Source organism: Salmo salar, chromosome 11 (assembly GCF_965601325.2).
Source record: "Salmo salar chromosome 11, fSalSal1, whole genome shotgun sequence".
Classification (NCBI taxonomy): domain Eukaryota; kingdom Metazoa; phylum Chordata; class Actinopteri; order Salmoniformes; family Salmonidae; genus Salmo; species Salmo salar.
Genome location: NC_138301.1, coordinates 105,790,433 through 105,849,481, shown reverse-complemented (window position 1 = coordinate 105,849,481; position 59,049 = coordinate 105,790,433). Strand labels below are relative to the sequence as shown.

The window sequence follows — 59,049 nt, the reverse complement described above, 5'->3', positions numbered from 1 at the left end:
ACTGATGGTAAGGCTTTCCATATGAACATTTTCATTCCAAAACACTATATATACATTTTCTGAAATGTTGGTAAATTAGCTTTTATTATTTAAAGAACTTTTGAAAGAGATTGGTGTGTTTTTTCACTATCTAATCATGGCATGTTCAATGACAGACAAGTATTTGTTTAAATCTATCACTTGATGGAGACACAAAATGCTAGGTTTTACACAGTCAGATGTAACAAATAACTACTTCTTTATAAATAAATGTACAAATGATACATTTGTGACATCAATATTTAAGACATATTTTTTTTTTAAATACAGTAATATGAGATCTGTAGAACATTTACAGTGTAGTCATTTAGCAGAGGCTCTATCCAGAGACACTACAGAAGGGAGTCATTTAGCAGAGTCTCTTATCCAGAGACACTACAGTAGGGAGTCATTTAGCAGAGTCTCTTATCCAGAGACACTACAGAAGGGAGTCATTTAGCAGAGTCTCTTATCCAGAGACACTACAGTAGGGAGTCATTTAGCAGAGTCTCTTATCCAGAGACACTACAGAAGGGAGTCATTTAGCAGAGTCTCTTATCCAGAGACACTACAGTAGGGAGTCATTTAGCAGAGTCTCTTATCCAGAGACACTACAGAAGGGAGTCATTTAGCAGAGTCTCTTATCCAGAGACACTACAGTAGGGAGTCATTTAGCAGAGTCTCTTATCCAGAGACACTACAGTAGGGAGTCATTTAGCAGAGTCTCTTATCCAGAGACACTACAGAAGGGAGTCATTTAGCAGAGTCTCTTATCCAGAGACACTACAGTAGGGAGTCATTTAGCAGAGTCTCTTATCCAGAGACACTACAGTAGGGAGTCATTTAGCAGAGTCTCTTATCCAGAGACACTACAGAAGGGAGTCATTTAGCAGAGTCTCTTATCCAGAGACACTACAGTAGGGAGTCATTTAGCAGAGTCTCTTATCCAGAGACACTACAGAAGGGAGTCATTTAGCAGAGTCTCTTATCCAGAGACACTACAGTAGGGAGTCATTTAGCAGAGTCTCTTATCCAGAGACACTACAGAAGGGAGTCATTTAGCAGAGTCTCTTATCCAGAGACACTACAGAAGGGAGTCATTTAGCAGAGTCTCTTATCCAGAGTGACTTACTTACTGTACATTCATCTTAAGATAGCTAGATGAGACAATCACATATCACAGTCAAATACAAGATACGAACATTCCATTCCAGCTAAACACTGGATATATAGTGTTTTGCAAAAAAAACACATTTTCATACCCATCTCAAATCTATGAATAAAAAAATCAGAGAACAGTAATATTTTACACACACATGAAGGTCCCGATAAGCAATAATTTCTGATGAAAAAACACAAATGTGAAAAATTGGTTGATTTAGCATTTTGGAAAGAAACTTCATATCTAGTCTGTACATATCCTACTGTAGTGTCTCTGGATAAAAAAAACAACGACGTTTTCGTCTTTTGAGGTTCTAGTCATGAAATCTATGCAGCCTACTCAATCACTTTTTATAGCTACTGTTTATAGGCCTCCTGGGCCATATGCAGTGTTCCTCACTGAGTTCCCTGAATTCCTATCGGACCTTGTAGTCATCGCAGATAATGTTCACATTTTTGGTGACTTTAATATTCACATGGAAAAGTCCACAAATCCACTCCAAAAGGCTTTTGGAGCCATTATCGACTCAGTGGGTTTTGTCCAACATGTCTCTGGACCTACTCACTGCCACAGTCATACTCTGGACCTAGTTTTGTCCCATGGAATAAATGTTGTGGATCTTAATGTTTTTCCTCATAATCCTGGACTATCGGACCACCATTTTATTACGTTCGCAATCGCAACAAACAATCTGCTCAGACCCCAACCAAGAAGCATTAAAAGTCGTGCTATAAATTCTCAGACAACCCAAAGATTCCTTGATGCCCTTGCAGACTCCCTCTGCCTACCCAAGGACGTCAGAGGACAAAAATCAGTTAACCACCTAACCGAGGAACTCAATTTAACCTTGCGCAATACCCTAGATGCAGTTGCACCCCTAAAAACTAAAAACATTTGTCATAAGAAACTAGCTCCCTGGTATACAGAAAATACACGAGCTCTGAAGCAAGCTTCCAGAAAATTGGAACGGAAATGGCGCCACACCAAACTGGAAGTCTTCCGACTAGCTTGGAAAGACAGTACCGTGCAGTATCGAAGAGCCCTCACTGCTGCTCGATTATCCTATTTTTCCAACTTAATTGAGGAAAATAAGAACAATCCGAAATGTATTTTTTATACTGTCGCAAAGTTAACTAAAAAGCAGCATTCCCCAAGAGAGGATGGCTCTCACTTCAGCAGTGATGAATTCATGAACTTCTTTGAGGAAAAGATCATGATCATTAGAAAGCAAATTACGGACTCCTCTTTAAATCTGCGTATTCCTCCAAAGCTCCGTTGTCCTGAGTCTGCACAACCCTGCCAGGACCTAGGATCAAGGGAGACACTAAAGTGTTTTAGTATTATATCTCTTGACACAATGATGAAAATAATCATGGCCTCTAAACCTTCAAGCTGCATACTGGACCCTATTCTAACTAAACTACTGAAAGAGCTGCTTTCTGTGCTTGGCCCTCCTATGATGAACATAATAAACGGCTCTCTATCCACCGGATGTGTACCAAACTCACTAAAAGTGGCAGTAATAAAGCCTCTCTTGAAAAAGCCAAATCTTGACCCAGAAATTATAAAAAACTATCGGCCTATATCAAATCTTCCATTCCTCTCAAAAATGTTAGAAAAAGCTGTTGCACAGCAACTCACTGCCTTCCTGAAGACAAACAATGTATACGAAACACTTCAGTCTGGTTTTAGACCCCATCATAGCACTGAGACTGCACTTGTGAAGGTGGTAAATTACCTTTTAATGACGTCAGACCGAGGTTCTGCGTCTGTCCTCGTGCTCCTAGATCTTAGTGCTGCTTTTGATACCATCGATCACCACATTCTTTTGGAGAGATTGGAAACCCAAATTGGTCTACATGGACAAGTTCTGGCCTGGTTTAGGTCTTATCTGTCGGAAAGATATCAGTTTGTCTCTGTGAATGGTTTGTCCTCTGACAAATCAACTATAAATTTCGGTGTTCCTCAAGGTTCCGTTTTAGGACCACTATTGTTTTCACTATATATTTTACCTCTTGGGGATGTCATTCGAAAACATAATGTTAAATTTCACTGCTATGCGGATGACACACAGCTGTACATTTCAATGAAACATGGTGAAGCCCCAAAATTGCCCTCGCTAGAAGCCTGTGTCTCAGACATAAGGAAGTGAATGGCTGCAAACTTTCTACTCTTAAACTCGGACAAAACAGAGATGCTTGTTCTAGGTCCCAAGAAACAAAGAGATCTTCTGTTGAATCTGACAATTCATCTGGATGGTTATACAGTCGTCTCAAATAAAACTGTGAAGGACCTCGGCGTTACTCTGGACCCTGATCTCTCTTTTGAAGAACATATCAAGACTGTTTCAAGGACAGCTTTTTTCCATCTACGTAACATTGCAAAAATCAGAAACTTTCTGTCCAAAAATGACGCAGAAAAATGTATCCATGCCTTTGTTACTTCTAGGTTGGACTACTGCAATGCTCTACTTTCCGGCTACCCGGATAAAGCACTAAATAAACTTCAGTTAGTGCTAAATACGGCTGCTAGAATCCTGACTAGAACCAAAAAATTTGATCATATTACTCCAGTGCTAGCCTCCCTACACTGGCTTCCTGTTAAGGCAAGGGCTGATTTCAAGGTTTTACTGCTAACCTACAAAGCATTACATGGGCTTGCTCCTACCTATCTTTCGCGATTTGGTCTTGCCGTATATACCTACACGTACGCTACGGTCACAAGACGCGGGCCTCGTAATTGTTCCTAGAATTTCTAAGCAAACAGCTGGAGGCAGGGCTTTCTCCTATAGAGCTCCATTTTTATGGAATAGTCTGCCTACCCATGTGAGAGACGCAGACTCAGTCTCAACCTTTAAGTCTTCACTGAAGACACATCTCTTCAGTAGGTCCTATGATTAAGTGTAGTCTGGCCCAGGGGTGTGAAGGTGAACGGAAAGGCTGGAGCAACGAACCGCCCTTGCTGTCTCTGCCTGGCCGGTTTCCCCTCTTTCCACTGGGATTCTCTGCCTCTACCCCTATTGCGGGGGCTGAGTCACTGGCTTACTGGTGTTCTTCCATGCCGTCCCTGGGAGGGGTGCGTCACTTGAGTGGGTTGAGTCACTGACGTGGTCTTCCTGTCTGGGTTGGCGCCCCCCCTTGGGCTGTGCCGTGGCGGAGATCTTTGTGTGCTATACTCGGCCTTGTCCCGGGATGGTATGTTGGTGGTTGGAGATATCTCTCCAGTGGTGTGGAGGCTGTGCTTTGGCAAAGTGGGTGGGGTTATATCCTACCTTTTTGGCCCTGTCCGGGGGTTTCATCGGATGGGGCCACAGTGTCTCCTGACCCCTCCTGTCTCAGCCTCCAGTATTTATGCTGCAGTAGTTTATGTGTCGGGGGGCTAGGGTCAGTCTGTCACATCTGGAGTATTTCTCTTGTCTTTTCCGGTGTCCTGTGTGAATTTAAATATGCTCTCTCTAATTCTCTCTTTCTCTTTCTTTCTTTCTCTCTCTCTCTCGGAGGACCTGAGCCCTAGGACCATGCCTCAGGACTACCTGGCTTGATGACTCCTTGCTGTCCCCAGTTCACCTGGCCGTGCTGCTGCTCCAGTTCCAACTGTTCTGCCTGCAGCTATGGAACCCTGACCTGTTCACCGGACGTGCTACCTGTCCCAGATCTGCTGTCCCAGACCTGCTGGAACCCTGACCTATTCACCGGACGTGCTACCTGTCCCAGACCTGCTGTTTTCAACTCTCTAGAGACAGCAGGAGCGGTAGAGATACTCTCAAAGATCGGCTATGAAAAAGCCAACTGACACTTACTCTTGTGTTACTAACTTGTTGCACCCTCGACAACTACTATGATTATTATTATTTGACCATGCTGGTCATTTATGAACATTTGAACATCTAGGCCATGTGCTGTTATAATCTCCACCCGGCACAGCCAGAAGAGGACTGGCCACCCCTCATAGCCTGGTTCCTCTCTAGGTTTCTTCCTAGGTTTTGGCCTTTCTAGGGAGTTTTTCCTAGCCACCGTGCTTCTACACCTGCATTGCTTGCTGTTTGGGGTTTTAGGCTGGGTTTCTGTACAGCACTTTGAGATATCAGCTGATGTAAGAAGGGCTATATAAATAAATTTGATTTGATTTGATTTGTACAGTCACCCATAGAAAGGGCCTCAGAGTACGATATTTACTTGTGATTGTATCAGTTACATGAATGATGCTGATTACAGCAAATGTAATGTAGGTTCTGAAGGGTCTAGTTATTGGATCACTGCAGTAGGAGTTGTGTAATATTTCATTAACCAGACAGAGTAAAACGAATGATGTAGATGTCCTTCAAACTAATAATGCCCTCAAATCAGGACTTGTAATCTGATGTAATCTTGTTGTTACATTGTTGTCAACATGTAGCTTTATATTACACTGAATAGTCAAAATAACAATCCTCAATGGGATATTGAACAAAGTGATATCAGCTTCCCAACACTGCCCTTTGTCAGGTCTCAGAAAGAAAGAAACATTGAGAATCATAACATGGACACCAATCACTTCTAAAGGATTCTTTATTGCCATGTCCTCCAGTTCACAGTACATGAACAACATTTAGTCAATTGACTTCCTGTGAGGGAAAGAACAGGTTTAGAGGTGGCATCATACTGAAAACATGTTTTTGTGTTTTACAATACATTCCCTCAGTGTGCCACTGCCTGGTTATGGTAACGTCAGCTCTTTAACTGGCTGAGCTGAGTGCATAATGTGTGCTACTGTTCTGACCTGATGTGTGGCCCAGGCCTGCCGTAAACCTACACCAGGGATATGACTTCATGTGTGCTTCTACTGGTAATCATGTACTCTATTCTATCTTGACATTCCAGCTCTGTGTGGTAAGTAGGACATATACTGACACCATGGTTTCCTGTAAGGATGGTGTCATGACATAAAAGGCAAACCAATGAGGATAACAGGAAAACACTTCATTTATCCGTGCTCTTACAGCATGGAGGGGTGGAGGCAACATCCACATGTCTCTACCAGGGATCTTTCTCATAGGTTTACTATTGGCTGGGTGGAGATCATTTTCCAGCTGAAGTAGCCTACAGCAGGTGAGTGAATGGCCTATTGAATTGTTCTGTGTCAGGTGTCAGACATACATTCTGTGTTAGGTGTCAGACATACGTTCTGTGTTAGGTGTCAGACATACGTTCTGTGTTAGGTGTCAGACATACGTTCTGTGTCAGGTGTCAGACATATGTTCTGTGTTAGGTGTCAGACATACGTTCTGTGTCAGACATACGTTCTGTGTTAGGTGTCAGACATACGTTCTGTGTTAGGTGTCAGACATACGTTCAGTGTCAGGTGTCAGACATATGTACTGTGTTAGGTGTCAGACATACGTTCTGTGTCAGACATACGTTCTGTGTTAGGTGTCAGACATACGTTCAGTGTCAGGTGTCAGACATACGTTCTGTGTCAGACATACGTTCTGTGTTAGGTGTCAGACATACGTTCTGTGTCAGACATACGTTCTGTGTCAGGTGTCAGACATACGTTCTGTGTCAGGTGTCAGATATACGTTCTGTGTCAGGTGTCAGACATACGTTCTGTGTCAGGTGTCAGACATACGTTCTGTGTTAGGTGTCAGACATACGTTCTGTGTCAGGTGTCAGACATACGTTCTGTGTTAGGTGTCAGACATACGTTCTGTGTCAGACATACGTTCTGTGTTAGGTGTCAGACATACATTCTGTGTCAGGTGTCAGACATACGTTCTGTGTCAGACATACGTTCTGTGTTAGGTGTCAGACATACGTTCTGTGTCAGGTGTCAGACATACGTTCAGTGTCAGGTGTCAGACATACGTTCTGTGTCAGGTGTCAGACATACGTTCTGTGTTAGGTGTCAGACATACGTTCTGTGTCAGACATACGTTCTGTGTCAGGTGTCAGACATACGTTCTGTGTCAGACATACGTTCTGTGTCAGGTGTCAGACATACGTTCTGTGTTAGGTGTCAGACATACGTTCTGTGTCAGGTGTCAGACATACGTTCTGTGTTAGGTGTCAGACATACGTTCTGTGTTAGGTGTCAGACATACATTCTGTGTCAGGTGTCAGACATACGTTCTGTGTCAGACATACGTTCTGTGTTAGGTGTCAGACATACGTTCTGTGTCAGGTGTCAGACATACGTTCTGTGTTAGGTGTCAGACGTACATTCTGTGTCAGACATACGTTCTGTGTTAGGTGTCAGACATACGTTCTGTGTCAGGTGTCAGACATACGTTCTGTGTTAGGTGTCAGACATACGTTCTGTGTCAGGTGTCAGACATACGTTCTGTGTTAGGTGTCAGACATACGTTCTGTGTCAAACATACGTTCTGTGTTAGGTGTCAGACATACATTCTGTGTCAGGTGTCAGACATACGTTCTGTGTCAGACATACGTTCTGTGTTAGGTGTCAGACATACGTTCTGTGTCAGGTGTCAGACATACGTTCTGTGTTAGGTGTCAGACGTACGTTCTGTGTCAGGTGTCAGACATACGTTCTGTGTTAGGTGTCAGATGTACGTTCTGTGTTAGGTGTCAGACATACGTTCTGTGTTAGGTGTCAGACATACGTTCTGTGTCAGACATACGTTCTGTGTCAGGTGTCAGACATATACGTTCTGTGTTAGGTGTCAGACATACGTTCTGTGTCAGACATACGTTCTGTGTTAGGTGTCAGACATACGTTCTGTGTTAGGTGTCAGACATACGTTCTGTGTCAGGTGTCAGACATACGTTCTGTGTCAGGTGTCAGACATACGTTCTGTGTCAGGTGTCAGACATACGTTCTGTGTCAGACATACGTTCTGTGTCAGGTGTCAGACATACGTTCTGTGTCAGGTGTCAGACATACGTTCTGTGTCAGGTGTCAGACACGTTCTGTGTCAGGTGTCAGACATACGTTCTGTGTCAGGTGTCAGACATACGTTCTGTGTCAGGTGTCAGACATACGTTCTGTGTCAGGTGTCAGACATACGTTCTGTGTCAGGTGTCAGACATACGTTCTGTGTCAGGTGTCAGACATACGTTCTGTGTTAGGTGTCAGACATACGTTCTGTGTCAGACATGCGTTCTGTGTCAGGTGTCAGACATACGTTCTGTGTCAGGTGTCAGACATACGTTCTGTGTTAGGTGTCAGACATACGTTCTGTGTCAGACATACGTTTTGTGTCAGGTGTCAGACATACGTTCTGTGTCAGACATACGTTCTGTGTTAGGTGTCAGACATACATTCTGTGTCAGACATACGTTCTGTGTCAGACATACGTTCTGTGTTAGGTGTCAGACATACATTCTGTGTCAGACATACGTTCTGTGTCAGGTGTCAGACATACGTTCTGTGTTAGGTGTCAGACATACGTTCTGTGTCAGACATACATTCTGTGTTAGGTGTCAGACATACGTTCTGTGTCAGGTGTCAGACATACATTCTGTGTCAGGTGTCAGACATACGTTCTGTGTCAGGTGTCAGAGATACGTTCTGTGTTAGGTGTCAGACATATGTTCTGTGTCAGACATACGTTCTGTGTTAGGTGTCAGACATACGTTCTGTGTTAGGTGTCAGACATACGTTCTGTGTCAGGTGTCAGACATACGTTCTGTGTCAGACGTACGTTCTGTGTCAGACATACGTTCTGTGTTAGGTGTCAGACATACATTCTGTGTTAGGTGTCAGACATACGTTCTGTGTTAGGTGTCAGACATACGTTCTGTGTGAGGTGTCAGACATACTTTCTGTGTCAGACATACGTTCTGTGTCAGACATACGTTCTGTGTTAGACATACGTTCTGTGTTAGGTGTCAGACATACGTTCTGTGTCAGACATACGTTCTGTGTTAGGTGTCAGACATACGTTCTGTGTCAGACATACGTTCTGTGTTAGGTGTCAGACATACGTTCTGTGTCAGGTGTCAGACATACGTTCTGTGTCAGACATACATTCTGTGTCAGGTGTCAGACATACGTTCTGTGTCAGGTGTCAGACATACGTTCTGTGTCAGACATACGTTCTGTGTCAGGTGTCAGACATACGTTCTGTGTTAGGTGTCAGACATACGTTCTGTGTCAGACATACGTTCTGTGTCAGGTGTCAGACATACGTTCTGTGTCAGACATACGTTCTGTGTCAGGTGTCAGACATACGTTCTGTGTTAGGTGTCAGACATACGTTCTGTGTCAGGTGTCAGACATACGTTCTGTGTTAGGTGTCAGACATACGTTCTGTGTTAGGTGTCAGACATACATTCTGTGTCAGGTGTCAGACATACGTTCTGTGTCAGACATACGTTCTGTGTTAGGTGTCAGACATACGTTCTGTGTCAGGTGTCAGACATACGTTCTGTGTTAGGTGTCAGACTACGTTCTGTGTTAGGTGTCAGACATACGTTCTGTGTCAGGTGTCAGACATACGTTCTGTGTCAGGTGTCAGACATACGTTCTGTGTCAGGTGTCAGACATACGTTCTGTGTCAGGTGTCAGACATACGTTCTGTGTCAGGTGTCAGACATACGTTCTGTGTCAGGTGTCAGACACGTTCTGTGTCAGGTGTCAGACATACGTTCTGTGTCAGGTGTCAGACATACGTTCTGTGTCAGGTGTCAGACATACGTTCTGTGTCAGGTGTCAGACATACGTTCTGTGTCAGGTGTCAGACATACGTTCTGTGTCAGGTGTCAGACATACGTTCTGTGTTAGGTGTCAGACATACGTTCTGTGTCAGACATGCGTTCTGTGTCAGGTGTCAGACGTACGTTCTGTGTTAGGTGTCAGACATACGTTCTGTGTTAGGTGTCAGACATACGTTCTGTGTCAGACATACGTTCTGTGTCAGGTGTCAGACATATACGTTCTGTGTTAGGTGTCAGACATACGTTCTGTGTCAGACATACGTTCTGTGTTAGGTGTCAGACATACGTTCTGTGTTAGGTGTCAGACATACGTTCTGTGTCAGGTGTCAGACATACGTTCTGTGTCAGGTGTCAGACATACGTTCTGTGTCAGGTGTCAGACATACGTTCTGTGTCAGACATACGTTCTGTGTCAGGTGTCAGACATACGTTCTGTGTCAGGTGTCAGACATACGTTCTGTGTCAGGTGTCAGACATACGTTCTGTGTCAGGTGTCAGACATACGTTCTGTGTCAGGTGTCAGACATACGTTCTGTGTCAGACATACGTTCTGTGTTAGGTGTCAGACATACGTTCTGTGTCAGGTGTCAGACATACGTTCTGTGTCAGGTGTCAGACATACGTTCTGTGTCAGCGTCGTCGGAGACATACGTTCTGTGTTAGGTGTCAGACATACGTTCTGTGTCAGACATGCGTTCTGTGTCAGGTGTCAGACATACGTTCTGTGTCAGGTGTCAGACATACGTTCTGTGTTAGGTGTCAGACATACGTTCTGTGTGAGGTGTCAGACATACGTTTCTGTGTCAGCCGTCGTGCAGACATACGTTCTGTGTCAGACATACGTTCTGTGTTAGGTGTCAGACATACGTTCTGTGTCAGACATACGTTCTGTGTCAGACATACGTTCTGTGTTAGGTGTCAGACATACGTTCTGTGTCAGACATACGTTCTGTGTCAGGTGTCAGACATACGTTCTGTGTCAGGTGTCAGACATACGTTCTGTGTCAGACATACGTTCTGTGTTAGGTGTCAGACATACGTTCTGTGTCAGGTGTCAGACATACGTTCTGTGTCAGGTGTCAGACATACGTTCTGTGTCAGGTGTCAGAGATACGTTCTGTGTTAGGTGTCAGACATACGTTCTGTGTCAGACATACGTTCTGTGTTAGGTGTCAGACATACGTTCTGTGTCAGGTGTCAGACATACGTTCTGTGTCAGGTGTCAGACATACGTTCTGTGTCAGACGTACGTTCTGTGTCAGGTGTCAGACATACGTTCTGTGTTAGGTGTCAGACATACATTCTGTGTCGCTACGCGTGTCAGGCAGCATACGTTCTGTGTTAGGTGTCAGACATACGTTCTGTGTGAGGTGTCAGACATACTTTCTGTGTCAGACATACGTTCTGTGTCAGACATACGTTCTGTGTCAGACATACGTTCTGTGTTAGGTGTCAGACATACGTTCTGTGTTAGGTGTCAGACACGTTCTGTGTTAGGTGTCAGACATACGTTCTGTGTCAGGTGTCAGACATACGTTCTGTGTTAGGTGCAGACATACGTTCTGTGTCAGACATACGTTCTGTGTCAGGTGTCAGACACGTTCTGTGTTAGGTGTCAGACATACGTTCTGTGTCAGGTGTCAGACATACGTTCTGTGTCAGGTGTCAGACATACGTTCTGTGTCAGACATACATTCTGTGTCAGGTGTCAGACATACGTTCTGTGTCAGGTGTCAGACATACGTTCTGTGTCAGACATACGTTCTGTGTCAGGTGTCAGACATACGTTCTGTGTTAGGTGTCAGACATACGTTCTGTGTCAGGTGTCAGACATACGTTCTGTGTTAGGTGTCAGACATACGTTCTGTGTCAAACATACGTTCTGTGTTAGGTGTCAGACATACATTCTGTGTCAGGTGTCAGACATACGTTCTGTGTCAGACATACGTTCTGTGTTAGGTGTCAGACATACGTTCTGTGTCAGGTGTCAGACATACGTTCTGTGTTAGGTGTCAGACGTACGTTCTGTGTCAGGTGTCAGACATACGTTCTGTGTTAGGTGTCAGACGTACGTTCTGTGTTAGGTGTCAGACATACGTTCTGTGTTAGGTGTCAGACATACGTTCTGTGTCAGACATACGTTCTGTGTCAGGTGTCAGACATATACGTTCTGTGTTAGGTGTCAGACATACGTTCTGTGTCAGACATACGTTCTGTGTTAGGTGTCAGACATACGTTCTGTGTTAGGTGTCAGACATACGTTCTGTGTCAGGTGTCAGACATACGTTCTGTGTCAGGTGTCAGACATACGTTCTGTGTCAGGTGTCAGACATACGTTCTGTGTCAGACATACGTTCTGTGTCAGGTGTCAGACATACGTTCTGTGTCAGGTGTCAGACATACGTTCTGTGTCAGGTGTCAGACACGTTCTGTGTCAGGTGTCAGACATACGTTCTGTGTCAGGTGTCAGACATACGTTCTGTGTCAGGTGTCAGACATACGTTCTGTGTCAGGTGTCAGACATACGTTCTGTGTCAGGTGTCAGACATACGTTCTGTGTCAGGTGTCAGACATACGTTCTGTGTTAGGTGTCAGACATACGTTCTGTGTCAGACATGCGTTCTGTGTCAGGTGTCAGACATACGTTCTGTGTCAGGTGTCAGACATACGTTCTGTGTTAGGTGTCAGACATACGTTCTGTGTCAGACATACGTTTTGTGTCAGGTGTCAGACATACGTTCTGTGTCAGACATACGTTCTGTGTTAGGTGTCAGACATACATTCTGTGTCAGACATACGTTCTGTGTCAGACATACGTTCTGTGTTAGGTGTCAGACATACATTCTGTGTCAGACATACGTTCTGTGTCAGGTGTCAGACATACGTTCTGTGTTAGGTGTCAGACATACGTTCTGTGTCAGACATACATTCTGTGTTAGGTGTCAGACATACGTTCTGTGTCAGGTGTCAGACATACATTCTGTGTCAGGTGTCAGACATACGTTCTGTGTCAGGTGTCAGAGATACGTTCTGTGTTAGGTGTCAGACATATGTTCTGTGTCAGACATACGTTCTGTGTTAGGTGTCAGACATACGTTCTGTGTTAGGTGTCAGACATACGTTCTGTGTCAGGTGTCAGACATACGTTCTGTGTCAGACGTACGTTCTGTGTCAGACATACGTTCTGTGTTAGGTGTCAGACATACGTTCTGTGTCAGACATACGTTCTGTGTTAGGTGTCAGACATACATTCTGTGTTAGGTGTCAGACATACGTTCTGTGTTAGGTGTCAGACATACGTTCTGTGTGAGGTGTCAGACATACTTTCTGTGTCAGACATACGTTCTGTGTCAGACATACGTTCTGTGTTAGACATACGTTCTGTGTTAGGTGTCAGACATACGTTCTGTGTCAGACATACGTTCTGTGTTAGGTGTCAGACATACGTTCTGTGTTAGGTGTCAGACATACGTTCTGTGTCAGGTGTCAGACATACGTTCTGTGTCAGACATACATTCTGTGTCAGGTGTCAGACATACGTTCTGTGTCAGGTGTCAGACATACATTCTGTGTCAGACATACGTTCTGTGTTAGGTGTCAGACATACGTTCTGTGTCAGGTGTCAGACATACGTTCTGTGTTAGGTGTCAGACATACGTTCTGTGTCAGGTGTCAGACATACGTTCTGTGTCAGACATACGTTCTGTGTTAGGTGTCAGACATACGTTCTGTGTCAGACATGCGTTCTGTGTCAGACATACGTTCTGTGTCAGGTGTCAGACATACGTTCTGTGTTAGGTGTCAGACATACGTTCTGTGTCAGACATACGTTCTGTGTTAGGTGTCAGACATACGTTCTGTGTCAGGTGTCAGACATACGTTCTGTGTTAGGTGTCAGACATACGTTCTGTGTCAGACATACGTTCTGTGTCAGGTGTCAGACATACGTTCTGTGTTAGGTGTCAGACATACATTCTGTGTCAGACATACGTTCTGTGTCAGGTGTCAGACATACGTTCTGTGTTAGGTGTCAGACATACGTTCTGTGTTAGGTGTCAGACATACATTCTGTGTCAGATATACATTCTGTGTCAGACATACATTCTGTGTCAGACATACGTTCTGTGTTAGGTGTCAGACATACGTTCTGTGTTAGGTGTCAGACACGTTCTGTGTTAGGTGTCAGACATACGTTCTGTGTCAGGTGTCAGACATACGTTCTGTGTTAGGTGCAGACATACGTTCTGTGTCAGACATACGTTCTGTGTCAGGTGTCAGACACGTTCTGTGTTAGGTGTCAGACATACGTTCTGTGTCAGGTGTCAGACATACGTTCTGTGTCAGGTGTCAGACATACGTTCTGTGTTAGGTGCAGACATACGTTCTGTGTCAGACATACGTTCTGTGATGCATAAATGGGTCTTCAAAGTGCACTCAAGAGTGTGATTTGGAGGATGGTTCATACTTGTCCAAATTATTGTGGAAAGTTGTGTTTTTCTGCATCGAATTATTAGATTTTGATAGGGTTGGAGATACTGGTCTTTAACCAGTGCTATACAGAATAATTCCCAATAACCTAACAAAACCAAACACAAACTTCATATCGTCTTCATATATAACCCATTTGACACTTTCCTGGGGTCCCTAACCCCATCTTATTGTAGGTCTTCTTTTAAATGTAATTAGGGCTGCAGAGCGGACCCTGGAGAGACCCCATACCAACCAACCTTACATCTGCGTCTGTCATGTGGCAGACACACCTGTCATTCTGGAGTGTACAGGACAACCTGTCACTGTCTGCTACCATGAAGAACTGAAATGAAGACACCAAGCTGAGTTACCGTTCATTACACTTTCAGGTAGGCAGAATGTCTGAGAGAGAAGCCTTCACATGAACCAGTCTGACCATGTTGTCTGTCCAGTCCTCTGTGGACAGTCTGAGAGTCACTCTTTAACATGTACCTAGTGGCATTAGAGACCTTATTGAATGTGAACGTAGGAGCTCTGAATTAATAGCTCAATAGTAATATGATAATGATAACCAATATTATTTCCCCAAGAAATACTAGAACATTGCAGAAATATATTTCCTGCTGTCTTTTTGTGTTTGAATTTCTACCAAAAAAAGAGGATTCCTTAAAACCAACCCACACCATTCCAGTTGAACTTTATAGCACATGTATTTGCTTCCTCCCTCCCCCCCTTGTATTAAAACATCCAACAAGGAATTCCACATTTGCAAGATTAATAAGTTATTACATTTTTATATACACACACACACACACACACACACACACACACACACACACACACACACACACACACACACACACACACACACACACACACACACACACACACACACACACACACACACACACACACACACACACACAGAGGGGAGCTAGGAAGTTGCCTGGTGCAGTATCATGCTTCAACAACCTCCTAGAATCTAAAGAACTATACAGAAGAACACAGTAAAACATCAGATATTCTTCCACTTCTCAACACCATTTCAAACAGCATGGATCAAACAGCCTGTTTGGCCACATTTACACTGGTCTGCATATTAAACCATCCTGCAATGGACGGCATACACAACCGAATGCGCTAAGTAACATTGAACACTTCAGCTGTACATGTCATCTTCACATATAGATAAAGTTCAGATGTTTTATTTAATTCGAATATATGGTAATCTGCTGGTACCGGGCAATCACAGTAACTCTAAAATAAAATCACAAGAGGAAGTAAAAGGGTAGGTCTTTAAAAAGTAGCATTGAGACAGTGTGATTGACGATTGTTTGGCATCCCTTCCAAATTTGAAGTCTAGTTACTTTGGGTGTGTCACAGCTGGGTCCAGTGGTCTGAGTGGGGTGTAGGAGATCTGCCCTGGCATCTTTTGGCAGAACAGTCTTGGAGGAGGAATATTCCCGTCCTCCTCTGATCTCATATTGTTATTGGCATCATCAGCAGTGGACCTGAAGATGAGGTGGGGTGAGATCAAATCCACTTTCATTTTTCAAGCAAGGCATAAACCTGGGCAGGAAGTTAAATAGTGCCCTGTCCCATGCCCATATAGGTTATGCTAAAAGTGCAAAAACAACGCAGAAACACATACAGTAGGTACACACACAGAAAGATGAAATGAGGGAATCCCTCACCCACAGTCAACCACTCTAGAACCTTTCGGAATGAATTTCAAATACACTGAATTATCATTGTAGCCAGCAAACAAACAAACACAAAATATAATTGAACACAGATGGCTGTGTTCACTAGAGGAATCCTGTTCAGTTTACATTAAATCTCTACAATGTTTGTTTCTTTGAAAGGAGAGCTGCCGTGCGGCAGCGCATGGCTCAGTCCAGCAGGAGGCGTACTTTCTACAGTGTAGCTTCTACAGCCAGTCTTTAAGGGATAAAGTTCCATTGTTTCATCCTCATCCAAGGTATTATCCACTTCCATATCCGTCTCAACTACTTGCACGGAACACCACCAGCTCTCTGAGTCCATTCGGTGAGTCAATTCCCTTATAACTAAATTGCATCTCATTCCCTGAAAGCAGATGTGAAATACTCTGTTACTGGCCGACTCGTGTCCACAACCCTTCAAATGAAGCTGAGGCGGTATGGAGGGGAGAGAATAGTGTCTCTACACAATGAACTAACCATTCTGTGAGCAGGTTGGCAGAGAGAGGCAGGGTCAGTATGCATCAGTCCGTCTTTTCAAGCAGGCTGCCTGCATGCATGTCATTTTCCCTATGTAGCTCCAAGGCCCTCTACTCTAATGGTGCACGGCTGCGCTGTTTGTTCTCAGTCCGAGACGTTGCATATCATGGAGAGGGTTGAGCAGAGAGGAGAGAGACTACTGTTTACATACTGTACACACACTTGGGGTCAATAGAAATCAACAGCCATCAAACATGCTGCATGTGTCTCTTCATCTAAATCAACTGGGTAGCTTTAAGCAATTGCTATTCTGCCCAACTTGTCAAGTATGTGAAGCAAGATAAAATAACCATGGTGATGCACGCACGCACACACTCACGGTACAAAGAAACACACTATTGGGTAAAGAGCAACCCTGGATATGCGGCACAACTGGTCAAGCTATTGAGAAGACCATCAGATGGTGAGAAATGACTCAGGGTTGTTTTTCAGTTGGTTCGACACTCATGGGCTGGTCCAGAGTTGAAATGTCATTCTACAGAATGCAGAGTATTGTGCATGTGTGTGTGTGTGTCTGTATTAATATACAGTGAGCAACAGTAAGAGTATGTTGATGTATTGTGCATGGGTGTTTGTATACAATATTGAATGTGGTGTGTCCAGCATGTGTTTATGATCTTGTTTGTCTGCATTTGTTTGTGTGTGTGTTTGTTTGTGTGTGATCTTGTGTGTGTGTGTGATATTGTGTGTGTGTTTGTGTGTCTGTACACATAGTGTGTACTGTGACAGAGCTAGCAGGGCTTGTTGACATTGCACAGCAGCTCGGTGACTTTGATGAGGCGGGCCACGGTACTCTGGGATTCCTCCTGCAGCCGCTGGTTATTCTGCCTGAGGCTCTGCACCTCGGCCTGCAGCACCGCCTTGTCCTCCTTCTCCTGCCAGGGAGCGGCACACAACAACACCCGTCTGTCAGACCACCATGGCTGGGATGGATGGAGGGGTGAGAGGGATCTGGGTGTGGGTGGAGGTGGGTGAGGGCTGGCTTGGACTGGGCTGGACAGCAGGCACGCGCAGACAGACGGGTTCACAAACATACACCTACATGCCTTGTGGTAGCAGTGCAAGCAAGACAGGGTACTAGAGAAGTACACACACACACACAGCAGATACACGCACGCACTCACACACGCAAATACAAACCAATTTCCTTCTATAAAAGCACTCCATAGGGAGAAGTGGAGTATGGAGGAAATGTTTAGACAGATTTACTATGGCAACCACTTGTTCCAGACCAAACAACCAATTCATAAATCAATCTCTCATTAAACGAGAGCAGAGGAATTGCCATAACATTTTATTTCCAATGTAGCTGATTGTTATACAAGTGAGATTTCCATAAAAACCCAAGCTCCAAAATGTCTTGCATTCCTCATCAACCAAACAGCAGGGGTCACCCTAATCTCTCACTACTTGGAATTCTGTTTAAAATCAGCTATTGCCATTTTTAGAGTGGTGCTTTGCCATAGTAAATGCTTCCTGTTTGCTATGCCATAAACTGTATCAAGAGTTGTGACAGAGACAGGAAATCGGAGGCTTAGGGTACACAGAAAGACAGGGGCCACTACCAGCACAACCAGTGTTACCAACAGCATTATTGCTTTAACACTAAACCTTAAACTGACACGGGTATGACGAAACATGTATTTTTACTCCTCTAATTACGTTGGTAAACGTATATATAATATAATATAATTAAGCAATAATTAAGCAATAAGGCACCTCAGGAATTTGTGGTTTATGGCCAATATACCACTGCCAAGGGGTGTATCCAGGCACTGCGTCATGCATAAGAACAGCCCTATGCCGTGGTATATTGACCATTTACCACACCCCCTCGTGCCTTATTGCTTAATTATATTGCCTCTCCCGCACCTTTGCCTTATGTAATGGTGTTGATTTGTATTACTATCTACATAGAGAAAGGGTTCTATCCAGACGGACTCCTGTCTATCTGTCTGTCTGTCTGTCTGTCTGTCTGTCTGTCTGTCTGTCTGTCTGTCTGTCTGTCTGTCTGTCTGTCTGTCTGTCTGTCTGTCTGTCTGTCTGTCTGTCTGTCTGTCTGTCTGTCTGTCTGTCTGTCTGTCTGTCTGTCTGTCTGTCTGTCTGTCTGTCTGTCTGTCTGTCTGTCTGTCTGTCTGTCTGGTGTGATGTGATGTGATGTGATGTCAGTGAGTCGTGGGATGAGGAAGGGACGGGTTACGGATAGTTGACAATAACAATTCATGATAGATGAGACCAGTTATCACCAATCTGGGTCAATAGAAATTCTCTTTGGTAGCAGCAGTACTGTATGGCTTTGCTGGTTCAACTCCCTAGTGGACCATAGTGCAACTGTGCCCTGGAGCAAGTCAATACACCTGAAATAACAAGTACTTAGCTTCAGAATTGGAAAATGAATAAATGTAAAGATGAGAGTCCAACAGAAAGCAAAGTAACAAATGATCATCACCACATCAGGTGATTGTTCATTGGGCCATACTATACTAGCTCAGGTACGGTAAACCCTGCCGTGTTGGCAGTCAGACAGAAACCAAAGACTAACCAAAAGTAGTCCATGTTTCACATCACACTTCTGAATGGAACCTAACCAGCTACTCTGAGGTAACACAATTCCAACGGTCTTAGCTAATTCCTACTTGTTTCTGCTGGACATACTATGGGACTGGGACAGCCCATTACCAACCATGCTCACTCATTCTACCAGGGCAGAAGGTAAACAACAGAGAAAATGGATCATCTGATGTGGCATGTCCCTGTTAGGTCGTCTTCCTTCTTGGTTCATTGTCCCTGACTGTTAATGTCTGTGTGTTGTCTAGACTGATGATAACACTGTGTTAATGGTGAGTGTTCAGAGGAAGAGTAGGGAGTTACGAAAACAGAGGGTAAGACTTTGGTTATGTTGGTGTTATAGCCACAGGATTGTGACCATAATATCTGCAGAGTTTGATTCTTATGTGTGCTTTATGTCTCACATGTTTCAAGAAGTTGAGCGAATAGCATTTGCACTAAAATCCTTAGAATGTAATTCACTTAGTTGGATGGAAGTTTTAAACACTGGCAGTGTGGCGTCTCTTTGATATTTGAGTGGTGAAAAGGACTACGTTGGAGGGGATATAGCACACTGCATACCATAGGGTTTCATTTGACCTCAGAGATGAAACACCCTCGTTACTGTAACAAAGGAATCATGTCTCACCCAAATGTGTTTAAGGATGCTTGGGAGGCTTCCAAACCCTCTTCATTTCTCTCTCCTTCTTTCACTCTTTCTCACCCTTTTTCCAATTTGCTTCAGTCTTCCTTTCCTCTCCAGATGCTCTACATTGTGTAACCAACACTACAAGAACAGCTAGTCATTCAGTAGTTCTGAAGGCTTCAAAAGTCATCCATGCCCAAGTCCCCATGTTTCCCAGAGAAGAGCCTGTGAATGGAGAAATGGTGCTGAGGTCCTGAGGCTGCACACAGGGATGACTGACAGCCTGTCAGACCTTCAGGGTTGCGAGGAGGAACTCTGCTTACATCTTTCACATCCATAAAGGACCCCACAGGTGGTTTTTGGTTATTGGGTTAATGTACTCTGTTTTTTAGTAGTTCCATTTCCAATTGTTATTTTGTTTTCAACGCAACAACAGAGGAAAAATCTCATGCTGTACTTGCCTCTACTACCATTGGTCACTTAGTGTTGAGAGAGTGAGCATGGTTGCCCAAAGTCCCTCCAGCCAATCTTCTCATCTCCTCTGTTCACCCTGCCCAATGACAAGACAGGTTTCTTTTGCTTGGCCCACCCTACTTCTACATTCTGTCTGTCTGTCTGTCTGTCTGTCTGTCTGTCTGTCTGTCTGTCTGTCTGTCTGTCTGTCTGTCTGTCTGTCTGTCTGTCTGCCTGCCTGCCTGCCTGCCTGCCTGCCTGCCTGCCTGCCTGCCTGCCTGCCTGCCTGCCTGCCTGCCTGCCTGCCTGCAGTAGGAATCAGGGGGTTGGGTGAGGAGAAGGGAGGGTGGGTGGGGTACAAGGTAGGGTGGGGGGTAAGTGGACGGGATGGGGGGGTCGTGGGGTCACTGTGTGGGCAGGATGCTGTGAGGGGGGTCTAGGGAGGGGCTGTGGTTGGCCATCTGAATGGGGAGTACCTTTTGCAGGTCATCCTGCAGCCTCTTCAGCATGTCCTCCAGCTGGGACACCTTCTCCTCCAGGTGGCCCGGTGAGTCACTGGCGAAACGGGACAGAGACACACACTCAGTATAATGCACATAGTTTGGTGCTGTCTGTATGTTTCCTGTGTCCAGGGTCGGCCCTAGCCTTTTGGGGGCCTTGAGCAAACTTTTGTTGTGGGGCCACACCACCTCGCAGGCAAAACATTTTAGTGGCTCTGTTGATAATTCAACCACGATTCCTACAAGTTTACATAGCCGGCTAGATAATTTTTTATTTAGTAAAAAAATGTTTACCCCTTTTTATCCCCAATTTCATGGTATCCAATTGGTAGTTACAGTCTTGTCCCATCGCTGCAACTCCCGTACGGACTTGAGAGAGGCAAAGGTCAAGAGCCATGCGTCCTCCGAAACACGACCCTGCTTCTTAACACACTGCTCGCTTAACCCGGAAGCCAGCCACACCAATGTGTCGGAGGAAACACCGTACACCTGGCGACCAAAGTCAGTGTGTATGCGTCCGGCCCGGACATCCCCGGACAAGGACATCCCGGCTGGCCAAACCCTCCCCTAACCCGGACAATGCTGGTCCAATTGTGCGCCGCCTCACGGGTCTCCCGGTCGCGGACGGCTGCGACACAACCTGGGATCGAACCCAGGTCTGTAGTGATGCCTCTAGCACTGCGATGCAATGCCTTAGACCACTGCACCACTCGGGAGGCCCCGGCTAGACTAATTGACCAATCAAAAAAATTGTTAGCTGACATGGGCTAATTGAGTAAATGTTAGTAACTGACATGACAAGATAAAAACTTCTGAGGGTCAACTAAATTTCGAAAAAGCACTTGATGTATTCAACTGTTCTAACTCTCAACAGATTGAGTTCCAAAAAAATATACACTACCGTTCAAAAGTTTGGGGTCACTTAGAAATGTCCTTGTTTCTGAAAGAAAAGCACATTTGTTGTCCATTAAAATAACATCGAATTGATCAGAAATACAGTGTAGACACTGTTAATGTTGTAAATGACTATTGTAGCTGGAAACAGCTGATTATTAATGGAATATCTACACTCCTGTGTTCCAATGGCACGTTGTGTTAGCTAATCCAAGTTTATCATTTTAAAAGGCTGATCATTAAAAAAAACTTTTGCAATAGTTTTTTTCTTTAACCCTTTTTTGTGGTATCCAATTGGGAGTAGTTACAGTCTTGTCTCATTGCTGCAACTCCTGTACGGACTCGCGAAAGGCAAAGGTTGAGAGCCATGCATCCTTCAAAACACAACCCAACCCAACCCAGCCCAGCCCAGCCCAGCCCAGCCCAGCCCAGCCCAGCCAAGCCAAGCTGCTTCTTGACACAATGCCCATCCAACCCAGAAGCCAGCCACACCAATGTGACAGAGGAAACACCATACACCTGGCAACCTGGTCAGCATGCACTGCACCCAGCCCACCTCAGGAGTTGCTAGTGCACAATGAGACAAGGATATCCCTGCCGGCCAAACCCTCCCTAACCCGGATGACGCTTGGCCAATTGTGCATGGGCCTCCCAGTCACGGCCACCTGAGCCTGGACTCAAACCCAGAATCTCTGGTGGCACAGCTAGCACTGCAGTGCCTTAGACCACTGCGCCACCCGGGAGGCCCTCTTTTGCAATTATGTTAGCACAGCTGAAAACTGTTCTTCTGATTAAAGAAGCAATAAAACTGTCCTTCTTTAGACTAGTTGAGTATCTGGAGCATCAGCGTTTGTGGGTTTGATTACAGGCCCAAAATGGCCAGGAACAAAGAATTTTCTCTCACTCCTCTTTCGATTCTGGTTAGACAGTGTGCGCTGTTCTGTGAAGGGAGTAGTACACAGCGTTGTACGAGATCTTCAGTTTCTTGGCAATTTCTCGCATGGAATAGCCTTCATTTCTCAGAACAAGAACAGACTGACGAGTTTCAGAAGAAAGTTACTTTTGAACGGTAGTGTATATATGTAGATTTTCTGAGAGGTGGTCGGGCACCGTAGGAGACAGCTTATGCCTGGGGCCCGGCCCTGCCTGTATCCTCTCTGTTAGGTGTTTGTGTGAAAAGACAGTGAGTAAAATAGATGTACGTGTGTGAGCAAGAGAGACTTTGAGTCAGAATGGGAGACACAATAAAGGGGGGAATGGGGTGGAAGAGGAACATGCCATCACACTGAGTCAAACAGAGAGGAGGCTGAGGTACTGGCCGTAACCCCACTCTCCGAGGGGGTCTCAGGGGGAGTTGGGATATGCACAAAAATACATGTCCAATGAAACAGGACAAATATAAGCAACCACCAAATTATTATTAATCCGAGAGAAAGAATGAGAATACATAACAGCAGGAGAGAGAGAGAGTTGGAGAGTTAAAGAAAGAGAGTGTGAGAGATGATGAGGGGAGATCTAAGGACAGGCAATATGCCAAAGAGCCAGTATCATGATGAGCAACAGAGAGGCTGAAATATGCACACTGTTCAAAAGTCCATCTCTGATTTACAACCTCCCACAGGAAGATCCACACAAAGGACAGAGGACAATGAGTCAGACACCATTTGGAGTTCACATGCATAGAGGTCTACAGTGATCCAATCTCAGTGTGTGCATGTATTTCTTTTTCATTTGATATTTAACCTTTATTTTACTAAGCAATTCAGTTAAGAACAAATTCTTATTCACATTGACAGCCCACCGGGGAACAGTGGGTTAACTGCCTTGTTCAGGGGTAAAAGACAGATTTATACCTTGTCAGCTCGGGGAGTCAATCCAGCAACCTTTCGGTTACTGGCCCAACGCTTTAACCACTAGGCTACCTGCCATGTATAGCTAGAGACCCAAACCCACCTGTCCTTCATGTCCTTTAGCTTGCCATCTGTCAGGGAGTCTGCTCCTTGGGTCCCATCTCCTGCTTTACGTTGTGAAATATGACACATCACTTACCCATGTTAGTCACTGAGCCCAACCACACAGAGCCAGTCATACACAGCCAGCCATATACACTCCATAGAAAATAAAGTATTTGGTTTTCAACATTCCCTCTGGTAATGTATCAAATATGACAGCTGTAGATGCATTTAGTAAAATAACATAATGTGTTGTCATCCCATGCAGATAGATGTCTTCTTACCTTCACGTGACAAGGCTTCTAGGATGCTGCGGCATGCTGTGGCTAGGTCAGCTATAGACTGCCACTCCTCCTCTGAGGAATCTGTGGTCTCCGACAGGACTGGAAGAGAGAAACAGAACTTCAATGGGCTTTCATAACAAAGGCATATCAACAAGGTGAGCAGCAGACCATGACAATACAGCATGACAACACAACAGAATTGTGGGATTTATGAGCAGGCAAATTCCTTCTGTGGTTCAACAAGGACAAAGAGCCACCACCAGGGGGTGCTACCACAATGCTTTGCTGCCTCGGTGGCGCTGCCCGACTAGCTGCAGTGTGAGAGCGAGAAGTGGGTTCTTTCAATCTCTGTGTGTGACGGCCTTCTGGAGTGTGGGGAGGGAAACAGAGACAATCTCCTCCAAGAAAGCTGAAGTATCTGCTGAGAGGATGAGTGTGTGAGCTCTTACAGAAACACTGTGATGAGTCTCATAGCCTCACGGCAGAGAAAGAGAGAGAGCAGATGGTCCAAAAGGGATCCTTGATTTGAGGCAGCCTAAAGCCCACCCCCCATCTGGCCCTCCTTTGGTGTGTAGCTGGTAGGGGGTGGTAGAGGGGCGGGGGCATATTGGGTTATGGGGATAGGGGGCAGCCTAGATGAAAGAAGAGGGACAAAGGGGATGGAAGGCAGAGCTAAAGGAGGATAATGAGGAGAGGGGTTTAGGGGAGAAAGGGTCTGGGGGCTAAAAAGGGATTTGAGCATTTTTAAACAGTTGTAATTGTTCCGTTTCAGCACCGTTTGGCCTGGCCTCATCAGCTGGTACAGGGTCTGCACAGAGGCATTTTGTTTCAGACGGCCTGCATAGTCCTTCTCTTATCATAGCTACTCCTCTCTCTCTTTACAGTCAGCTTTCTTTTGTTTTACTGCTCTCACTCTCAAGCTGTTGTGGCAGTGGAACAACTGTCTGTTTGCCATCATCAGGAGGGTGATCAACATCGCTGAGCAGTTGCTAATAGACGCTATTGTTTATGCATGCCAGTGATAAAGTGCTGTTTAATAAACAGGAGAAATACATGGGAAATAGGATTCATAACACACATCATCACCATCCTCACCTAAAACTAGGACGTCTACCTAGGGGTAGCTGATATTTGAGGATGTGGTGATGGTAATGAGGTGTGTAAGGACATTGGAGAGGAATTGGGATGTTATGCAGGAGTGAGTGGTGTGGTGGAACACCCACTCTTGGTGATGGAGTTGTGTAGGCTCAGAGCTCGGGAGTTTCTCTCCGCTCTGTTCAGACATGACAACCGGGTGGAGGACAGGGAGGGGTCACTCGCTGATGGCCTCTCCTCACCCAACTCAGCCCCCACAAACTAGAGGGAAAGAGAGAGATAGAAGCAGTCAGACTAGGGGGTGAGGACCTTCATCAGATTATTATCCAGATTGTCATTTGTCTCCATCCCTGTGTGACTCTGTACCTGTTCCTCATCCAGGGGCATCTTGGGTTTGACAGCCAGGATGAGGTCCGGCGTGGCATCTCTCAGCTCCCCTGGGTTCTCATAGATGTGATGTTTCAACTTCACACCCACGTTGTCATACAAATGCCTGTCACAGAGAGACACAAAGATTGAGACATACACAGATTATAAATCCATTGTTTACACTAATGATTTACCAATCCAATCTGGAGGGCAAACTAGTTAATCTAGTCATCTTCCGGATAGCTGAGATCTGGTCAGAGAATCCTCTGAGGAATAAATATCCTGAGGTTTATGATGGGGCTGAGGGTGGAGGTCACATACCTGTCACATATGTCTCGGCAGGACGGGTGCCTCTCTAGGGAGTAGCTGCGTGTTAGCTGGGAGGGGGTGATCTCCACGGTCTGGTTGAGTGGGTGGTCCTGCAGGGAGGTGGCCCGTAACAGAGGCAGGCTGGGTGGGGAGAGGAGGGAGCCCTGGTCCCCCTGGTCCCCCTGGTCCTCCTCACCCAGTCCAGTCTCTGACAGCCTGTCCTCAGCCTCTCCTCCCTCTGCTGGTCCCTCCATCGTTTCCGCCTCCTTCCCCTCTCCCTGTTCCCGCTCCTCTTCCTCCATCTCCTCCTCTTCCTCCTCCTCCCTCTCGTCCAGCACCCAGGCCTCTCCAGACTGGCCCTCCCCAGGCTTACGCTCTGCATCCTGGATGGCTTTCTGGTATAACTCTGAGAAACTCCTGGAGCCATTAGAGACAGCAGAAGAGCAAGAAAGGTTTCTCTAACAAGATGGTATTACTGAATAAATATTACATACAAATATGCATCCCTTTTAATACACTCTGTTTATTCATGAATGATACAGTATTCTAGAGCAGTACATCTGAGGATTTTGCACAACAACAAAAACATATATTTACCTATGAAAAAACATGGCATCTCTTTGAAATCTAAGAGGTGTTATTCCCTATTATAAGATGTAACAACATTCTGCCAGCGGCCACACTTTTGGGGTTGTTCTTAAACACGACTGTCAGAACCATATCTACTAATGAAGGGTTCTCTCTCTCTGTAGATATCTCCACCAGCCAGTTAAACACGACTGTCAGAACCATATCTACTAATGAGGGGTTCTCTCTCTCTGTAGATATCTCCACCAGCCAGTTAAACACGACTGTCAGAACCATATCTACTAATGAGGGGTTCTCTCTCTCTGTAGATATCTCCACCAGCCAGTTAAACACGACTGTCAGAACCATATCTACTAATGAGGGGTTCTCTCTCTCTGTAGATATCTCCACCAGCCAGTTAAACACGACTGTCAAAACCATATCTACTAATGAGGGGTTCTCTCTCTCTGTAGATATCTCCACCAGCCAGTTAAACACGACTGTCAAAACCATATCTACTAATGAGGGGTTCTCTCTCTCTGTAGATATCTCCACCAGCCAGTTAAACACGACTGTCAGAACCATATCTACTAATGAGGGGTTCTCTCTCTCTGTAGATATCTCCACCAGCCAGTTAAACACGACTGTCAAAACCATATCTACTAATGAGGGGTTCTCTCTCTCTGTAGATATCTCCACCAGCCAGTTAAACACGACTGTCAAAACCATATCTACTAATGAGGGGTTCTCTCTCTCTGTAGATATCTCCACCAGCCAGTTAAACACGACTGTCAGAACCATATCTACTAATGAGGGGTTCTCTCTCTCTGTAGATATCTCCACCAGCCAGTTAAACACGACTGTCAAAACCATATCTACTAATGAGGGGTTCTCTCTCTCTGTAGATATCTCCACCAGCCAGTTAAACACGACTGTCAAAACCATATCTACTAATGAGGGGTTCTCTCTCTCTGTAGATATCTCCACCAGCCAGTTAAACACGACTGTCAAAACCATATCTACTAATGAGGGGTTCTCTCTCTCTGTAGATATCTCCACCAGCCAGTTAAACACGACTGTCAGAACCATATCTACTAATGAGGGGTTCTCTCTCTCTGTAGATATCTCCACCAGCCAGTTAAACACGACTGTCAGAACCATATCTACTAATGAGGGGTTCTCTCTCTCTGTAGATATCTCCACCAGCCAGTTAAACACGACTGTCAGAACCATATCTACTAATGAGGGGTTCTCTCTCTCTGTAGATATCTCCACCAGCCAGTTAAACACGACTGTCAGAACCATATCTACTAATGAGGGGTTCTCTCTCTCTGTAGATATCTCCACCAGCCAGTTAAACACGACTGTCAAAACCATATCTACTAATGAGGGGTTCTCTCTCTCTGTAGATATCTCCACCAGCCAGTTAAACACGACTGTCAGAACCATATCTACTAATGAGGGGTTCTCTCTCTCTGTAGATATCTCCACCAGCCAGTTAAACACGACTGTCAGAACCATACCTACTAATGAGGGGTTCTCTCTCTCTGTAGATATCTCCACCAGCCAGTTAAACACGACTGTCAGAACCATATCTACTAATGAGGGGTTCTCTCTCTCTGTAGATATCTCCACCAGCCAGTTAAACACGACTGTCAGAACCATATCTACTAATGAGGGGTTCTCTCTCTCTGTAGATATCTCCACCAGCCAGTTAAACACGACTGTCAGAACCATATCTACTAATGAGGGGTTCTCTCTCTCTGTAGATATCTCCACCAGCCAGTTTGACGTGTACATGGCGAGCCCTGTTAATATCCTGTTTAGTGTTGCCTTTCCTCTGTCTGAGTAGTTCCTCCTTTACCAGGCTGCAGTAACACTGTACCACTGTCCATGTGGCTGACATTAGAAGAATGTAGAGGTCTTTGCTAACACTACCTGGGTCACTATCATTAGAGGCCATTAGAGACATTGATTGGTTGTTAACCAGCTGGTGGTTAACCAACAGAGTGAGCTATGACCCTGGAATGGTGTGTCCCTGACCTCCTGAATTCATCTGCTCCCTCCCTCCCTCCCTCCCTCCCTCCCTCCCTCCCTCCCTCCCTCCCTCCCTCCCTCCCTCCCTCCCTCCCCCCCTTTAACTCCTTATCAACATTAGTCTTCACCTACCAAACTTCCTTGAACCCTGACCCCATCCTTCTCTCCATATCTGCCTCTCCCCCAGCCTTCTCTCCCCTTGATTCTCGCCATGTTACCCTCCCCTCCCCACTGTCATGTATCCCCATCCATCTCTCACTACCCATGACCCCCCTTCTCCCCCCTCTCTGACCTGCGGGGCTTGCCGTTCTCATCTGGAGGGATGACGGTGATGTGGATCTTGTGGGCGGTGCGAAGCAGTCTGGTTCTCTCCTCTGGTCCTAGGTGCACCAGAACGTGGCCACACAGACGCACCACCCGCGCCCCCAGCTGCAGACCCCCGCTCTCCGCATAGCCGAACCGCTGCAGATCCGTCACAAAGCCCTCCTCGCTCATCAGGAAGCCTGGCTGGCCCACCCCATCACGCAGGGGGGTCACCTCCCGTGCCTCGCACCCCCGCGTCACCAACTGGACACAGAAACAGGACACAGTGAGTATCCAGTAATGTATCATCAGAACAGAAACAGGACACAGTGAGTATCCAGTAATGTATCATCAGAACAGAAACAGGACACAGTGAGTATCCAGTAATGTATCATCAGAACAGAAACAGGACACAGTGAGTATCCAGTAATGTATCATCAGAACAGAAACAGGACACAGTGAGTATCCAGTAATGTATCATCAGAACAGAAACAGGACACAGTGAGTATCCAGTAATGTATCATCAGAACAGAAACAATGATTCACTAACTTAATAGTATATGAGCAGCGGTGTTTGAAAGACTTCCCACCTCCAGTCTCTGCACCATCTCCCGTATCTCCTCCGCCTGGCTGTCCATCACACTGATTGACACAGCCTCCCCCCTCTCATAGAAGATATCCAGGCAAGGCCCGCCTATGGCCCTGCTGTCTATCACCGCCTTCCAGCCAATCACATCGCGGCAGCAGCAGTTGAACACCACCCTCCGTGTGTATCTCTCGATCAGCACCACTGATTCAGCTGAGACCCCCAGTAGACAGGGCAGCTTGTGTCCTCCTGTCTCCCCCTCATTCCCACTGGTGGCCATCACAGCCCAGACCAACGCCCCAGCACTGTGCAGCTCTGCCCCCTTGGCCCCCTTCAGTTTGTCTTTGCGTTTGCTCCCCAGGGACAGTAGGGGGAACTTGGTGGAGGAGTCGATTGGCGTGGTGGTCACGTAGTTCTCTGCCAGGTCCTTCAGGTACTCCTGTCGTGTCCGCGTGGCCATGGAGCGGAACTTCTCCGCCTTCTCTGCAGCGTTCTCAGCGTTCACCGCCTTGGCCAGCAGGAAGTCTCTGAAGGCAGGGGAACGAGGGAATCGAGCACCCTTAGGGAACAGAGGCCCAAATAACGGGATGTCTTTGGAGCGTGTCACCGCCACCCTGAGATGGAGGGAGGGAGGGAGAGAGAGAGGGAGAGAGAGAGAAGAGGTGGAAAAGGATAGTCAACAACAACAGCAGAGGGGGAAGGAGAGAGAGAGAGTGTCAGGGTATAAACCTCATAGAAAAATGCATCCAGCCTCATAATCATTGTCTTGCTAAACAGTCATAGTTTTGATTCCCTGGTAGGTACAATATGATAACGGTGAACATGTTGTTACACAGCTGTTACACCTGTAATCTCTGATTGATAATGCTGAAGAAAATAAACTGAGGCAGTTGTGGAGCAGCCAGGTACAGTGGTAGAGGAGGAAACAAGGTTCTTTTCTCACCTGTAGTAGGTGTGGTCAGAGCAGGACTGTTCCACCTGGACGATGATGAAGACGTGTTGGAAATGGGAGCGGATGGCCTTAGGAGTGAAGGGCAGTGCCCCTGGCTCCTGGAACACTATGGTCACTATGTCATTCCCAATGTGCCTCTTTCTCAGCAACTACCAAACAGAGGGGGGGGGTGTAGCAGGGAGAGGGAAAAGGTAGAGGGAAAGGGAGAGAGGGGGAGAGAGAGATAGAGAGGGACCGAGAGAGAGGAAGAGAGAGATAGAGGGACAGAGAGAAAGAGAGGGAGAGAGAGATAGGGTTAGCGAGGTAGTCAAGAGAGTGGGGAAGCTGTTTTGTTTTGGTTATTTGATCCACTAATGATCATGTGCAGTTAGTTATTTGCATGGTGTCATGTTTCCAGATCCCTCCACCAGAAGAGCTGACATGCGAGAGGCTCCCCAGCCTGACTGCCAGCCAAACAGACAGAGAGGCAGTATATCAGTAGCTATAGGCAGACACAGCATGCTTTTAGAGTGGGTGTTGGAAACGCAGAAGAACAAAGAATTTGTCTGTCATGCTTGTTGTGCGACATTACTCAAGCGTGAAAGCCTTCATTTGAACATAGTACTATGGGGAAATGTGTAGCTTTTACCACCAAAGAATAACCATAACATAAACACAGAATCAAGAAGATAATTTTGTTAATTGTGATTTACTACAGGAATGCTGCTTGTGAAAGTTGATTCTTCTCTTCAACATAAAAAGACCTAACCGTGCTTGAATAACAGATCAGGACCTCTGCTTCTGATAGCATTAAGGCTCAAACACACCCATTGTGTTTGCTGGCTAAGAGTACTTAGTATCTCTGAAAGTCATTTGTGACCCCACATGTAGAATCTCGAGAAAAACATCGGTAGTCAGATGTCTACAGCGGTGGTCCCTAAAACACAGCGCGCTGAACGATTAGCAAACAAACGCTAGATTCACATCCGGTCGGTGTGATGTGCGCGAGCCTTCAGATTTCAAAAGTACCTTCTAAATACTATGTTATCACACCATCATTGCTATAGCTGATCGTTTATTTATTTAACTAGGCAAGTCAGTTAAGAACAAATTCTTATTTACAATGACAGTCTACCCCGGCCAAACCGTAACTAGGATGACGCTGGGCCAACTGTGCACCGCCCTATGGGACTCCCAATCACGGCCGGTTGTGATACAGCCTGGAATCAAACCAGGGTCTGTAGTGACACCTCTAGCACTGCGATGCAGTGCCTTAGACCACTGTGCCACTTGCGAGCCCCTTAGTTGACTGGGTTTCCTTGGTGTCCTGTAAAGCAGTGTGTATTGTTACCTGTTGTGTGTTGTTGGCCGTGTAGGGCAGCATGGTGGACACATGGAACATCACCTCATAGTCCTGGTAGTGTGTGTAGAGGGACTGGGTCCCCGTGGAGTCCGCTGTACACACACACACAGAGAAAGGTTTACACACGTTGCTCTCAGCCTAGTAGTTAACAGAGTGAGAGACAGTCTCCAGATAGTGTAAACACAGACTAAACTGTCAGTACACTGTGGTTCTGACTCTAGGGTGCTGAGATTACACAGTGATGGACAGTATTAAGATAGAGGACAAACACAGAGACTATACTACCTCCCCCAATACGGCTACGATTAAACAGTGTTAGATAGTGTTAATCTTATGCGTTCCCTGGCAAATAATGCCCTCTAGATAGTGTGTGTCTCCAGACAGGGTGAGCTAGATCCAGCCTATAGACAATGTCTTGATAGTGTAATAATGACTGTGCAAGTGTACTATCTTAATTTGACCAGTTTCTCACAGCAGGAAAATTAATCCTGCAGAAACATGAAATGTGAATTATTATGTGGATTATAATTAATGAAAAAATATTTGCTAGGGCAAATCAAGTCCAACATTTTTAAGTGGAAATGACAAAATTACAAACTTTAGAAGCCTTTTTAAACCTTGAATACACTACAAGTGTGCATTCCTGCTGCGCAGGAAAATTCCCTGCAACACCAGTGATCAAATTAAGATAGCAGATCTGTATGTGCAGTGCTCACTCTTGGTGTCCAACTGAGCTCGGTACTTCTCCCAGCCTTTCAGATTCACCCGCTCCCCCAGCAGATCCAGGAACTCCTCGAAGGCCGGCCCCGAGCTCTCGTTGTTATACATGTCCTCCTCAGAGCTCTGGCCTGCACGGCAGTACATCACCCCCACCTTCCTCTGGAAGTTCAGCTGGAGAGAGAGAGAGAGAGAGAGAGAGAGAGAGAGAGAGAGAGAGAGAGAGAGAGAGAGAAGAAAGGAGAAAGTATGTGTCATTAAATCTTACCTGTTCATCAAACCATAGGAGGTTTACATCTAACAGAGTATCCTGAGCAGTGGAGGCTGCTGACGGGAGGAGTAAATGGAGTGGTATCAAACACCTGGTTTCCATGTGGTTCACTCCATTCCAGCCATTATGAGCTGTCCTCCCCTCAGCAGCCTCCACTGATCCTGATGGATCTGACCTTTTATTGGCCAGGCCATGCAGAGAGACAGAACACTGAGTGGTCAACCCAGCACAGTTAGCGTTACTAACCATGAACATTTCCTCCAGTATGTTTAGGATGAATCTCTGAATGACAAATAATAGACCATGAATTGAAATTGCAATGTCCTTATCTATTTCTATTAAATATATATATCCAATTTATAATTTTTTTTACCCACTTTTTCTCCCCAATAGCCTAGTGGTTAGAGCGTTGGGCCAGTAACCGAAAGGTTGCTGGATCGAATCCCTGAGCTGACAAGGTAAGGATCTGTCGTTCTGCCACTGAGCAAGACAGTTAACCCAGTGTTCCCCGGGCGCCAAAGACGTGGATGTCGATTATGGAAATAAAAAAAGGGAATACCTAGTCAGTTGTACATCTGAATGCATTCAACTGGAATTTGTCCTCTGCATTTAACCCAACCCCTCTGAATCAGAGCCTTAATCCACATCCACCTCTTCAGCGCCCCGGGAACAGCAGGTTAACTGCCTTGCTCAGGGGCAGAACAACAGATGTTTGACCTTGTCAGCTCGGAGACTGGCCCAACACGCTAACCACTATGCTACCTGCAGTCAGCCCCCTGCACCTCTCTGATTCAGAGGGGTTGGGTTAAATGCAGAGGACAAATTCCAGTTGAATGCATTCAGATGTACAACTGACTAGGTATCCACCTTTCCCAATTTTTTCAATCTTATCTCATTGCTGCAACTCCCCATCTGGCTCGGGAGAGGCGAAGGTGGAGTCATGCGTCCTCCGTAAACATGCCCGCCTAACCACGCTCCTTAACACCCTCCAGCTTAACCCGGAAGCCAGCCGCACCAATGTGTCGGAGGAAACACCGTTCAACTGGGGACCGGAGTCAGCCCGCAGGCACCCATCCCACCATAAGGAGTCGCTAGAGCGCGATGAGCCAAGTGAAGCCCCACCCTCCCCTAACCCAGATGACACTGGGACAATTGTGCGCCATCCTATGGGACTCCTGGCCACGGACGGTTGTGGCACAGCCCGGGAAATTAACCCGGGTCTGTTGTAACGCCTCTAGCGATGCAGTGCCTTAGACCGCTGCGCCATTTGGGTGGCCCATTTCTATTGATTCTAATAATCTATCTATATATTCCATTTCTATGCCCCTGGCAGTATGGTTGTGGCAGTGTAAGAGGCAGCACCGTGGGTGGGACCTACTCACCCCTTGTTCGTCCAGCTTGAGCAGGGTGTCTCGGACCTTGGGTGAGGTGGAGGCCAGGCGCAGGCAGTGGAGGTTGAGCTCCGGGATGATGAACTCCAGGAGCCTCTTAGGAGACAGGCCTCGGGGGGTGGTGTGGCGGGCCGCTGAGGGCACGGACTCCTCCAGGATGGAGCCTCGCAGAGTCTTCAGCTGGGAGGAAGAGAAAGGCAAGAGGGGTGTGAGTGACTGAAATGGATGAGTGTTTTCGTAATGCCATAATGTGTCAGTCTGGGTTTGTGAATGAGTGAATGCCAGTATGTTTTCATAAAAGGACCTGTAAGTCTGTCAATACTGTCTACTATTTTTGACCACGAGTCTGCGGTGTAGACTGACCTCAGTGGTTCTGAAGATGATCCTGTAGTTATACTGAGCTCCACTGGACCCCTCCTTCTCCTCTCTACGGAAGCTGATGGCCACTGGACCAAGGCGGTCATCCATGCCAAAGAAGTTCTGATGATCTGAGGAGTGGAAAGAGTATTTTTACACATCTATAACAGGTTTCCTTATAACACTGTTGTTGACTAACACTATTAATTCAAGAAAAGCAAACAACCTCTCTCACACACACCTACGCAGCACTCACCTTTCATGTAGAAGTATTTGCGGTAGTAGTGGGCTCCCAGGTCTGCGTGTTCTATGAAGTAGTTGCTCTTGCCCTGCTGTTGGACGTGGCTCTCTCTGGGTTCCTCCAGTACTGAGACAGCATCGTTGGGGTTCCTCAGGCTCAGCCACAGACCCCCTCTGCCCTGCGTATGCCCCAGGCCCGCCCGCTCCTCACCCCCCATCTCGTTACGGAAGTGGGGGCAGCTGAGCAGCAGCTCGTTGTCGTTGCCATCTCCCTCGTCCAGGGAGGGGTCCTCCACAGTCCCCCCAACACCGCCCCCGCCCTGCGAGGGCGAGGAGGGCGTGGCCTGGGTGAGGGGACGCATCGTCGAGGCAGCCGATGCCCCTGAGGTGATGTTCTTTTTGCGGCCGATGCTGTCTCGGTTGCTGGCCGCCTCTGTGAGGTCAAACAAAATGCTCTGGACATCATAGTGGGCAAAATTCCTGACCCAGGCTCCTCCCCCCAGGTTGTCATAAGGACCTGGTTGGGGGATCTGTGGAGGAGAGGGCTTGGCCTTCTTGCTCAGCCCCTCAGGCTTTGGGGGCTTGGCTGGTTTTGGAGTGTCTCCTGCGGGGGTGGACAGAGCCCTGAAGAAGCCGTCTGGCTCTGGGGGGGTTCCCTGCAGGCCCAGCAGCAGAAAGGGGTCTTTGAAGCGGAGGGCGTTAGGGCTCAGAATGCCTTGGTCCTCTGCACTCGGCTCCTGGGTTCCTGACAGACCTATCTGTCTCTCCAGTGAGGAGAGGCTGCCATACTCCCTGTGCAGCACCACCCCTGAGTCCTCCTGGGCCCCGGCACCTGCCTTCTCCCCCACCGCCCGTGTGGCCTTCCCTCCCGCCTTACCAGAAGAGTCCAGGTCTCCCAGCGTCACATCACTGTTGCTTCTCTGCATGATGTGTCCTCGGCCCACTGACCTCAGGTTCAGACCCACACAGCTCGGAGTAGTAAGACTCTCCCCATCTGTTCCATCCCTCCTCGGGGGCCACTCCCCTGCCACCACCCGCGCCCTTACCCCACCCTCCCGCTTAGAGTCAAAGTTGACCGTTGTCAGAGGGGGTCGTGGCCTCTGCCGGCAAAACTTGCGTAGGAAGAGGTCGTCAGACTGCATGGTGCCTCAGACTCTGACTCCAAGTATCTCTCCTCACTGTGTCTGATGAGTAAAGGTACTACACGTGGTCTTCCTCCACATTCAATAACAAAATGCAAAGGACTATTAGATGACTATTGTATCAGATACAATGATATGTTTTAGGTCTGGAAAACATACACCCATTCCAAGTTCCTTTAGGACATCCTCCAGCTGTGGCTTTGCAGATGACTACTATACTGCTGTGCCTCAGTTGTGGTGTGGTCCAGTCGTGGTTTGGTCCAGTCGTGGTTTGGTCCAGTCGTGGTTTGGTCCAGTCGTGGTTTGGTCCAGTTGTGGTTTGGTCCAGTTGTGGTTTGGTCCAGCTGGTTTGGTCCAGCTCTCTGTCCTCTGGGTTGGGGAGGATTCGCGTGTGTGTTGGCCTCTCTGATCTGTCATCCATCAGCTCCCACCCCTCAGCACCTGCTTGCTTCTCTTTGGTCTCTTCCACTGGACACCTGTACACAGAGACAAAGCAACGGTCATTTTTAAGTATGGTTTGACCGCAGACACCCATCTTGGCTTGACACTGCTATTATCCTTCCTGACACCTCAGATGTCATTCAACAGTTGCAAAGCAAACCGTAGACCAGTGTTTTAGCCCCTTTGGCCAAAATATTACCATGAAATTCAAATGCATTTATTTTCAACAATGAAGTGTAGAAACGTAAATAGGAAAACCAGAAGCTCTGACGTGTGTTGTATTGTTCAGTAGCATTTCACCTCTGAATACTTGCATTATAATTTTTTCCCTTTCCAAAAATAGCTGCCAAGCAAGTCATATGGCCCACCACATCCACCCTACAGACAATCAATAGAACACTGTGGGCTGGAGGAGGGGGCCTTCCTGTCCTAAGACAATTTAAGAATACAATCAGAACATGTAGAGAAGCATGTTTAGTTAAAAAAATTTAAAAATAAACACCAGTCAGGAGGATATTAGAAGTCTCAAGAGGTATGCTTCAATATGCAGAAAAATAAACATGTTTATTTTATTTTTTTTACATAGAATTAAGCATAATAATTATGGCTCTAGGTTACAGGAAAAAGCTGTTTCAGAATTTACTCTGGACCACCCCCCAGCCATCCTCGTACTTTGTGCCCCCTCAAATTTTTGCGGTGCATGACGCCCTGAATACAATAGTCATAAACCTAACAATGCAGGCCGGCCTGCCAACAGAATAAGATCTCTCTCTCTCTCTCTCTCTGTCTGTCGCCCTTTCTCTTTCTCTTTCTCGCTCTCAGTCTGTCCTCTATGCCTCTCTGTCTGTCTCTCACCTTATCTCTCTGTCTGTCAAATGTACCGGCTCGTAAATAAAGCATCCTCCATTCAGGCTGCAAAGGCATCATTTCCCTCCTTAACTATCTTCAAATGGCGAGCCGCCGCAAAAGAAACGGAGAAAATATGTGCACTATGTGTCTCTCAATATGTGTCTCTTTATAAAACCATTTTTCACCACCATTTTCGGATTTTCGGACAATTTAGGATGTTGCACACCGCGTTCAGCCAAGGGAGAGGATAGCCTAGCCGTTGGGCCAGTAACTGAAAGCTTGCTCCCAGAACCAATTCTAACCGGTGAAACATCTGTCGATGTGCCCTTGAGCAAGGAACATAAGAGCGTCTGCTAAATGACTAAAATGTAATATAAATGTAATTATAGCTAGTTAAGGCGGGAAATGATGCCTTTTCAGCCTGAATGGAGGATGGGGGACACCAGTGTATTACCGGGAATGCACAACGTTCCTAGACGAGTGTGCAAATCTAGCCAATACTATCGGCTGCCTAGGCTACATTGATACCAGATCTTGGCAACTCATTCATTATTTCTGTCATCATTTGGGTTGGGCCAGACTTTTCCAGACCCCGCGACAAACACATTGATTGATACTGTACAGTACAAGTGAGAGTTCCCTAGGTGACAAGGCCAGCCTATTGCTAAAATAGGCGTCATTTCATCATCTAGTTAGGCCTATTCTAAACATCCTTATTCGTTTTCATTACAGACCACTGATTTTATTTTATGTTTAGATTTACTCACCGGCGAAAATAGGTTGTTTGCAAATGAATTGCGTCGGTTCCTGACATCCCCTTTCTCTTTTCCCTTGTCTATGACCAAATTGACGTCAATCACACGATATCGGAAACCCGTTTGGCGTTAATACAAAGGTGAGATAGAGCATTCTTCTACGGTCTTTGCTATCTGGAGTCCTTGGGACATCCCTACCCATTGAAGTTAACATTTAAAATGGTTACGTTTAGGGTTCTCAAAGTTGCTTCCTGTCTCGCTATTTATCATGCAACTCCTGTCTCCAGATGATATGCAGTCTTGAGAGCAGGTGCAGTGATGCAGCTCAGCTTCCCGGAGCGCGCCACCACACAGCACAGAATGATGCAGAGACGTGTAGCTGATTGGTGAGTGAGGAAGTATATCTGTCATATCTGTCTCCGTCTCTCTCGTTCTTTATTTTCCTCTCGATTCTTTCTCTCTCTGTGCCTCTGTAAAAGTGAATGTAAATAGCCACTCCGTTTATTGACTGAATATTGGACATGGCAATTCCCCGTATGTCCACAAAAAGGAATAATACACCTGTACCTGGTGGCATAAATACAATATTGTAGGCCTAGACCATGATGACATGTGAACATGATAACATGTTTGGACATGCATTCTGAAATTAAGCCTCCATCTATGAATTGCACTATCTACTAGATGCCTTTAACCACAGTAATTCACTCTGATACCTTTTCTGGATAATATCAATTTCTTCTGCAGCAAATCAGGTTTGACTTGTTCAAGGACAGAGCAGCAGCATCCATCTCCCTGCTGGTACCAAGCCCAGCCATTTAGTTTCCATCCAAGGATTATGAATCCCCAAGCCTATTGTCTCCTGACATGCTGTGTCAGTCAAATGTTTGGGTACAGTCTGAGAACAGGATAGAATTTTCTGAAATGTGAGCATTACTGTAGTTCCAAACAGGACTAAGGGATTTGTATGTGTTCATTGAGAACACTCAGAGTATTTTTTTGTGGTCTATAGTTCAAGCTGGTACATCCACTGTATAGCCCCCCCCCCCCCCCCCCCCCCCCCCCCCCCTGCACCCCTCATAGAGATAGTTCCCTGGTGTTTTTAGTGAACCAATGGCAGATTGTAAGCAAGCAATCAACAATCTCAAAATCTGCACGCACCCACACCAATTACCCATAAATGTAGGTCATCTCTTTTAACAACACCATAACACATGCTAAATATTTGATCAATCCTGTCTAATTTTTTCAGTCTCATGCATTATAAATTGATTGCCAGCTTAAAACTGGAAATCGAGTGGTTTTGTTGCCTTGTTCATTACAACCACATAAAGGGCTGCAGAGGAGGCTGCCCTGCAGGCAAATCATTATACTCCCATGTTCTGTGGATTGACTTAGAGACATACTGTACATATTTAAGTTATGAGTCAGATTGATGAAGGGAAACTCTAACCAGTCTTGTGCTGTACAGATGTAGGATCTTACTTTGAGCCAGTGCGCTACAGCAAGAAAATAATCCTGCAGCAACAGGAAATTTGAATTATTATGTGGATTATAATTAATGGACATTTTTGTAGGGGTTGATCCATTTTTCTTAAGGGAAAATCACATCTGAATTTTCAAAGTGGAAATCACGAACTTCAAAATACTTTTTAAAGCTCAAATATATCACAAGTTTAACATTTCCTGCATTGTAGGGAAGTTCTCCTGCAACAGGATGATCCGATTAAGATCTTATATCAGTATGTGATGTTCTGTTTCTAACTGCCCAACCCAGGAGAGGGGCTTGAGATCGCTAGTTTAAACTATGCAACAGGGGACCATGGTGACCACAGGTTCCTGCTCATCTCACTTCTGTGCAGAGCTGCAATGTTCATTTCTCCATCCCTCACAGACTACTAACCAACACGTCTGGAGGTTTCTGTGTCTAACACGGAAGTGACTTTGTTGAATGTATCAACGTTATAGCGTGAAAGGTTTCCTCACCCTAAAGGTCATGTGAACCTATTTCTGTCGCATCTGTCCCTTCCTTTAACCAAATTCAATATCTATTTATATCTGCATGTTGGCCTTTCATTCAAACAAAAGGTAGAGGGCAGGATGTTAGTTTTGAAACTTTGTAGAAAATGGGTTAATGTTTTCATGTGAAATCATTATATGACAGAGAGTTTAATAGATCAATATGCATTCTCCACTTCATTGTATGCAGTTCATATTACAGTAAATCACAATAACCTACAAATTGCTGCGTATTTCCTCCTCTAGCAACGGATTAAGCAAAGAGGGATTACCCAAGACATGCAGCCAAGGGATTAGAGTGTTCTCCAGGACTTTCTGAAGATTGGGTGCGTTCATCGTGACCGTTCAGCGGTCCCAATCCACAGTCAACAGATCCTCTCATGAAACCAGAAAGCAGAGCAGTCTCACTGCCTCAGAAGCCCAACCAGGAACACACTGCCTCGCTACATCATGAAGCCTCAACATTGGTGTTTGATGCACTGTCTAACTACGCTGATAAAACATTGCTAGCAGTGAGTGGCTGCTAATGATCTCAGATCTCAGTCACTATACTGAATATCTTTGCTCTCTGTGTGACCTGTGTTGATCCAGTCTTTATAGCCGGACATTGCCTTGGTACTCCAGCAGACTTCCCCTCTACAGGTACTACAGTATGTCTGTGTTGGGTTCATGTTTTCTAGTGTTGTCTATCTTTCACCAGCTCTGCTGGGACCTTAGTGGTTTGGAGGCCATGAGTGCTCAGCGCAGTGGAGTCTCCATCCTGTTTGGTGTACATGTAAAGCCCAGGACAAGACTACAGGGCTGCTGGTGTGTGCTGTCCGGATGTGGCCATGATGACTGTACACCCACTTTAGGGAAGCCATGTTTCCTGGACACTTTTCTTTTTGCGCCATCTCTGACCCCTACTCCCTTCTAGGCTTCGTCCTGTGCAGCAGGAAGTGATGTCACATGCATCCTGACCTTTTAACCGTCAGAGGATGGGTGTCGTCATCATATCCCTGCTCTGCTCTCCCCCTCCCATCACGGCTAACTGGACTACCAGAGAGAGACCTGGCAGCCTGCTGCTCTGCTCTCCCCCTCCCATCACAGCTAACTGGACTACCAGAGAGAGACCTGGCAGCCTTCAGCCTGCCAACCACAAATCTCTGTTTAACTCCTGACCTCCATCTCACATGCCTTCATCAAGCTTAAATCTGATGCATTTTTAAGCCCCTTCTTATCAGCAAATCATTTTGAGGGGGAAAACAGCAACAACAAAAGTATTTGTAGATAAATTATAAATTGTATTTGCTGTAGCCTACAGTAGGGTGCATTCATTTAATGTACTGTATAAATGTATTTCCTTCAGGCCCAGCTCTGTGAAAATCAGCTTAAAAGCTCACCACAGGCAGCCATCAAATGTGATCAATGACCAGGGTAGGTATCCACCCCACGGCCATATCCGCTCTATCACGTGATAAACTGGTTCCCTATGTAAGGTTTCAGTGGCTGTCTAGGCTTACAGATCCCTTATGGACTCATTGATTTATTCTACTGTATGTTACGGTGTCTGTTGAATATTAAAGCTGGTTCCTGTGTTATAAGACAGCTATGCCGTCAATGACGATGCAGCTTGCCGTTGAATATATCCGACTCCCCTGACCTGTTTCTGTTTTTGGCTCATGGCTACCTACGCACATGTGGGATTAAAATGAACTGTTGAAATGGGGAACAGGCCAGATTACTGTGATAGATCAAACCAAAAGCCATTAAGAGTATATATTTCTGTACTTCTGGCATGATTTCAAAAACCCTCATTAGAACTGCAGAGAAGTGTGAAATGTTAACAAGGATTCCAAGCATACATGTTAGATGAAAAACGAAGTACTCGTGTTTAATAGGAGTATCTCTTATTAAGTATAGAAGTGTAATAAAATGATTCTCTCTCCCTCTTCAATACTATCACTAGACTTGAGAGCAACATCGGGTTTCCCATAATTTTCCTCATTGCATACTAGTATTTTTATGCTGAATCACAGTACTGCCACCAGCTACACAACCTCAGTCCTCCATATCACAGTGATTGGTGCTTACGGTACAATGGGGCCTAAATTGACCATTAAGGATAATTGATTTAGGTTTAGCTAATTAACCTCGTATTCTCACTATGCCCGGCAGCCAATCCCAGGGCCCGTTATTGATCCCAGCTCTGTCTGTTACATTTGGACAGACACTGCACGACTACCGTGTCATTAGAAACACAAAACTGGTTGAAAAGACTAAAAACAGCCAGTGGGTGTATTATTGCGCACAAAATTGGTTTCAGGAAATAAAGTAATCCTAATGCTACTTCTCCCTCGCATCACTTCACCCCTCCTTTCTTCTGCTGCCCGCTGAGTAGGGCCTGTGCCAGGTCCAGAGAATGCTAAGTGATTGGTTCTGGCGCACTCTCTCATTTTGTCCTGCATTTTATCTCAGTTTTTTTTATTTCATATAGTTAGCAGACGTCCGTCTGAGTTATTGGTCTCCAAAGTCACATAGCTCCTTTACTCAATAGATTGCCTCGGAAAAGAGGTTCGCTGTCAAAGTGGCAGAGGGGAAGGTGGAGAGTGGAAAGCTTCAGGACTTTTTGTTCGTTTATGAACTCATCACCCCTCCCAGAGCTTTGGTCTTAGCTCACCCAGTACCAATGGAGGCTGCTAAGGGGAGGACGGCTCATAATAATGGCTGGAATGGAGTGAATGGAAACCATGTGTTTGATGTATTTAATACCATTCCACCTATTCCGCTCCAGGCATTACCACAAGCCCATCCTCCCCAATTAAGGTGCCACCAACCTCCTCTGTTCAGTACAGGATCACATCATCAAGTTTCAGAGATCAGGTGTTGATTTAAGGAGTGGTGATTGACATGTGATAGCATGATAGAAACGGGGAGAGCAGTTAGTCCCCCTGGCTTCTGGCAGGTCACCAGGCTGAGTCACTGCAGCATGTGGGAGTGTACAGATATGACCCTCCCTGCCATCCACACATGCTTCTTATCACTTCCCACCCTTCTACCTTCCTACCCTGGTGATTTTAAAATATACATCACATTGGACGCACTCTGTCACCTTACAGAGTGTGTTGGCTGCTGTCTGCCTGTGTGTCCTCCAGTGGGGGACCTTGTGACATAGTGAACTGGGTGTCTCTCACTACTGTTGGTTGCTGTGTGGAGGTCAAGCCCACCTTTAGGCTTAGGTTAGACTGAAACAAGGCAACAGTAAACATGTTGTCCCCCACCAAGAATGCACCACAAATGATCCATTATATTGACCAGATACTCAAGTGGCCGCTTTAACAATGAAAGTTAGCCTGGGTACCAGTCTCTTTAGTTGATCCACTCCCTGTACTCCATATCATGTGCCAAAGACTCTTTAGCAGTGACAAGGAGTGGCAAGTGGAATATTAGCTAAAGAGACCTCTACTCAGACTAGAAGGCAGTCGTGAGGAGGCAAGATCAGGTGGGTCCGTTCTAGCCAATGAGAGGGCAGATACACGTGTGAACAACAGGCACAACTCCGATATAAAGTGTTTTTTCTCAAAGTTGCCGGGATGTCACGTGTCCTACTTATCAGTGCACTTGTAACAACCTAAGCTCTACAAAACATCTATTCCATCAAATAAGACACACGTAGCAAACTAGCAATTCCATTTTTTGTTTGCCAAATTCGACACTCTCACCTTTGCCTCGATTCGGCAGTCTCGTCCAGATCATCATGGCATTTGTAATTCTTTATGATAGCCACATTAGCAGCTAATTAGCATTCCATTTTGGGTGGGGGTAAATACAGGGTATTTACACGATTATCAGAACATCACGCTAGGGTAAGCCTACACAAAATACAGCCCTTATTTTAAGTGTTACTAACATCCCATATGGGAAAAATTAATGGTGGAAAAATGATTGGAACCAAGTCCCTGTTTGACCACTAGGTTTTATGGGTATTATACTGTGGTACTCTATAGCCTATAGATCAGATCTAGGAACCAAGCGACAACACTGCCCTCTAGGCTGCGGAAGGAATGATACGGCGTGACTCAATCATCAGGTAGTAAAAAAGTATGTTGAATGCCAGAATGTATTACAAAGAGCAGTGATGAAAAACAACATTGCAACTCTCCGAATCTAGCGTCTGCAAAGAACTTGTAGGAAGCTTTAATTGTGCATCCATCATCCTCATCCACAACACTCTAGCAAGCCCCCAGCCTACTAGAAGGTAATACTCGCATTGCCCTTAGTGGATGGTATAGCTCCCACGTTTCGCCAGGTCCAAACGTAATATGGTACCTGCAGAATTCGGCACCTCTTGTCGTGTTCCATAAGAGGCCCTCATACCATCGTGGTCACCTAATCCTCTCCAGCTTCCAATTGGCTCATTCATCCCCCTCCTCTCCCCTGTAACTATTCCCCAGGTTGTTGCTGTAAATGAGAACGTGTTCTCAGTCAATTTACTTGATAAAATAAGGGTTAATAATTCATAAATAAGAGAATGGGCTGGTGTGTGTGCGTGTTTGTGTACATAAGTGCATGTTTGTGTGTTACATTACATTTACATTTAAGTCATTTAGCAGACGCTCTTATCCAGAGCGACTTACAAAATGGTGCATTCACCTTATGATATCCAGTGGAACAACCACTTTACAATAGTGCATCTAAATCTTTTAAGGGGGGGGGGGGGGTTAGAAGGATTACTTTATCCTATCCTAGGTATTCCTTAAAGAGGTGGGGTTTCAGGTGTCTCCGGAAGGTGGTGATTGACTCCGCTGTCCTGGCGTCGTGAGGGAGCTTGTTCCACCATTGGGGTGCCAGAGCAGCGAACAGTTTTGACTGGGCTGAGCGGGAACTGTGCTTCCTCAGAGGTAGGGGGGCCAGCAGGCCAGTGGTGGATGAACGCAGTGCCCTTGTTTGGGTGTAGGGCCTGATCAGAGCCTGAAGGTATGGAGGTGCCGTTCCCTTCACAGCTCCGTAGGCAATCACCATGGTCTTGTAGCGGATGCGAGCTTCAACTGGAAGCCAGTGGAGAGAGCGGAGGAGCGGGGTGACGTGAGAGAACTTGGGAAGGTTGAACACCAGACGGGCTGCGGCGTTCTGGATGAGTTGTAGGGGTTTAATGGCACAGGCAGGGAGCCCAGCCAACAGCGAGTTGCAGTAATCCAGACGGGAGATGACAAGTGCCTGGATTAGGACCTGCGCCGCTTCCTGTGTGAGGCAGGGTCGTACTTTGCGAATGTTGTAGAGCATGAACCTACAGGATCGGGTCACCGCCTTGATGTTAGTGGAGAACGACAGGGTGTTGTCCAGGATCACGCCAAGGTTCTTAGCACTCTGGGAGGAGGACACAAGGGAGTTGTCAACCGTGATGGCGAGATCATGGAACGGGCAGTCCTTCCCCGGGAGGAAGAGTGTGTGTGTTCACTCGTGTATGAAAAAGAAACCAAAGTATTTTTCAATTTTTCAGTTATTCTGATCATTGATAAAACAGACTGTGTCTGTGTTTTAACATGCTTACTGAAACATATACAGTACCAGTCAAAAGTTTGGACACACCTACTCATTCTAGGGATTTTCTTTATTTTTAATATTTTCTATATTGTAGAATAATAGTGAAGATATCAAAACTATAAAATAACACATATGGAATCATGTAGTAACCAAAAAAGTGAGATTATTTTAGATTATTCAAAGTAGCCACCCTTTTCCTTGATGACAGCTTTGCACACTCTTGGCATTCTCTCAACCAGCTTCATGAGGTAGTCACCTGGAATGCATTTAAATTAACAGGTGTGCCATGTTAAAAGTTAATTTGTGGAAAGTATTTAAAAAAAAAAATTATTTATGTTATTTCACCTTTATTTAACCAGGTAGGCAAGTTGAGAACAAGTTCTCATTTACAACTGCGACCTGGCCAAGATAAAGCAAAGCAGTTCGACACATATAACAACACAGAGTTACACATGGAATAAAACAAACATACAGTCAATAATACAGTAGAAAAATAAGTCTATATACAATGTGAGCAAATGAGGTGAGATAAGGGAGGTAAAGGCAATAAATAGGCCATGGTGGTGAAGTAAATACAATATAGCAATTAAAACACTGGAATGGTAGATTTGACAGTAGATGAGTGTGCAAAGTAGAAATACTGGGGTGCAAAGGAGCAAAATAAATAAATACAGTAGGGGAAGAGGTAGTTGTTTGGGCTATTTATAGATGGGCTATGTACAGGTGCAGTGATCTGTGAGCTGCTCTGACAGCTGGTGCTTAAAGCTAGTGAGGGAGATAAGTGTTTCCAGTTTCAGAGATTTTTGTAGTTCGTTCCAGTCATTGGCAGCAGAGAACTGGAAGGAGAGGCGGTCAAAGGAGGAATTGGATTTGTGGGTGACAAGTGAGATATACCTGCTGGAACGTGTGCTACGGGTGGGTGCAGCTATGGTGACCAGCGAGCAGAGATAAGGCGGGACTTTACCTAGCAGGGTTTGGCGACGAGTGTGAAGCGAGGGCCAGCCAACGAGAGCGTATTTCCTTAATACGTTTGAGCCAATCAATTGTGTTGTGACAAGGTAGTGGTGGTATACAGAAAATAGCCCTATTTGGTAAAAGACCAAGTCCATATTATGGCAAGAACAGCTCAAATAAGCAAAGAGAAATGACAGTCCATCATTACCTTAAGACATGGTCTGTCAATCTGGAAAATTTCAAGAACTTTGAACGTTTCTTCAAGTGCAGTCACAAAAACCATCAAGCGCTATGATGAAACTGGCTCTCCTGAGGACCGCCACAGGAAAGGAAGACCCAGAGTTACCTCTGCTGCAGGGGATAAGATCATTAGATTTAGCTGCACCTTAGATTGCAGCCCAAATAAATGCTTCACAGAGTTCAAGTAACAGACACATCTCAACATCAACTGTTCAGAAGAGACTGCGTGAATCAGGCCCTTCATGGTCGAATTGCTGCAAAGAAGCCACTACTAAAGGACACCAATAAGAAGAAGAGACTTGCTTGGGCCAAGAAACACAAGAAATGGACATTAGACCGGTGGAAATTTGTCCTTTGGTCTGATGAGTCCACATTTGAGGTTTTTTTCCCAACCGCTGTTTCTTTGTGAGATGCAGAGTAGGTGAACGGATGATCTCTGCATGTGTGGTTCCCACTGTGAAGCATGGAGGAGGAGGTGTGATGATGTGGGGGTGCTTTGCTGGTGGCACTGTCTGTGATTTATTTAGAATTCAAGGCACACTTAACTAGTATGGCTACCACAGCATTCTGCAGCGATTAATGGGACTATCATTTGTTTTTCAACAGGACAATGACCCAAAACACACCTCCAAGCTGTGTAAGGGCTATTTGACCAAGGATAGTGATCGTGTGCTGTATCAGATGACCTGGCCTCCACAATCACCCAACCTCAACCCAACTGAGATGGTTTGGGATGAGTTGGACCGCAGAGTGAAGGAAAAGCAGCCAACAAGTGCTCAGCATATGTGGTAACTCCTTCAAGACTGTTGGAAAAGCATTCCTCATGAAGCTGGTTGAGAGAATGCCAAGAGTGTGCAAAGCTGTCATCAAGGCAAAGGGTGGCTACTTTGAATAATCTCAAATATAAAATATATTTGTTTAACACTTTTTTTGGTTACCACATGATTCCATATGTGTTATTTCATAGTTTTGATGTCTTCACTATTATTCTACAATGTAGAAAATAGTAAAAATAAAGAAAAACCCTGGAATGAGTAGGTGTGTCCAAACTTTTGACTGGTAATGTAAATGCATAATATGTCCTGAACTGAGCATGTTTAAGTCTGGTGTTACCTCCTATTTCAGTAAATGCAGGCCAGAAAGAGGAAGTTGGCTTAGATAAGGCTCTTTCAATGGCATCGTCTGTGTTTTCTGCATCTAACCCTAACTTCCTATTTTACTGAATACTACCAGCTAAAAGAGGGATGATACATCTCTGTCTCTCCATCTTACATTACTATGTCCATCCATCACCACTGTGAGAAAGCCTATGAACATTTTGACTAAGGTATTGGTAATGTGCATGCTCAAAGAACTATATTGTGAGGTTATATGGGAGTACATGGCATGCGTTAGTCAGTGAATGTGTCTGTCTGTCTGAATCTGGCACACTGCCCACAGTGGCAGGAAGAACAGCTGTCCCTCTGCAACGGCACTGTGTGTGATTCAGCCCATGACTGTGTGTTTGTGTGTGTGTGTGTGTGTGTGTGTGTGTGTGTGTGTGTGTGTGTGTGTGTGTGTGTGTGTGTGTGTGTGTGTGTGTGTGTGTGTGTGTGTGTGTGTGTGTGGACCGGAACGAGAAAGGAACTGACCCTCACTCCATCACTGCTGCTATTATGTGGAGCTGAACTGCACACTGTGGTTCCTCTTCCATACGTGCAGCTGGCTCTGAGGCCGAGGCAGAAACACTGCCCACACTAGCGTTTATAGCAGTCTGAACTGGTACCCCTACCCTGTCTGCTCAGAGAGGAAGAGACACTGGCCTCCCTCACTTCCTCACTATACCCGCTATTGTGCTTCGAAATGAATCCTGGTGCCCCTGAAACGGCTGCACCGCCCACACACACACTCTCTCTCACACACACACTCACCCAGATAGGCTCTATGTATTACCACACATTCTTTCATCATGAATCTCAGATCTGGCCACCCCATGCACAGTGACTGTTAAAGACATTGGTTTAATTTAACTTATGCTTTGCTGTAAAGGTCTGAAACAACACCAACTGCAACAGCATCTGTCCTCTTGCATACCATTTTCTGCATGACATTGATGACTGAGAGGGCAATGGTTACAGTTGCTGTCTACCACATTCTAGGCAGTCAGACACCTTGCTCCAGTCAGGCCCTGTTGTTACTCTGTATCTAGTCTCTACCAGCACTGGCCTTGACAACGACTGATGGTTCTGTCTCTAGTCTCTAGCAGCACTGGCCTTTACACAGCCTGATGGCTCTGTCTCTAGCAGCACTGGCCTCTACACCGCCTGTTGCTTTGTCACATCTGCTCTATGTGCTCTGTACCTCATGACTTAAATAGAATTGTGCATTGCCCTGGAACCACATGCCAATATGCTAACTGTGCCTGGTGATACAAGCCAATATGCTAACTGTGCCTGGTGATACAAGCCAATATGCTAACTGTGCCTGGTGATACAAGCCAATATGCTAACTGTGCCTGGTGATACAAGCCAATATGCTAACTGTGCCTGGTGATTCAAGCCAATATGCTAACTGTGCCTGATGATTCAAGCCAATATGCTACCTGTGCCTGATGATACAAGCCAATATGCTAACTGTGCCTGATGATACAAGCCAATATGCTAACTGTGCCTGGTGATACAAGCCAATATGCTAACTGTGCCTGGTGATACAAGCCAATATGCTAACTGTGCCTGGTGATACAAGCCAATATGCTAAGTGTGCCTGGTGATACAAGCCAATATGCTAACTGTACCTGGTGATACAAGCCAATATGCTAACTGTGCCTGGTGATACAAGCCAATATGCTAACTGTGCCTGGTGATACAAGCCAGTATGCTAACTGTACCTGGTGATACAAGCCAATATGCTAACTGTGCCTGGTGATACAAGCCAATATGCTAACTGTGCCTGGTGATACAAGCCAATATGCTAACTGTACCTGGTGATACAAGCCAATATGCTAACTGTACCTGGTGATACAAGCCAATATGCTAACTGTGCCTGGTGATACAAGCCAAAATGCTAACTGTGCCTGATGATACAAGCTGATTTTGCTCCTTTCCGTGTGTAGGCTACATCTGTGTGTTTGCGTGAGTCTTGCATCATGCTTTAAACACTGAACAAAAATATAAACGCAACATGCAACAATTTCAAAGAATTTACTGAGTTACAGTTCATATAAGGAAATCAGTTAATTGAAATGAATTAATTAGGCTCTAATCTATGGATTTCACTGGGAATACAGATATGGATAAGTTGGTCAGAGATAGCTTAAAAAAATGGTAGGGGTGTGGATAAAAAAAACAGTCCGTATCTGGTGTGCCCACCATTTGCATCATGCAGTGTGACACATCTCCTTCACATAGAGTTGATCAGGATGGTGATTGTGGGCTGTGGAATGTTATCCCACCGCTCTTTAATGGCTGATGCGAAGTTGCTGGATATTGGCGGGAATTGGAACATGTCGATCCAGTGCATCCCACACATGCTCAATGGGTGACATGTCTGGTGAGTATGCAGGCCATGGAAGAACTGGGACATTTTCAGCTTGAAGGAATTGTGTACAGATCCTTGCAACACCTGCCGTGCATTATCATGCTGAAACATGATGGTGTGGATGAATGGCACAACAATGGGCCTCAGGATCTTGTCATGGTATGTCTGTGCATTCAAATTGCCATTGATAAAATGCAATTGTGTTTGTTGTCCGTTGCTAGCGCATAGCATAACCCCACCGCCACCATGGGGCACTCTGTTCACAATGTTGACATCAGCAAACCGCCCGCCCACACAACGCCATACACACTGTCTGCCATCTGCGGGACGACAAGCATCCTGGTCTCAGATGATCCCGCAGGTGAAGAAGCTGGAAGTGGAGGTCCTGGGCTGGGGTGTTTACACGTGATGTGCGGTTGTGAGGCCGGTTGGACGTACTGCCAAATTTTCTAAAACAGTGTTGGAGGCGGCTTATGTTAGAGAAATTAACATTAAATTCTCTGGCAATAGCTCTGGTGGACATTCCTGCAGTCAGAATGCCAACTGCACGCTCCACAACTGCACATTTTAGAGTGGCCTTTTATTGTCCCCAGCAGAAGGTGCATCTGTGTAATGATCATGCTGTTTAATCAGCTTCTTGATACGCCACACCTGTCAGGTGGATGGATTATCTTGGCAAAGGAGAAATGCTCACTAACCGGGATATAAACAAATGTGTGCACAACATTTTAGAGAAATAAGCTTTTTGTGCGTATGGAACGTTTCTGGGATCTTTTATTTAAAGTTATGAAACATGGGGCCAACGCTTCACATGTTGCATTTATATTTTTGTTCAGTATAGTTCAACCATCAGAGTATCACCTCGCCACGAGTGTCACTTTAATGGAGTGGAGTGTGAGAAGGAGACTGTAACCCAAGCACATTGATTTAGTTTAAATCAATGGCAAGTGGCTTTGTAAGGTATGATAATGTAGTGAATAGACACATATGCTAGTTCCCTGGGATCTCAAATCAAGTAAAAAAAAAAATGGTCACATGCTTGGTAAACAACAGGTATGGACTAACAGTGAAATGCTTACTTACAGGCCTTCCCAACAATGCAGAGAGGAAGAAAATAGAGAAATAATAGAAAGTAAAACATGTAATAGAAGTAATAATACATACACAATAAGTAACGGGCTCCTGAGTGTGTGTGTGTGTGTGTGTGTGTGTGTGTGTGTGTGTGTGTGTGTGTGTGTGTGTGTGTGTGTGTGTGTGTGTGTGTGTGTGTGTGTGTTGTATTTAGGATAATTCTGGGAAGTGGTGATAATGAGGAAAGGAGAGTATCGGTGCTAGTGCCCTGTGCTGCTCAGTGTTTCTGATCCTGACCCAGCTGTGCAGCCCTCCACCTTGGTCTGTGAGGTACATCCTGTCTGTATGTTTCCTATGTGTGGCAGCTGTCTGAGACGAGCCTCTCAGGGACACACAGGCAGGACCGATCTACCAGTGCTACAGCTAAGCGCTTCTAATTAGTAACTCTGTTTTTTTGTTATGCTCTTTTTACCGTCAACGCCTTTAAAATGAAAATGCAGCCAGTTGCACAGTGACTCTTTCCACCCTTATTGACTGTAATAGAATGGACATGAAGTGCTTTTCCCACATGGCTAGAGCAGTAATGATTTTCACTGTGTTGTATGTATCAGCCGATTAATGTGATATTGTGTGTTGAGGTCTTTTTTTTTCTTGTTTTCTGCCTTTTTGACCAGACTTTGCTCAGGATGGGGAAGTAGTGATGTCGTGGGAGTGTATTGAGTTAGATCTTCTTTCAGCACCACTGAATGTCACTGAGGGCACTTCTCCTATAATGGGAATTGGAATAACGAGAATAGGTGTGTGTTTGTGTGTCTTGTTCAGTCAGTGTATGTATGATATAACTGGTTGATTAACAACATTGACGACAGCAAACTCCACACACCCACTGCCTACGGTATTTCTGACTAGTGGGTTATTTACAGAGTGCAAATCTGTGATGAGCAAGCGAACCTCCCTACTGTGAATTTATTCAAATATTCAGCAGATGTTTTATTATCATAATCCTAATGGACTTTAAGACTTAATTTAGCTGAAATGACAAACACATAAACCTATACAGGTCAAAACGTGTTGTTCCCAGTTACACAAATGTAGTAGTATAGTAGTATGTAGTATAGTAGTATGTAGTATAGTGGTATAATAGTGTAGTAGTATAGTAGTATTGTAGTATAGTAGTATGTAGTACCTTTATTTGGCTCATTTTCTACTTCTCACTATCTTTTTAATACTCCTCCTTGCCTCTCTTTCTATTTCCCCATGAACATTTCTCATCTCTCTAGCACCTCTGCCACTCTCCCCTTTCCTTCCTTCCTTCCCTCCCATCACTCTCGCTCTCCTATGTCTCTCCTCTCTAGTCCTGCTCATTGTGCAGTCAGGCCCTGTGTGGCAGAGCAGAGCTGGGCCGGCCAGAGCCCAGGGACAGAAATCTGAGGGTGACTCCACTCCAGAGAGGGCTGAGCTCCCATTAAGAGCATGGCCACAGAGGACAGGTGACAAAGGAGAGCACAATCCGATTAGAGGATCCACCCAGTGGCTTCCACTGCGATCTGCCATCCTAGCATCCTCTGCTCTGTCCACCAGGCTCCCTCAGTCACACAGACACAGTGCTCACTGGGAGAGATAGAGACACAGTCTGGCTAGGCCTAGTAACGCAAAATGGCTCTAACTGAGGGAGATGGTGTAGTTCTGCTGACTCATGTTTCAGTGGAGAGGATAATCTGCCTCGTAACCTCAGAAAAATGTGATCCATGTTGATGAGGTATCACTGACTGGACAAATTCATTATTTCTCTTGAGACGCCACTGAAATCAATTAACTATTGTATTTGCCATATTATATATGTCTGGTTGTAATTTTCGCCCTTATTGGTCAGTTAAAATATATCAGTTTGGCACGGCACAGTGTGGGAGCACCATGGTAAATATCCTCTCTCGTGGAGCACAGTAGACCTAAACATAGATTGAGTAGCCTTTTCAGATCGTCTTTCTGCCTCAGGTTGTTGTCAGATAGGCTCCTGTCCACGTTGTGTTATGTAAAGACAGTTGGTTAACTGTTGAGAGGCAATTTTCTGCAGCGGCCCTATGGAGAGGAGTTGCTTTTGGCATGGAAATATCATTTGGCATGCAAAGAGGGCAGCAGTGTAAGCTGGAGTTGCAATCCTTGGTGACACACAGCTTTAGTACATCTGAGGCAGACGGGATCTGTTAGCCCCGTGGCTCTCCTAGCATCCTGCGCCACAGATGTGTAACACTGCTGCTCTCACTATTATTTCCATCATATACAGTTGAAGTCGGAAGTTTACATACACCTTAGCAAAATACATTTAAACTCAGTTTTTCACAATTCCTGACATTTAATCCTAGAAAAATTCCCTGTCTTAAGTCAGTTAGGATCACCACTTTATTTTAAGAATGTGAAATGTCAGAATAATAGTAGATAATGATTTATTTCAGCTTTTATTTCTTTCATCACATTCCCAGTGGTTCAGAAGTTTACATACACTCAATTAGTATTTGGTAGCATTGCCTTTAAATAGTTTAACTTGGGTCAAACATTTAGGGTAGCCTTCCACAAGCTTCCCACAATAAGTTGGGTGAATTTTGGCCCATTCCTCCTGACAGAGCTGGTGTAACTTAGTCAGGTTTGTAGGCCTCCTTGCTCGCACACACTTTTTCAGTTATGCCCACAAATTTTCTATAGGATTGAGGTCAGGGCATTTTGATGGCCACTCCAATACTTTGACTTTGTTGTCCTTAAGCCATTTTGCCACAACTTTGGAAGTATGCTTGGGGTCATTGTCCATTTGGAAGACCCATTTGCGACCAAGCTTTAACTTCCTGACTGATGTCTTGAGATGTTGCTTCAATATATCCACATAATTGTCCTCCTCATGATGCCATCTATTTTGTGAAGTGCACCAGTCCCTCCTGCAGCAAAGCACCCCCACAACATGATGCTGCCACCGCCGTGCTTCATGGTTGGGATGGTGTTCTTTGGCTCGCAAGCCTCCCCCTTTTTCCTCCAAACATAACAATGGTCATTATGGCCAAACAGTTCTATTTTTGTTTCATCAGACCAGAGGACATTTCTCCAAAAAGTACGATCTTCGTCCCCATGTGCAGTTGCAAATCGTAGTCTGGCTTTTTTATGGCGCTTTTGGAGCAGTGGCTTCTTCCTTGCTGAGCGGCCTTTCAGGTTATGTCGATATAGGACTTGTTTTACTGTGGATATAGATACTTTTGTACCTGTTTCCTCCAGCATCTTCACAATGTCCTTTGCTGTTGTTCTGGGATTGATTTGCACTTTTCGCACCAAAGTACATTCATGTCTCCTTCCTGAGCTGTATGACGGCTGCGTTGTCCCATGGTGTTTATACTTGTGTACTATTGTTTGTACAGATGAACGTGGTACCTTCAGGCGTTTGGAAATTGCTCCCAAGGATGAACCAGACTTGTGGAGGTCTACAATTTTTTTTTCTGAGGTCTTGGCTGATTTCTTTTGATTTTCCCATGATGTCAAGCAAAGACACACTGAGTTTGAAGGTAGGCCTTGAAATACATCCACAGGTACACCTCCAATTGACTCAAATTATGTCAATTAGCCTATCAGAAGCTTCTAAAGCCATGACATCATTTTCTGGAATTTTCCAAGCTGTTTAAAGGCACAGTCAACTTAGTGAATGTAACCTTCTGACCCACTGGAATTGTGATACAGTGAATTATAAGTGAAATAATATGTCTGTAAACAATTGTTGGAAAAATTACTTGTGTCATGCACAAAGTAGATATCCTAAACAACTTGCCAAAACTATAGTTTATTAACAAGAAATTTGTGGAGTGGTTGAAAAACGAGTTTTAATGACTCCAACCTAAGTGTATGTAAACTTCCAACTTCAACTGTAAGTCATTTAGGGCTTCAATGTTTTGGGATCTCCACTTATTAAACCGGCAAAGGACAAATATGTAACAGCTCCTTTACATTTAAGATATCTATTAAAGACATCAAGTGGTTCTGTACTTACAGCCTTGATTCGTCTAATCAGATGCCTCATACTATAGTAACTCATTTTAGTTGGATAGATCTGTTCTCTGTGGCCAGGGGCTGGTGTAGGAATGGACAGTGATGTGGAGCAGTTTGATTCTGCAGGAAATACAAGTGGGCCTGATCGATCACAGAGATTAGCTGCTCTGCCTCACCTCTTCTCCTCTGATCCCCTCTCCTTCTCTCCTCCCACTCAGCGGAAGAATGTGTGCCACACATGTCCCTGCTGACTGACAGAGAGCCTCTCATATTTAAAAAGAGTCCCAGACACCCACAGGTTTTTATAGCTCCATACTGTGACGGTACTATGAGTCCTCACTAGATGAACAAATATAGACGCCTACACGCTCTGACGCCAATTGCTAGTTCCCATCATTTGGGTCAAAACAGCATATTTAAAGAGCAACATTTTTAACATGTTCTATGAAAAGGTTTTCTTTTTTAGAGCGCCTGAGTGCTTCAACACACTTCAACACCAGCTAGAACAGGAATATTTCTGTCACTGACACACACACATCTGATAATTATATTATTGTAGGTATAGAAACATCTACCTACCGTCCACAAACTATTAAAGGCTGAGGGGAAAGCTTTTTTCTGTTATGTTGTCAAATAATAGAGAAATGTTGGAGTCTACTTTATCCTAAAATACAGGCTGGTACATCCATTAACCTTCATTTACTGACAAATATATGACTGTTGAGTTGAGATTGCTGCATTGAATAATTGTATGTCTGTTTAGAGTTAACACATTCATTTGGCTTAATTAACCTAATCAAAGTATACTCAAGTTAACAATACATTTGATCCTAAATTGAATGCCCCTTTGCAACTCTATTTTCTAATTACTACATTAGCATTCTGATATTATTACATCATCAATGATTTTGTAGTATTTGAGTAGCATTTCATGACAATTTAAGCACCATGGTTAGGTCCATTTTCCTGTTACACTGGCATTTGTCCCCATCATTGGCACTGTGACCTCAAAGCATCACTAGACTCTTGTACCCGTACGCCTTGTGTGCAATGCCACAGTGGTTGTGTATCATAGTCGCCCAACAAATCTGCTGTTTGCATCTGGGCTCAGTTACTCCCTGTCACATATATATTCATTCTCAGATTGGCAATGTTAATCTTCTGAAAACAATCTATGTTCTGTATTTTAGATACATTTGTCAGATGTGTCGCTGTCAAAGTGAGTCTATGATTGGAGAGCAGAGGGGCTTTCACACACACACACACACACACACACACACACACACACACACACACACACACACACACACACACACACACACACACACACACTATCCATGGGCACATCTGGCCAACCATGCAGATTAGCAGTCTCAGATGGATAACGTCACACCCTCTGCCAATCTGACCACGAACGCACAAAGACCGCGACCAAGTCAATAGCCCTGTTTATACCTGCCGTTAACATGCGTTCTTCATCCTGATATTGTCCTGATCTTGACCTGATCTTGTCTGTTTACACTTTTATAAGATCTGTTCACAGTCAGATCACAATGAGTCTTTTAATTGTCTACACTTGTCTAAAATGTGGCCAAAATCAGAATGTGGACAAGATAAGGACAAAGCCGCATGTTAGATCCAGGTATAAACAGGGCTTCTGTCATCAAATTTAGACAAGCACACGGCCTGCCGCACTCCTCAGGAAAGAGAATGAGGACTTCACCATGTCAAGTCTCAATGCATTCATCATCATATGGATTGAGATTGTCCGCTACTGACAACCACAGTGAAAACCACATATGATGAGGACTCATGTGGTGCAAAATAAATTAAATGGTCCGTCCTTTTAGTGCACTGGCTTATGTAAGCTGTCCCTCAACCCTCTCCTCTTCATCTCCCTCTTTATTCGCCCCTTCTCTTTCTCTACCAGACCTCACCATCCCTTGCATCCCCGACTCCAAAAAACACAACCCCCCTCACAGCCAAAATGAGAAGGAAAAAAATCTCCTGCATCCCTCCTTTTCTTTGCCACCTTGAAAACAACACCCTGATCCCGGCTCTGGTTCTCCATTCCATCATTGTCTGTGCACGTTACATGCAGTACCCTCTCAATCCTCTTTATCATCTATCATTTATCATGTATCCCCCACACAAAAACAGGCAGGGGCTGCAGACCTTTGTTTGTAAAAAAATAAAAAATAAAATAATAATATATATTTTTTAAATCCTATTTATCTTTTTGTTTCTGTATCACTATAGCTCCTCTCTATTCCTTTCTTTCATTTTCACTGTTTCTGGCGCTCTTTCTGCCTCTGCTCCCTCCCTTCCTCCCTTCCTCCACCTGGCCCACATCTCTGGGTCCTGCAGCCCAGAGCGCCCTACACTGCAAGGTCTGCAGTGGCTTCATGTCAATGTCAGAACACCATTTTTAAACGAGCCCACAACACCAGAGAGAGGGGGGAGAACGAGCGTGAAGATAGCAGAATGTTGCTTAGACATCCTTTCCTACCCCTGACAAAGCGTTCCTTCATTGTGTTGACACATCCTCTGCTCTCTCACTTTTGTACGGCAGAATGCTCTGAATCTCTGGTGGAACCGACTGGAAATAAGAGCATATGTATGCTCACATCGAGCCTTCTAGGTTGTCCTGATCAAGCCAATCACATTCATCATCACCAGACCACAGGACATAGGGAATTTGGAATGTGTGCATTCTGAAGGGTCTGAGTAGAGAAAGACAGGACTTACCTCCACATCTCAGCTCCGCTCCACCCTGCCTGGTCTCATTCTGTTCCTTTCTGTAGCCTCCCTCCCCCCTCTCCCCATGACAGCATTTTTCTGCTATCTATCCCCACGCTGATGCCTTTTCTCCTTCTTCTCCCTCTTCGGTTCCCCTTGTCTGCTCCCTTCTTCCCCTCTCCAAAAATAAAACTCCTCTCTGATCAGTGTGGCTAGGAGCGCAGCTCTTCCATCCCGTTGTTCAGTCAAAAGAGGCAGGTTGATTTGCTCAGTCCCTCACGCTCTCTCTCACGCCCATTCAAATCACACTAAAGCCAAACCCCTCCTTCTCCCCTCACACACACCACATCACCGATCTCTCTCCTCCCCCTCTCTCTCTCTCTTTCGCTCTGTCAAAGAGAGGCTGAGGCAGCAATAGACCGCAATAGGCAGGATGTGCTCTTCTCCCTCTCTCTCTCTCTCTCTCTCTCTCTATCTCTGAGTCTAATCTGTTTTCTAGATTAATGGTTGGATGATTAGGGCGACTAGATTAAGCGACCAATGACTAAGTGCATCTAGCCTGTCAGCCTCAATGTGCTATTCTAAGCAAATGTTTGTGTTTTGGGTGGAGGAAGGGTTGGGGGGCAAATTGTATTTTTTTAATTTTTATTATTTAACCTTCATTTAACTAGGCAAGTCAGTTAAGAACAATTTCTTAAGGAGCATATGTTTGCATGTTTGTGTGTGTTAAGGGGAGACCTAGTGTGTTTAGGAATGGAGTCCACACTAAACAATGAAATGGTTGCCCAACAATAACAGTACATTGTTTACTAGACTGACCATTAAGAGCACTACCATCACTGTTCACCTCCCCCTCCCATCCTATCCCCTCCCCATGCCTTTCCTTCCAGCAGGTGCTCTGCCACCTGACCTTGTCCTGCATGCATCTCCATAGATATTACCTTGTCTTCCTAAGCCCAGCCATGGCGTGCTCTGATTATGTCATCCTACCAAAGCACAGGCATCAGTCACAGACTGAACACGGGAGATGTTTATGAGAGGGGAGAATTATGCTGCGCTTTGTGAGCCTTTTACTGTGTCAAATTAAGGTGTTACCACTGAGGATTATGTGGCTTTCCATTTGTCTTCAATGTGTTGTGCCAGCACGGTCATTTTTCTCCTTTTTTTCAGATGGATTTTGTCACTATGGGGTAAGGAAAATCACAGCCTACAGTACTGTGTACCTCACTTTAGAATACAAGACTGGGCCCCTAATCCCAGAAGCTCCTCCTCTCATCACGCTCAAATGCATCCTCGTGTTGGAAACACAGGGCATAAAACAACATGTAATGTATGCTGCATGACTCATAACATTACAGGCATATCCAATATGTGCGTAATATAGTCACAAATATGTGTAT

General features: G+C 45.3%; 1 protein-coding gene and 1 long non-coding RNA gene across 7 annotated transcripts; one reads left to right on the top strand and one right to left on the bottom strand.

The window, feature by feature from the left end:
• Positions 1 to 15,496: 15,496 nt before the first annotated feature.
• On the bottom strand, positions 15,497 to 57,986 carry LOC106563451 (signal-induced proliferation-associated protein 1). Of its 6 annotated transcripts, XR_006757681.2 has the most exons (17): positions 57,659 to 57,984; positions 34,397 to 35,998; positions 34,147 to 34,271; positions 33,775 to 33,963; positions 32,121 to 32,295; positions 31,393 to 31,496; positions 30,054 to 30,211; positions 29,115 to 29,724; positions 28,514 to 28,788; positions 25,630 to 26,034; positions 25,306 to 25,432; positions 25,068 to 25,200; positions 23,845 to 23,943; positions 23,562 to 23,625; positions 21,616 to 21,654; positions 20,691 to 20,769; positions 15,497 to 15,818 (listed from the first exon to the last, which is right to left on the bottom strand). XR_006757681.2 is itself a non-coding variant. In XM_014129049.3 (16 exons), exons 2-16 carry the CDS (start codon positions 35,520 to 35,522, stop codon positions 16,141 to 16,143), a joined length of 3,924 nt encoding a protein of 1,307 aa, XP_013984524.1. In that variant the 5' UTR covers positions 35,523 to 35,998; positions 57,659 to 57,986; the 3' UTR covers positions 15,497 to 16,140. The 6 variants fall into 6 exon arrangements, 5 of the variants coding, with proteins under 5 accessions (XP_013984524.1, XP_045546003.1, XP_045546005.1 ...); XM_014129049.3 differs by lacking the exon at positions 21,616 to 21,654 and having other exon boundaries at positions 15,497 to 16,395; positions 57,659 to 57,986; XM_045690047.2 differs by lacking the exon at positions 21,616 to 21,654 and having other exon boundaries at positions 15,497 to 17,443.
• On the top strand, positions 37,822 to 41,169 carry LOC123725194 (uncharacterized). The gene is made up of 2 exons (XR_006757682.1): positions 37,822 to 37,953; positions 39,833 to 41,169. It is a non-coding gene; the product is annotated as an uncharacterized LOC123725194 (long non-coding RNA).
• Positions 57,987 to 59,049: the final 1,063 nt, after the last annotated feature.

Excerpts from the sequence above, each read along its gene's own strand:
- LOC106563451 (XM_014129049.3), bottom strand. The coding sequence starts at position 35,522 with ATGCAGTCTGACGACCTCTTCCTACGCAAGTTTTGCCGGCAGAGGCCA. Across the intron at positions 29,725-30,053 it reads TCTGACCACACCTACTACAG|GGTGGCGGTGACACGCTCCA; the intron begins GTGAGAAAAGAA and ends CCTCCATCTCAG. Across the intron at positions 25,201-25,305 it reads TGCCCCTGGATGAGGAACAG|TTTGTGGGGGCTGAGTTGGG; the intron begins GTACAGAGTCAC and ends CTTTCCCTCTAG.